The sequence below is a fragment of the Anser cygnoides genome, chromosome 3, assembly GCF_040182565.1.
Source record: "Anser cygnoides isolate HZ-2024a breed goose chromosome 3, Taihu_goose_T2T_genome, whole genome shotgun sequence".
NCBI classification, from domain to species: Eukaryota; Metazoa; Chordata; class Aves; order Anseriformes; family Anatidae; genus Anser; species Anser cygnoides.
In genome coordinates this window covers 81,498,825-81,570,913 of record NC_089875.1, presented here as the reverse complement: position 1 = coordinate 81,570,913, position 72,089 = coordinate 81,498,825, and positions in this window count along the sequence as shown.

The window sequence follows — 72,089 nt, the reverse complement described above, 5'->3', positions numbered from 1 at the left end:
TACCTGAATATCTGTAGCAGTTGTATCTGCATTCAAAATAATGTGGTTTCAATGGAAAAACCTAGTAGCAGATTTTCACACAGTTATCTTATACCATAGTAACTTCGAAGTTTGTGAGAACTTTGTAGCTTTTTAACTCAGTGAAAAACAATATTAAGGACAAGAGGCAATGGGCACATACTGAAATGTGGGCAGTTTTGGCTGAATATGAAAAACACTTCTTTACGGTGAGGGTGACAAAGCACTGGAACAGGTTGCCCACAGAGGCTGAGGAATCTCCTTCTCTGGAGACATTCAAAAGCCCCCTGGATGTGATCCTGTGCAACATGTTCAAGGTGGCCCTGCTTGTCAGGGGGTCGGACTAGATATTTATATCCAGAGGTCCCTTTCAACCTTGACCATTCTATGATTCTGTAATTAATCCATTTTGTTTTTAAATGTTCATTTTATTTTTAAATGTTCATTCTTATACAAATGAAAGATGTTACTGCCTGTATAATTTTTCAGGGATCTATTCACAGATCCTTTCATTACTCTCAGATTCTTTTCCTCATGTCCAAAAGATCTCAGAGATGACCAATATCAGAAACAAGTTTCACCTGAAGTATCCTCAAAGGTCATGCTTCATGAAAGAAAATTCTGGTAGCAAGAAATATGACAAGTACTCGAACAAGTACTCTTTTTCAGTCTCCAAAAGAAGTTCAGTTGCTTGCTGAGAAGAATGGTAGCCATACCACTGTTATTTAAAACCTTGTCTTCACTCTGCTGCCCAGTAAATCAAGCAGTGGTAAGCAATCTAAAAGGGAAAACAAACAGTTTGTCCCTGCACGCTGAAAGTGCAGTGTAAGCATTAAGCTGGAAAATTCTAGTATCATTAATCTTTTTCTACAGGGCTACCTGTCACCACCTCTGTGTTGGTGACACATACACAAGTCTGCATTGTGAATGAAGAATCACTTTGCATTTTGAAATCTGTCTAGCTCCATTATTGTAAATGTTCTATTTCTTTATGTGGTAAAATCAAAACGAATGATAACAGATCACACATTTAGTGAGAAGAATGTTTCTCACTACTCCACCTCTCAGTGTATCATAGTCCCCTTTATATCTACCTCCAAAAATATGCACTGTGACTTAATACAAACTCACATTAAAAATGTGGCAAATCTTCAAGCAAGGCTTGATGAAAACAAAGATATATCTGTTTCATTTCCATTTAATCTATGGATACACTTGTGCATTCCCTTTATGTCCTAAACCTTTATTGCTAGTTACTACTACCTAAAATAATGCAAATTAAGGTGTTTAGGATCTACCCTGTAATGGTCCCTTTATTAGCCAAAATACATTTCAATCATATGATTATTCATTAATTATAAAATGTAGCCTTTTCCCCAATCCTCCACCAGGCTGTTCCATTTTCTCCAAACATGATGCCTTTTGTTCACCCCAGTGAATGCCATTCTGAAGGGTGATATAAAGTAAATATCACAGCAAAAGCACCAGATCAAAATATGTTAAATTTCTAGAATGAAGCCAATGGGCAGATTATCTTTGTAGAGTACTAAATTCCTTGCTTCACAATGTGCTGTCAGAACTCACAGCATTCAGGAAAATTTAATTGATGACAATTATTGCAACAAATGTATTGTTTATACATTTATACAGATTATATTAGTATATTATATATACTAGTTATATATTAGTATATTATATATTAGTATATTATTAGTAGTATAACTATATAAGTATTATTAGTATAACTATATATTAGTATACTGTATACATTTACACAGATTATATTAGTATACTTATATTGTCAGATATGTAACATGGGCAACAGCAACTCTTGAAAAATAATTCTATTACTATTCTTACTTACTAAAAACTGTGCATTAAAAGGTTTAAAGACAAAGTAGCCAGACCTTAGAAAAATGAAAATTAATCACAGCTTGGTAAACTAACTAAACTCAGTCAGCAGCTGAACAAGTTAGGAGTTTTCTTTTCTCACAGGATATGTTCCCAGCTTCATTGCAACAGAGGACCAATTATATTGCATGCAAGTCTGTCCTGTAAACCAAACCATATTGTTCTAGAAGCAGGAATACATTTTGGTAGTGAGTAAGTTCAAAAGTTCTGAGTTACGTGAAAGCAACACATCTTTCCCCTACCTTCCACCAGAGTCACAACTGCATGAACTATACAATGGATAAATTAAATTAAAGACACTCCATTTCTAAAACTTGAGAATATCAGAAGTTGTGTTTGATCCTACACCTTCTGAAAAGAGAAACAAGTAAATAATATAAAAATACATACTTGACAATATATTTGACAATATTGGCACTATAGTTTTGTGTGAAAATACTTACTTTTCAGCTTCTCACACTGTCCTGCCAGTGGGCAGGCTGAAGGTGCAGCAGGAGCTGGGAGGGGACAGACCCAGAACAGCTGACCCAAACTGGCCAAAGAGGTATTCCACACCATCTGGCATCATGATGAGCAATTAATATGGGGTGTCTGGCTGGGGTGGGGGAGACCGGCTGCTCCGGGAGAGAGGCTGGGCATCGGTCAGCGGGTGGAGAGCAATTGCATTGTGCATCACTTGTTTTGTACACACTATTTTTAGTAGTACTATTATCATTATTATTATTTTCATTTATTTTCTGTCTGAATAAACTGTCTTTATCTCAACCCACAGGTTTTCACTTTTTTTCTGATTCTCTCCCCCATCCCAGAGTGGAAGGGCGGAGGGTGAGTGAACAGCTGTGTGTGCTTAGCTGCCAGCTGGGTTAAACCACAACATTGTGACATAGATTAGTCAAAGTTAATGCAGACAATATATAAAAAGGAACATAATAATTTATCTTATTTCAATAAGTTCTGGTGAATGCAAGGATCAAAAACTCCAGAGAAGATTAAAAACATCAGCAACAACTCCTGGTTTCCCGTTTGTTTGTTTGTTTTTGATAAATGATTATTCTCTGTGCTATGAAATGATAACTTGAAACCTTAGAATTATCTATAAAATATTAAATTTGCTTTCTTTGTGTCCCTGTGACCAAAAATTGTGAGCATTTCAGCCTCTGAAAATACAATCAGTGTTTACTCCTAGTGGAGGTTATTATTTCTTTTTTATCTTTAATTAATGTACCTTAATTAGTAGAAATGCAACTGAGAAAGAGTGTATCACTGCAATGATATATATAATAATTAACCAATTAAAATAGGCAAGGCATTCAAGAAACTGGGGCTGTGCAAACCTCATGAAGTTCAGCAGGGTCAAGTGTAAGATCCTGTGTGTGAGTTGGAGCAATCCCAAACAGAAATACAGGCTGCATGGAGAATGGATTGAGAGCAGCTCTGAGAAGAAGGACTTGAGAGTGTTGCTTGATGACAAGCTCAACATGAGCTAGCAATGTGCACTTGCAACCCAGAAAGCCAACCATATCCTGGGTTTCATGAAAGCAGTGTAGCCAGCAAGTCAAGGGAGGTGATTCACCCTCTCTGCTCTTGTGAGATCCCAAGTGGAGTAATATATTTAACTCTGGGGCCCCCAGCACTAAAAGGGCATGGACCTATTAGAAAGAGTCCAGAGGAGGGCCATGAGGATGATCAAAGGACTAGAACACCTCTCCTATGAAGACAGGTTGAGAGAACTGGGGTTGTTTATCCTGGAGAAGAGAAGGCTCCAGGGAGACCTTATACAGCGGCCTTTCAGTACCTAAAGGGCCCTAGAGGAAAGATGGGGAGAGACTTTATCAGGGACTGTAGTGGTAACACAAGTAGTAATGGCATTAAACTAAAAGAGGGTAGACTAAGATTAGATATTTGGACGAACTTCTTTTCTATGAGGGTGGTGAGGTTGCCCAGAGAAGCTATGGGTGTCCCATCCCTGGAAGTGTTCAAGGCCGGATTGGATGAGGCATTGAGCAACGTGGTCTGTTGGAGGTGTCCTTGCCATCACAGGGTGGTTGGAATTAGATGATCTTTAAGGTCTCTTCCAACCCAATCTATTCTATGATTCTATGATTCTGTGGTTCTGTAATTCTACAATTCTATGAAATATCAACTCAAGTAACTCAGGTCTCTTGATTAAAGTTAAATTCAGGTTGCTTGATTAAAATTAACTCAAGTTACTTGAGTTAAAAGATTACCTCAATATTTCCCATCAAAATATATATAATTTTTATTATTATTTTTTTAAGTTATAAATCTCTTAGAAATCATGAAATAATAGACCAATTACAGTGGAGGTAAACATACATGGAAATAAATATTTCAAACTCTCTTCACATAGTTGAAATCAGATATGTTCCAGTTTCCTTCATTTTTTTTTTCATACAATAATATTATGAATATTAGCAATATGAAAATAGTTGACACGTATTTTAACAAAATTCTTCTTTGCTCTTCACAGCAATGAAGAACAGGTCTTCATTAAAAATATTAACAGTTCATATAACTAAATGATAATTAAAACTGTCTTAGCTAATGAACATGAAAATTTATAGAAATACAGTTAACAGGACCAGGATAGGCCTACTCAGAAGTAAAAGATCCCTAATATAGGGATATTTTTTGCAGCCCTGAACTCTGAATGTCACAGATGCCATCTCAGAATCCAAGGATGAATTTTTTTGTTCTGCATAAAAAACTCCACTGTAGTTAACATATTAATTTAAAATTCAAATATATTCATTTTATCAAAATTAATTTAACAAGTGATTGTTGTGTCTTATTCATTGTCATATTCATTGCCATAATATGGAAAAAAAGGAAAAAAAAAAAAAAAGAGAGAGAGAGAGAGAAAGAATAAAGTTCACTGGGTAGACCACACACCATAAAATGTATTTTGGGGAAGCTAGGACTTATATCTATGATGAAATGCAAGATATTGCTTCAAAATGTCAGTCTTACACAATGGAATGTTAAAATAGCTGCACTAGAAAAGTGTTTCAATGAAGTAAGTTACAATGGCTCATTGTGCATTATGACATCACTTTTTAAAATGCAATTCCAAAGGGCTGTGTGTGAAGCTTTATTATTGGTGTTTTTGTTTGTTTGTTTGTTTGTTTTTCTTTTTCCCTCGAACTTATGGTGTGAAAGAATTTGAAATTAATGGCTTCAATTTTAATCTATATCCCACTGCTGGAGTTTGGTACCAAAGCCAAAGTACATGGCTTGAAAGAATGCAGTTAAACGGGTATGTAGATGTGTTTTAACTTCATACTTAACTAGAAGCTAGGTGTAAGGTCTGCTCACATGCTCTTGTGTGCTTCAATCCTATACAAGTGCATGCCAAACTTCTTTAATTTTGTCTGTATGTGGAAGAAATGTTGATTTACTGTCAAACTCCTCTACGATTACAGTATGTCCACAGCTGGAACATTTACTCAGAAATATTTATCTCCTTGAAACCTCAAAAAGATGAAGCATGTGCTGTCCTAGGCCTGTATCCATTACAGATACATGTGTAAAACATTTTTTGTTTTCTGTTTCTACTCTTCATAATGCTGCTGAATTGCTCAATTGTGTGGATATTTCAAATCCATTCTTTGATATCTTAGCTGTAATAGTGATGGAGACTGTCTAAATTCACAAAAAATATGGTCTAACAGACAAAGAGCAAAAGACTGTTGCTGAAAGCCTACTGGGTACAATATATACCTCTCAAGAACATTTACTTCAGATTGAGTCCAGTCTAGTCCCACAGACTAGATAAGGCCCTTTAGTTTATTTTCCTCCAAATGGAATCCATTCTATGTACTCTATACAGGGAATCAAAGTATAGGTAGGGATAATTTGTTTCACAAGTACATTTCCAATATGAAATACTGCATGAAATATATATAGTTGGACATGATTATATCTCTAAGTGATTTAAAATGGAAAATGTCAAAATATTTTATTTAAATTCAATTAAAATTTTGCAGTCAAAACTGGCAATTGAGTGCAGCCTGGTTTGTTATCATCTCATAGGTATTATAATTGTGACTCCACTTTACTTTGTCCTGCATATACAGTCTATGGACTAGCTTATACATATAGCTGATAAACTGTATTCTCTGAGTAGTAAAATTTTTTATTGATACAGACTCCAAGGTCAGCTCATTCATGGCAGGTCTGAAGTTTATAAAGAAATCAGAAGTAAATCAAGTCAAAGTGTTTGTCATGTTGACAAATCAAAACAGAATTTTAAATTCTGGATGATTAAGTATAAAATCTTACTTCTTGTCTTTTTTTTTTTTTTACTATTTATTTTTATGTTCTGAAAAGTCAATCATTTTACAAGTAAAATATAAGTTTTGTTAAAACACTTAAAATGATGTGCATAACAGAAAACCTTTATGCTTACATTTTTAGTCGCGCTTGATATATTCCTTATTGATAATCAACAATTTTGTCATTTAAGGTGATAAACAGCAGTGAAAACTTTGAATAAATAATGTGTTCAGTCAATAAGAGCTAACTCCTTTTCAGAAATAACTAAAAAGAAGTTGAGTTAGTGGATTTACTTAATCATATTAAGGAAACCTTGTTGTTTTCTTCACCTTAAAGAACATACTGCCTAGAACTACATTCAGTTTTCTTCAGAATAACATTTTAAGCCTAAAGGTTGTCAAATACAGTTTTGAGCTATTTGAGATTATACCCTGTGTTACAGAAAGTCTCTCCATTACCTGTCTGGCTGTTTCACTTCTGGACCCTTCCACCTAGCTACCCACTTTGACATACTTTCACAATGAATCCCACTGCAAGCCATTTGCACTGTAGTGTAAACTGTTAATCTGATTATAATCTGATAATTAAGTTAATCTGATTATAAAACAGATTTCCTACTCTTCTGCGTTATACCTGAGTCAAATAAGCACTGCGTTGCATGCTGTGAGCTAGTACTTCAGGTATTACTGATTGCTGCACAAGCTGAAACTCACAGTGAGTCCTACCCGTAGTATGGACAAACCAGTCCTGATACACAGGAGTGGTGTTATGTGACTGAAAGCTAAAATACATATACACAGAAGTACACGGAGGCAAGGCAGCAGGTGGTGCTACCCCAACAAATTATTCATAGAAACAAGCCCTTGACATGGCTCCTTCCAGGGCATCCCAGCAAGGTGTCAGCTTCACGGGCTGGGATTGAAACTCATCAACACTTTGCAGAGCACCTTACAGATTGCATGGGAAATACATGCTCAGCCTAAATATTGGCTGGACTAGCAGATGTGTAGATTTGGCAAGTTCACCTATATTGGTTTTCTAGATTTGGCAACTCCTAACAAAATTTTGACTAAAAATAATACAATTAACACATAAAACGCATTCAGTTGTCAAAGATCATTACTATAAACTGCTTAAAGTAGATTTATCTAATGAATCATCTTAGCACAGTCTTAATATGTCACTAAGGGACATGGTTTAGTGATGGGATATGGTAGGTCAGGTTGAGGGTTGGACTTGATGGTCTTGAAAGTCTTTTCTAATCTAGATGATTCTGTGATGCTATTCTATGATAACGGGATGTTTGAAGATTCTACTGCCTATCCTGGAGATTATACAGTATATACTCAATGACCTGCAAGACTGTACTTTTTTTCCTGATTAATAAATGAAAAAATAAATAATTGTCTGTGTATCTCTAAGACTTGTAAAGCAGCATAATAGTTTCTAGCTATGATCAGCCTATATATGCCTTAAAGAAATCAAATGTCAAGGTACATCTCTAGAAGAAATGAATGTAGGTCAGTCTTACAGTCTGAATGATAGTATAGTTTAGAAAGAGATAAAGTTAAAATGGAGTTAGGAATACTGGAAAATGAAAAGCTAAAGGCAAGTCTCTCAGCGAAAATCACAAATACCTTTCCCAGGCTGCATTACACAAAAGAGCTAACTCTAAATCATCCAGAAAGCAGATTAGAAAATGGATCTCCCACATCTCAGATGAATTTTCTAATCACATGCATTCTAAAACAAGTCTCATTGAATCTTTGTTAGTGGAATTAAATTATTTCTGAGACAGAAAAAAAAAAAAATGACTGAAGTCTCCAAGAATGTTGGACACTGAATTAAGAGAGAGTTTATCTGCATCTCCACACCACTGCAATGAACATTTAAATATTCATAAACCATAAAACAGTATCAACGGAGAAAACATAGAACATCTCCTACACCTCCAGACTACATACCTCATAACTTCTAATAGGTGGGAGTTTTGTTTTTGTGCTTTCTCAGGCAGAATAAACACGGTAGCTGGCTGAGAATTTTTTATTCCTAATACATAGCTGAAAATTGGATGTCCTATCCTGTATTATCTATCTAACCCTTGATAAGGATGATGAATATTTTGCTTAAAATCTTTGGCATGTTCAAGCTGAGTAGACAAATTTTCTCAAACAAACAAACCTCTTTTTTTTTTTAAATATATTCAAAATATTTTGATTACCTTTGATTGGAAGGTGGCATTGTTATTTAGCATAAGTGAGACCATTACAAGAAAACAATCTTCCTGTAGATGTTACATGACAGCTTCAAATGTGATCATTGTCCTTGGAAGATACATTTTGTGGTGAGAAATGAAAAAAATCTCTACCTACTTAAATAATCAAAGGTTATGAGACAACTCACATATTTTGTGATTTATGCATGTTACATTGGCAGTGAGTAGCTAGAGAGCTCTCTAATCCAGAAAAGACAACAGAAAATTCAATAGTTGAAAGAAAAGCTAGACAAATAAAAACAGAAATGAAGTGCATGCTTTTTCCCATTTAGGATTTTAACAGTTTTGGAAGGAAGGAAGGAGGAAGGGAGGGAGGAAGGGAGGAAGGGAGGAGGGAGGAAGGGAGGGAGGAAGGGAGGGAGGAAGGGAGGAAGGAAAGGAAGGAAAGGAAGGAAGGAAGGAAGGAAGGAAGGAAGGAAGGAAGGAAGGAAGGAAGGAAGGAAGGAAGGAAGGAAGGAAGGAAGGAAGGAAGGAAGGAAGGAAGGAAGGAAGGAAGGAAGGAAGGAAGGAAGGAAGGAAGGAAGGAAGGAAGGAAGGAAGGAAGGAAGGAAGGAAGGAAGGAAGGAAGGAAGGAAGGAAGGAAGGAAGGGCCCCCAGGGCTCAGTACTGGGGCCAGTTCTCTTTAATATCTTTATCAATGATCTGGATGAGGGGATTGAGTGCACCCTCAGTAAGTTTGCAGATGACACCAAGTTAGGTGCAGGTGTCGATCTGCTCGAGGGTAGGAAGGCTCTGCAGGAGGATCTGGATAGGCTGGAGCGATGGGCTGAGGCCACTTGTATGAAGTTCAACAAGGCCAAGTGCCGGGTCCTGCACCTGGGGCGCAACAACCCCAAGCAGAGCTACAGGCTGGGAGATGAGTGGTTGGAAAGCTGCCTGGCAGACAAGGACCTGGGAGTATTGGTTGATAGTCAGCTGAATATGAGCCAGCAGTGTGCTCAGGTGGCCAAGAAGGCCAACAGCATCCTGGCTTGCATAAGAAGCAGTGTGGCCAGCAGGACTAGGGAAGTGATTGTCCCCCTGTACTCGGCTCTGGTGAGGCCGCACCTCGAGTACTGTGTTCTGTCTTGGGCCCTTCACTACAAGAAGGACATGGAGGTGCTCGAGAGAGTCCAGAGAAGGGCGACGAAGCTGGTGAGGGGTCTGGAGAACAAGGCTTATGAGGAGCGGCTGAGGGAGCTGGGATTGTTCAGCCTGGAGAAGAGGAGGCTCAGGTGAGACCTCATCGCTCTCTATAGGTACCTTAAAGGAGGCTGTAGCGAGGTAGGGGTTGGTCTATTCTCCCAGGTGCCTGGTGACAGGATGAGGGGGAATGGGCTAAAGTTGTGCCAGGGGAGGTTTAGGTTGGATATTAGGAAAAACTTCTTTACTGAAAGTGTTGTTAGGCATTGGAATGGGCTGCCCAGGGAAGTGGTTGAGTCACCATCCCTGGAGGTCTTTAAAAGACGTTTAGATGTAGCCCTTAGTGATATGGTTTATTGGAGGACTTGTTAGTGTTAGGTCAGAGGTTGGACTAGATGATCTTGGAGGTCTCTTCCAACCTAGACGATTCTGTGATTCTGTGTATAAGAAAGATATTCTGTCACGTAGGGACTTTGATTCAAGATTGTTCAGTGACAAGTTATCGAACCCGACGCTAGCATTACTTGTTGAAGTTGTATCTCTAGTACTATGCAGGAAATCATTTTTGATAAAAGTAGGTCTCTTGGTCTGAAAATCTTGAATCTAAACTCAGTTCAGTTTAGCAAGGTAGTCATGTTCCTGGAAGCCCAGAGTATTCAATTAATATTTAGTTGCGAGATCTTCAGAGTTATTTTTATTTTTCTGTTATTATATTGCTGAGTAATGCATATTCCTTACCATGTATGGAATTACGTAGAATGATCATGATTGCTAGTGGTATTTGTGACACACATCAAATATGTTTATGTTAGCTGGGGTGTAAAAAATAACGACACATTCTCCTCCATGAAAAACTGAGCCTCTTTGAGGCTTTGAGGATGACTGCTGAACAGTGAACTAAAAATAAAATAAAATAAAATAAAATAAAATAAAATAAAATAAAATAATAAAATAAAATAAGAGAAAATAAAATAAGAGAAAATATAATAAAAAGAGAAAAGAAAATTAAATTAAATTGAAATAAATTAAATTAAAAGAAAAAGAAGAAAATTCTTCATTTAAGGATTAATATGAGCTGTATCCCATTTATTTTACTTGCTAAGATAGGACTCTGGAACAAATGTAATCTGTTTTATTAGGAGAAAGTATTTAACCCATAAAGTCACTGCAGCTGAAAAATATTAATTTCATGAATGAGAAAAAGTTACTTTTACGTTATTTAATTCCCAGCAGAGAAGACTGAAAGCTTAGTTGCCCCACTGTAATCTTGAGGTATCACTATGTGATATACACTAATATCTTTTCTTGAAATATCTTGTTTTGAAACAATATGTTTCCTTCCTTCCTTCCTTCCTTCCTTCCTTCCTTCCTTCCTTCCTTCCTTCCTCCCTTCCTTCCTTCCTTCCTTCCTTCCTTCCTTCCTTCCTTCCTTCCTTCCTTCCTTCCTTCCTTCCTTCCTTCCTTCCTTCCTTCCTTCCTTCCTTCCTTCCTTCCTTCCTTCCTTCTCTACTAATATACTTATGCTCTGGGACCAAATTCAATTGTATGTCTTTTTCCATTAGTATCATGAATATTTTTTAATCGCAGTAAATGTTGACTCACAGCTGATGAAATCTTCAACTCAGCTAACTTGTATCTCATGCTTTTTATTTATTAATCTTTCAATTTTAATTATTAATGATCTTGCAATTGCACTAAGGAAAACATTTTTGAAAAGTGACAGATGCTATACAGTCAAGTGTATGACAAATTGTGGGACCAGTGGGGGAAAAAAAAAAAAATCTCAGCAGGACAGTGTGACAACAGATGAGCATTAATTTTTTTAATCAAAATCAAATAAAGTTGTGGCTCTGCCAATAACCACTGCTGGTGTACTGGGATGGAAGAGAAGAAGCAAATACTGCAGAATTCAGAAAACTATTTTACATACTGTGGATATATCTAATGGACGATTTAATGCCTTTTTTAAATTTTAACCTGTTTTTGACCTTATGAAACCAATACTTCTTAATGTGTCAAATTCAATGCAGTTAATTTAGACCATACAATTAATTTTAATGAGCTAGTTGCACATTAAACGAATACAGATTAGACATTTAAAAGATATACTTTAAGTATTCTTTGTACAAGGCAAAGTACATCCAGAGTATCTAGAGTTAGTGGAATGTCCTACACAATTGAATGGAGATAAAATGAATTGGATTCTATATAGGTAAATGACTCTTATCATCTACAAAATTTAATATGATATTATTTTTGTATAAGTGAAAATTTGTAAACCTCCCTTTGAACTTTAATTATATATATATATCCACATTATAACCAAGATATTTGTGTCAATAATATATTTCTTAGAGGACATTTTCATAAGGTTATTATTATTATATGCTACAGTCATTTGATGTTAAATAAAAGTCAATTTACAATTCACAACATAGAATTGCCTTGAGAATATAAGCCAATTATCTATTTCTTCTGTTTAACAAACCAAAGTGCGGGAAACAAATTAATTCGAGACTTTTTCAAGACATAAATTTCAAAATCATCAAAGTATCCACTTATGCTCAGATGTCATACTTTTACTCATTTTTTCAAGGTGTTTGCTTATGCAAATAACATAAAACAAGGTGGTAAATCTTTAGGTCTTTATGGGCTAGATATAACATGATTAACATAACAGGACTGTGCAAAGAATGTCATGAAGACAGAAAGAAATCTCAGACAAGTCACAAAATAGTTTCTAAAAGCAGCTTTTCAAAGTTTACTGGTTTACCTGATTGGTCTTATAATACTTGCAATTAAGGAAATAAATAAATAATGATTATAACCAATATTTTTAAATATTTTATATTTTAATCCTTGAAATTTCTGTAGATATATAACTTTTTGTCTCATCCTACACTGTAAAAGTTCTTCACTTTTCCAAGTTTTTCATAAAAATTCATTATATATTTGCATTGAAAAAAATCACTGGTTAAATAGCTTAAGCTTTATTTAGAAAATATATAGCATTTGATCCTCCCAACCTGTCTTTAACAACTTCACCAATTCTTTTAAAATGATCTTGAACTACTTCAAAAGGATGAGTTGAATGTTCCTCTCTCATTCTTTCCCATATCAAGAAACACTCTGGAGAGCTGAGAAATGTATGTTTGCAGAGGAATGAACAAACTCCGAGTCCTTCATATCTTTGAAGAGTTGTAAACACAGAGCTTTTTAATACAGACAAGAAAGTTGTCTTTTTGCTACAATTTAAAAGAAACAGTTTCTGAATTACTGTAACTGAAGCATGCTTTATCAAATGAGCATAGGGAATATCCTCAACATGAGGCCTTCTGTCAGACAGTCAGTGGAACACGTACGTTTTGGACAGGGTTTAAATGTAATCTAGTTAGAGAGCTGGTCAGACTTGTCAACTGAAGAAGATTTGACACATGGGAATCTCTGACTGCAGCAAATCCACAAACATAAAAAATAATATAGTTTAATTTCCGGGAGATTATTATTTGATTGACTTCCTAACTGAATCAAACTTCAGTATAAATTCATATTTGCACTGCAGCCTTTTTTGACTCCAATCCTTCCATCTCCTCCACTATCTTATGTTAATTTTCCCAGCATTCTTAGCTCTCATCTACATAAATTATCTACCTTTGCAGTGAATAAAGAAAAAACATTGTTTTTAGCTGGTGCTATGTGCTTTTTGACTGTCTTTTCTGGACACTGTACCTTAATTGTTGATGAGTTGAATGGGCTTGTGGACTCTGAGACTCTGAAGATCTAGATATGGTAAACTGCATTTGTGTACACTGCACAGGGCCGTCGCTGACTTCAGTCTTTTAGCCATTAGGTTAAGAGATTAATGAGGAAAAAATTGATACAAGTAGACAGCAAGATTGTATAAGCTTAATTTCTTTAGGTGAAAAGGTAATATTTGAAGCAGTTATACTGTTCAGATTCTTCCAAAGATAGGTAGCTGCTAACGGGCATATTCAGGGAACTACATTTTTGTAAAGAAGAATTTAAATTTCATTTAAGTCCCAACAAGATTTTTGGTTTTGGTCAGCGATCAAGGAAAACAAAACAAAACAACAACAACAAAATAATAACAACAAAAAGCAGTCCACACTAATATTGGATTTCAGCAAATGCAGACTTTGTATTACTGAAAATCTTACTTCTTAGTAGTGTTTTATTTCCAGAACTGCCTGTTTTGTTATTGAAAATGTGACAGCAATAGTCCACTTATTGTTAGCTGAAAAGCATGTTATGGATATTAGTTAATTCTGGGCCATTAAAACTTTGTGGTAAAGAGATTTATAGCCAGGATGAAGCAGGGAGAGGTCTAAAAATCCTTATTTTGCAGTGAGTCATTGATTAGTCCTTTTTATCCAAATGTAGCTGCCTACAAAGTACATTCAGAGAAAAAAACTGTGCACATGTTGTTATTCAGATGATTACACAGGTACATTAGCAGTGTGATGATAATCACCTTTTTGTTTGTTTGTTTCAAATTTAGTGCAAAAGAATCTCTATGACCTTTTTCATGCACAATAATCACAGAAAAATCACAGACAGAAGCAATTTACTATATTAAATGGAAAATATTTCTAAATTCTTAATTATGACAGGCAATCCAAGACTGAAAAAGATGATTAAATACCAGGAGCATATGAATCACAGAATCATAGAAACATTTAGATTGGAAAAGACCTCTAAGATCATCAAGTCCCTTTTAATTTTCTTCCTGCACAGTCTCATGAAATCTTTGTAGTCCTCCTGAGTGACCCGCTTCTTCTTCCAATTGTCATAAACCCTCTTTTTCTTCCTGAGCTCTAGCCACAGGTCTCTGTTCATCCAGGCCGGTCTTCAATGCCAGCTCATCTTTTGGCATGTGTGGACAGTCTGCTCCTATGCCTTTAGGATTTCCTTCTTGAAGAGTGTCCGTCTTTCCTGGACTCCTTTGCCCTTCAGGACCACCTCCCAAGGGACTCTGCCAACCAGTCTCCTTAGCAGACTAAAATCTGTCCTTTGGAAGTCCAGGGTGGCAGTTCTGCTGACCCTCTTCTTTACTTTTCCAAGAATCGAGAACTATTAATTCATAATCACTATGCCCAAGATGGCCTCCATCACTCACTACTCCTTCTCTGTTAACAAGCAAAAGATCCAGTGGGGTGTTGTTCCTAGTTGGCTCTCTCACCAGCTCTGTCAGGAAGTTATCTTCCACACACTCTAGTAACCTCCTAGACTGTTTCTTTTCTTCTGTTGTATTTCCAGCATATGTCTTGTAAATTGAAGTCCCCCATGAGAACAAAGGCTAGAGATTGTGAGGCTTCTCTCATTTGCTTATAGAATATTTCATCTGCTGCTTCAGCCTGGTTGTGTGGTCTATAGCAGATTCCCACCATGACTTCTGCCTCTTTGGCCTTCCCCTGATTCTTACCCATAAGCACTGAATCCTGCTATTACCATTGTTAAGCCCTAGACAATCAAAATACTCCCTAATATACAGGGCTACTACCTCTCCCCAGCCTCCCCTGCACCACCAACCCCCCCCCCCCCCCCCCCCAGTCTATTCCTTCTGAAGTGTTTATAGCCATACATTGCAGCACTCCAATTGTGTGAGACATCCTACCATGTTTCTGTGATGGCAACTATGTCAAAATGTCCTTGCTGCACGCTGTTTTCCAAACACCATCTAATCTTCCAGGACAAAACAAACAAATGAGCAAACAAACAGACAAAAACACTTTGCCATAAAACTGAGTTTGATAGACTAATTTAGCTCATTAGTTTATTTGTATAAACGCAGTCAAAGCAATTTTGTTTTTCTTTGTTGTTTCTGAAAATTTTACTTATGGCAGTCAGAAAGAAATAAGGATAAGTGCTTTGTGCATGAATTAATGTTATCAACCAGAGCCATCAAGCTCTAATTTTTAAATGATGCACTTCAGAGGAAGAAGCTAAAATTCTCAGGTTAGGAATGAGAAATCCTTGGTTCATTTCCTAGTTTTGACATTGACTCTGAAGAAGCCACTTCGTGACTCCACACTTCATTTTCCCCACATGTAAAATTCAGCCATTACTTCTGATTCTTACTTTTGAATTTCAGGCCCTATGCAACTTTTACAGCACTGAAAGATAAAACACTCAAAGACTTCAACATGGACACAAAAGATGCTCTACATTTGTGAGATGTCAACAGCCAGCATCAAAAATTCTTGATTTTAACAATTGCATTTTATTATTTTTATTTTATTTACAGAAATAAATAAAAACAGTATTTTTGTGCAATGATTATGGGTGATTTTTCAAAAGAAGTTTTGAATATCATAGCATCTCACTCCCTAAGGAAAGTAAAAAATATTTAGAAAATATAAAATATGTGTGCCAGTACAGGGACATCATCAGAAGAAAATTATGCCTTTACTAGGAGAGGAGAGCAGCAATAGAAAATGTCCCAACATATAAAGAGAAATTATTCCTTTCAAACAAAATGTAGTTGAGAGAGATGGTAAAAGAAGATTGTCACTTCATACTGGGTCTTTGGATGACTTTGGATCACTTTAGCTCTTGCCAAATAATTTTAAGAAAACAGAGCTTAAAAACTGTTTTTTGTGGGCATCTTTCCTCCCATGGTTACTGTTGTTAGCACCAAAGGAAAACCAAATCCAAGGTCCAGGATTTCCCTGCCAACTGCATGAAATGCGTATGCAGGGGAATGTTGCTAAGTTTTCTTACTTAGGGTTTGTGCAATGTGACTGTAGCTCCCAAGTGGTGTACTTAGATCCCAAGATTTGTCTGGGATACTGCTCTTCTATGGAGTAGAAATATTTTTATCTTTGTTTAATTTTTTTACCTCAGTTTCTGAGGATGAACTTGAACAATAAACATTAGTCAAACAGGTGAGGTCTTGAAGGACCAGTCTGAGCCTGTACCTTAATTTTACACCAGATTTTGCAGCTTCCACTTCGCTGCCTGTTCATTTTACTGGTAACAGAAAATAATTCCTCCTTCCTTTTACCACCTATGGTAAAAGCAAGGAATATTGCCCAGGGCTAATTGAAGTAATGCAAGTCCAAAATAACAAGGCACAACATTTTTGGAAACTGGACATTTCTGTAGATTAGAAGAGACGCAACAAGAATTGGTATGTTATAATATGGTATAAATTGGTATGTTATATATAAGAAATAATAACCAGGAAATTTAAAATTAAAACAACAACAACAACAACAAAGCAAACAAACAAACAAACAAAAAATCAAAACCAAAACCAAATGTGGATAAATGAATTTAAAATGTGAATATTAAGATATGAAGAAAATAATCTCATAAATTAAATAGTACTGGAGAACAGAGAAAAAAATATCCAAGCCCAGACAATATTGATGACATAAGTTATAAAGAAAAGGCAGACTAAATTAATAGAATTAGCTGATAAATAATACTAAAACCCTAAAGTGATAGAAAAATAGAAAAAAAAAATAAAAACATCCAAAAACTGATCTTAAAGGCAAAAAATGTTGTATGCTTTTACATGAAAAAAAAAAAAGTGAAAAGTATTTATTACATTTATTGAGTACAAGTGGTTACATTAAATAATTACAAAATAAAAAAAATAAAAACAGATGAGGGCAAAAAATAAATAGAAAGGGCTTCATAGCTGGTGATATTAAACTAGGTAGAATTATTGTGAATGCTTCCATATAACTGGAGAGATTGAAGAACTGTCATTCAATCCAATGATGAGCATGGAGGGAAGAATTAAATCTTGCAGTCATGAGTTGTCAGAGGGATAATAGACAAACTCAATAAACATATGATTTTGCCTATGATGCAAAGGACAAGCATGAAAGTAAATATATCTTCTACATTGTCAACATGGACATTGAAATCATATGAGATTAATAGTCTCAGGGATTCCAGAGACAACTGAGAAAGAAAATCCATAAATTCATTAGGGAATCTGTGTTAGATCTTGGAAGTCTATAAATTCAAACTATTGTGAAGGTTACAAAAGTTACAAGTGAATAAAAAAGATGGAAGACACAAAGCTGGTGACATGTTCATTCTTCAGGAAGACTGTAAAGATCTTCAGTACCACACCCACTTCCCTCCTACTCATAAATTGAATACACTGAATAGATAGTTCCAGCACAGCCAGACTTGATGTTGGTTTATGAAGTATCTTTTAGATTGTGTCAAATATTAAAGCACTAATAATATGAACCTAGTTTTAATTTAGAAAAGCAATTAAGATATGATTTAAGCCCCATGAATGGGTGTAATTTAAATACCTGCAGTAGAATACAGGTGAATTTCTGAGTCAAGACATATAATAAGAGGTAAGTGAAAGAAAATACAAGAGTTAGACAATGCTTGTGTATTTCTGAATGTTCTGTTTTTGACTTTCTGCTCTGAGTTTTAACTTAGCTCTAGCAGATATTTTTTTTTTTTTTTTGGAAGAGCCTAATAGAATTAAAAATTATCTAATTAATACAAAGCATAAATTAGTCCATTTGATGCCCTTCTTGTTCTGGCACTGCCAGTTAAGTCATTCTTGTCAGTGGAACAATCTCTCTTCTGAGTCTGGAAATATTTCTTTTTAATGATTCTACCTAGAACAGAAAGATAGCATCACAGGCACATTGAATGTGTTAAGAATTAGTTTGTATGTTGTTATTATTTTTTTTTTTGTCACGATACTTGCATCAATAAAAATAGTATCAACCTCATTTCTTGCAGATGTATCTGATGTTTTGGTCTTCAAAATATACTGTTTGTTTGAAAGAAAATATCCTAGTTTGGGCCCTAATCCTGTACTCATTTACAACACATTTGCACATAATGAAGTGTGACAGCACCTAATACACAACGTGCAAACCTGGCAATACTGCATTTGTAACCTAGCAACCACCCAAACGAATGGAAACATCAGGTGAATAAATGCATGGTTTACCCAGATTGAGGTTGTAATTGATACTGGTGTAGAGCTTCCCCTGTAGCTCCAGGGTTATTACCACAAGCTTTCAGGTGGCAGACCCTATGCCAGAGCTGTGTTTGACGGGTGGGTGGTTAGGTATTGAGTAGACAGGTAGAGGTGAGTACATCCTGCATGCCTAAAGATCTTTGATATATAAATCTTTTCACAGATTAATATTTTAAAATATAAAACAATAAATATAAAAATAGTTCCAAGTATAAGTTATAATTCACCTTTCTCTCATTACTGAAGGGAGTTATTTCTTTTAATTAGATATAATGCTACACTGGGTTTTGTTTCTGTCTGGAAAACACCTAAGACGTTGATCTTAAGCAAAGTATATGATATAATACTGACATTATGTAACATATTATCTGGTCACAATTTTACTTAGGTTTGTTTGTTTTGAACAGTACCAAAAACTATTTGTGTTTTATCTGCTTTTATTTTTAATATCTAGTGACAGCAAGCAAAGCAATGTTTCAGAAACAAATTTCACTTTCTAAATATGTCAATTCATGGTGTCAAACTTGTTTTTTCCTTTTCCTGAGGTTATGTGTTAAGAAATCTACACAACTAGAAAAAGCAGAAAAAATCTTTTTATGTAGCAAAATGCTACGAAAATGCAAGTGCCTAGGATAAACTGGGTCATACTGGGGACCATCCAACTTCCTTAATGCCAGTACTTAAGGATGAAAAATTAATCAGTGTGAGAGGTCTTAGGTTTCATGCTTTTTAAAGAGCTCTGTACTTCCAAATGTAATAATTTAAAGACATTGCCAGCGGTATTCTGAACAACAGTGCTTAGTTTAAAATCAGAGTTTCAGTGAGAAAAACAAAAACAGCAACAACAACAACAATTACAAAAAGGAGAAAAAAAGGAAAAAAGAACAATGAAAAATGTTATCAGCCAGGAACTTTCCCACCACAGATCACTGCATGAAGTTTCTTGGGAAATATGAACACTGATTATTTTTTTTTCTACAATATTTTTGCAGATTCTTGCAGATCATAAAAGACTTGTATGTGCATACAAATAGTAATTCAAACAACTTATTGGAAGCAAATATTTAACTGTACATGCTGTAGAGATTTGAAAAACTGGAGTAATTGGAACCAGATTTCTTTTTTTTCCTTTCTACTTTTTCCCCCTCTTCTCAATGTCTTAAAGACAAAAAAGAAAAGAAAATCTGGATCCCCATTTCTTCACCTTCAATGTCTTTTTGGTCAAAAGTTGAAGCTGTATGGATGTGTTTTTCCCCTAATTAATATTTTTCTTTTAATCTCTTTCAATCAAACTCTCTCTGTTCCAGCCTTAACTGTTGTCAGTCAGTGTGACTCAGGGGTGCTGCCTCTACTATATTTCTAACCTCTTATGGTTTTTTTGTTTGTTTTGTTTTTTGATGAGAAATTATTGTTGCAAGACTATCCACTGCTTTGTGCAGAAGCTCTAGGCATTTCTGGTTTAAGAAGAACTACTAGCAGATCTGTCAAGTGTCTAAAGTAGTGATGATTTTTCCCAAAGTTAATAAGTCCAAAACTGTGAATGAGCCTAAAGGCCCAGTCTGACCTCGAAATGGATTTGGGTATGGCTATCTCTTCCATATTTCCCTAATTACAGTGGAAGAGACACTCAGAGCCTGGTATTCCCAAATCCAGTGGCTGTATAGTCATGTTTTTCCCCTCCTGAATCAGAATTTAAATATTTATATGACAGTGGAATAACTCCAACAGGAATGATAAGATGAGCGAATAGATTGGTAATTTCCTTTATGGATACTATATTCCCATGAAAAGCTTTGTTTTGCAGAAATCCACATCTGCTAATGAAAACCTGTGGTTTTGGATTTTTATTTTTGGCCAGATCTAATATTGTTGTATCATACTATAGCTACTGCTGATCAAATTGTTGTGTTGCAGAACACATAAGCATAGGCTATATTAGGCCCAGAAGTGTCATCAAGGTTTGCATGAGAGTGATCTGGCATGCTGAGGCAATGAGGCGTAAGTGGAAACAGAAACTTCAATTGCCTATATCACATCTCCAGGGTGTTGTGAGGCAAAGCACAGCTAAGCCATGCTTCCAACACCTCAGATCTCAGGAGTATGTTATCCAATTATCTCATGGCAACCACCCCATTAGGGCTCTCTCACTGCTATTAGGAAACACTTTGATGATGGGTGGAAAAGATATTTTTGGAAGTGGAGGAAGATGTTTTTCGGAAGAGAGAATTACTGTAATCAGTGCATTGTGTTGCTAAGTTGGAAAGGAGAGACAAAACATTGTTCCATCTTTGTTGGCTTCAGTAGCTGTTCAGAAAACAATACCTCAACCTTGCAATTTCTTCACACTTCAGCAAAATTCAGACAAAAGCTTCTTGAAGAAGACTAAAAATGCTTAAGCATCATAAAAAAATGAACAAGCTGTTGTAGGGTAAATTCACAATGTAAGCTGCAGGGTTTATTTAGAGCTCAACTACTCCTATACTCTTACCCTGCTACAACTGCAATGCAACTTGTGCCTCTGAGACTAATAGGTTCCATACTGTGCAACATTAACTGCCAGAAGATGACATTGTTTTACCATAGTAAAGGTGCTTGTTACCCACGTCTTAACACCAACATTGACAGTCTTGCTGTGGCAGTGTGATAAAATTAAGAAAGCTTGCACATGCTTATGTAAAATGCATATACAGAAACACTGAGGTGAAGGCAGACCAGGTTGGGACTAAAGGAAATAAACCTTGGCGCTCAGCCTCCTTTTAAATTTGAGTACAAGCAGAGGTGAGAGTTGCTCACTACTTCAGCAAGTCCTCTGGGCTATGTCACTGTGAGCTACTCAGGGTGCAGAGTTCACTACATAGGCATCCATATAGACACAGGCTCAATTTAAAAACAATGTCCCAGGCACTTCATGGTGGGGTGCTTGAGAGGTGGTAGTGCCTAGCTCTTTATTCTGCCAGCCAGTGAGAAGTTATGCTTCTTTGCCTACTAGATACAGTGGAGTTACTGGAAAAGAAAGTATGTCCTCAGCTCAGATGCTCCAGCACCAAAACCCCAACCTAAAGCCACTTCTATTAGCAGTTTGATAAGATGAGGACTTTCTAGAGAGGCCAGCTGAAGTGCAGACATTCTTTCTTTTGGGACAGTTCTGATCTAGGGTGTTGGGGAAGCACAACTGACAGTTACTTCAATCATTTTTAAAGACAATCACCATAACTCCTTAGCCACTGCTCTACGTTCCATAACTGGAATAACTATGAAAGAACATTGAAATATTACAGTTTTTCACTTATCCACTTCTTTTTTTCTTTTCTTATACTAATGGTAATGCAACCCATCCCTAGGAAGTCCAGATTTAAATCTAGATTTAGCTGTGTTTTCACACACTATCAATTTCCTTTTCTGTTGATATTCAGTAACAATGGATCTTCTTAATGAATTTTTTTTTATTGCTTTGGGGACAAAATCCTGAAATAGTATGCCTATGTCTCCATTTAAGATTGGCTAGATATCCTATCATTGGCCTCTTGCTAAAGCAAGCAAAAATCTCACAGATACTGAGCTTTAGAAAAGCTTTAGTCAGCAAAGATTCAGACAGGCCATTTCCTCATTCGCTTGAGTATTCCTCTCTCCTTTTAAAGCCAATTGAACCTTTGGGATCCAGCAACTATCTGTAAGTTATATGCTGATGCAGCACCCGTAGCAACAGTCCAGGAGTGTTGCTGAATCTGAAAAGAAATCTAAACTTCTTTTCACACAGTTGTAGAATATGCGGCCTCAAATTCTTGCTAAGATTCAAATCCCCATTAGAGCACAGGGCAGCCACAAGGAAGAAAGCACGAGGTCCCCCATTATCATGGAGTTAACTATGATATATACTATGTAGAAGCTCTTGACATTCCTTTTTGTCATTTCTGTGAGCAATAATAATGCATGACAAGACTTAGACTGGCACAAGTATATTGTCTGTCAGAGGCGCTTCAAGATTTTATTTGGCTGTTAGTCAGCTCACATTACTCCAGGCTGTTTGATACACAGAGCACAAATCAGCTTAACACTGTTGCTATTAATGTTCAAACCACACTGAAAACACTTAATTAAGCAGCATACTGCAGTGTAATTGTTTAATAATATTTTGATTGGGCTGTTTAGTAGACAATCCTTCCTGTAAAACATTTTCTTTCTGTCGAGTGACTCTTTGGAAAAAGGCAATACCAGAATGCTCAGGATCCTTTTATTAAAAAAGTCGGAAAGGTTTGATAAGTCTGCTTTTTTTTTTTTTTTTTACTTTTATTTGCTTGTTTTGCAGGCTCCCCCCCCCCACCCCCAATTAGTAGACATTAGCATAATCACAACAAAAGTACATGACAGAAGTTGCTAGCTTTCTCTCAGAAGCCATGTAAAAGATTAATTAAGCCTTGAACAGAAAAATATATAAGACGGCCAGGGGGGAAAAAAAAAGTTGTGTGTGTGTGTATATATATATATATATATGTATGTGTGTATATATATATATAGTAAGAGGGAACAGAAATTATGGATTTGGCTAATCTAGCAAGGGGTGTAAGGAGATATGACTACCTTGTGTAAAGTACATAAGAGATAAACAACATATGTGAGACTGGCATAGGAACAAATGAACTGGGCAGTGATGGGCCAAGGATGAGAATATTCCTGAGCTTCAGTTAGGTGTAGATTTTGGACAGTCATTCAGTAAGTCTACAGGGACAAATAAACCAACCTGCTGTTCAGGAGTGACAAATTTAAGATATATGGTAGCTGTGACAGTAGAGAAGTGGATATGATGACCTAAAATGATCTCTTCCATCCTGTATTTTAACAAATGTTAAATCAAAACATAGTATAGGGTACTAATAGTTGAGCTGTCAAGACTTTCTATATAAAAAATCAGAACCAATTATTAGGAAATTGTACGCCCCTTACATTTCAAGAAAGATTTTGTTTAAATCACATATAGAGTACAATTGTGGATTTAAGGTAAAAACTTGCATTGCTGCTGTTGTGAAACCTTTGGTTTCTGTGACTGACAATAATCTGCTTTCAAGAAACTATTGTTTCTTAAATGTTAACTTCATAAACTGTGATTTGAATAAAAAATTAAAGCTTATTTTGTTTTGTGGATATAGGTATTAAAAATAACACCTTTTAAAAATAAATAACCTGTCTCTAAACATCACTTCAATAGCTTGTTTCCTGCAGTATTTGGAGGACATATTGAAATTAGTGGGCAGTGAAGTGCCAAGAGACTTCCAGCTGTCTTCTCTCTGGCTCTAGCAGGGCTTCAGCTGCAGACTATCCAGCTAGAACACTAGACTGGCAGCAGGTAGCTAGTCATGTTGCTGGCTTTTACATTTGAACTGTCCAGTCATCTGAAGTTGTATGTTCTGTGTCTTGAAACAGTCTAATGGCAAGGTCCCTAATGAGATATGACAGAATGGTGAGTGTTAAAGGAGACATCCTTTTGCACCATTGAAACGGTAGTGCATCAGCAGCAACTGCCATTTATATTTGAGAAATGGGACTTTTAAGCGGAAGCCATGTGCTAAATTCATGGGGGGGAAAAAAAGAAAGCATTGGATTTGACTTCATAGAAAACTTTCACTGCAATGTTCTTGCCAGCTCTGCAGTTATGCCAAGATCTAGTTTTAATTGTTTCTCCTGAAGATACCTGCAAAGACAGTATAAGCCTGTTCAGCGTTATTCCCATCTGTGCCAGTTCTGGCAAACTGATATGGACATTGAGTTACATTTCTTTTTGTTACAGCTTTCTCTCTTCTGTCTGGATTTACAGTCAGAGAAGGAATGAAAAGGCCAAATATGCTACTACTCTGTAAAACCAAGTGAGTGTGCTGATAAGCTTATCCTGAAGCAACAAGTAATATGCAGATTATGGCATACTGTAGCAAAAGAAATTTCAAGTTATTTTAAGTGGCAGCTCTTTGTAAGTTCTCAGATTTCACAGAAATGAAAAATGTAGTAAAATTATCTAGCTAGAGTTGATGGAAAGGACTATATTCTCTTCTTTAGCTGACAAAGGGATACCTGGGGAGTTGGGGAAGTTTCTAACCTAAGTTGTGGTCTCTAAATCTGATATCAAGACCTTTAAAGGTAAACAAATTCTACTACGCGAAGACCAATGCAATAATGATGTTCAGCTTTGACCACTCTGCCTTCCTCTTATGCTCTATTTTACTTTTAACCATGATATTGCTTAGTCTTTCCAAACGGCAGTTCATCTCTGGATCCTTCGTCAAAAATCCTCACAAAAAAGAGAATTAACTGAATGGTGCTAACTTTTATATCTATCATATACATCATAAATTTATAGATTCTGTCAATGTGATGCAAAATGGTCTGTCTTAGTGCAACAGTTTACAGTCCATGGATCAAATGTCCTAAAACTATTTAGACTTTCCTAGTGGGAAATTGAAATACTGAGAAACATATCATACTGAAATATAAACATACATTTATATACTTTTACAAATAAACATGATTTCTTATTTATAACTGGTAAATATTCATAATTATTTCTATATCCATGTATTAAATGTATATTACAAATATAAAGATCAATATAATGAAAATATTCAATAAATATATATCTTTATCAATTTTCAATAAATCTGGATTAATACATTTTATCATTAAGCTGATCATCATTTTAAATGGGCATATTTTAAAATACTTTGATAAAAGGAATTAAAAAAAACCTTCCATTTTGGATACAGAACTGCATAGAGGTGGAGGGGAAGACACTGCTCTTCTTCACTGTTTGCATGAAATATAAAATAAGTATCCTGTGTAACATATAGGGAGAAAAACTTCACTCAGTTTAGTGCTACCTAAAGCACCTCTCTCTCTCTGTCAACCCAGGTTTAGGCTCACTCCAAAATACATGTGCGCTAGTCCAAATCAGTAGGAGGAGGTGAGTGAAAACCTGTTTCTGTAAAATGGAAAGGAGCAAACAGAAGAATAGATAGTATTCTGCAAGTATGAAAAATGGTACTGAAAAGAATATGGGAAAGTACCATTCTCCAGATACTAGGAAAATGCTTCTTTCTGTGAAGATATTAAATCTTTGAAAATTATTGCCAAGCAAAGATGTAGAATTTCTGTTCCTGGATTTTTATTTTATTTTTTTTACCGCTTTTGGTGTTGGTTGGTTGACTTTATTTATTTTTTTTAATTTTTTTTAGAAAAAAGGTACTTGAACTTTTTTAGGAATTATTTTTGCAATGGGAAAATTGATTTCTTGGTGTTCCTTCTTGTTGAATACTGTATGAGTTTCTCCCTCTAGGTCTCCTCTAGTCCTTTACTTCTTCCTGTCGCTTATTTGTTCTCAGCTTAACTGGATTGTCCCTTAAAACCAGGAAAGTTTTAAGGGAAGAAAATATATACAATGTACCCCTGTATACAACACTGGATAAAAACGTAAATGAGTTTTCATCAAAACTAATGCTTGTACAGCTTCAAATTCCTTCAATATTATCTTACTCTTCTTTCCTGTTTTTAGTCTAAAATATGATATTTTGACAAGCACGGCAAAGTAAACTGATGTGCTTAGCCCTGTCTGATGTATGCACAACTCCCTCATGCTGTATATGTAAGTAGAGATATTCTTTATAATAAGTGACAGTGAAACGACATATAAAAGAGATGTTTCTACATAGATTTAACATCTGGATTTATTTTTCCATTTATGTATGTATTTATTTTGATATTTTACTTAGGGTCAATTCTTACTGAAGTTAAAAGATTTTAAATAAACACTATAGTATTTAAATAATATATACACATTTATACATTAACGTACTTTTATTTGATTCATAAAAAAGACAGAAACATCTTCACTTACAGATAAATGCTTTATCTATTTAATAAACTAAAATAACTTATTTTCTTATTAGCCTTGTAAGCGGATGCCCTTTTAGACACCTGATGGCTGTTGGTAGGCTTTTGTGGGTGCTATATTTTTGCCACCATAATAACCTCGGATTGGTCACCTCTGTGTTAGAACTGCTGATGAGAAAGAAGATTAAATACTATTGATGAGTTCTACATTGCAGGTTTCTGGCACATGGACTGGAAAATACATGTTTTTTTCAACTGCTCGAGCAATATATCTCACTTTTTTGAAAAACATAGTTTGAATACAGGATGGCTGGTCTTTCTTAGCTGATTTACAGAAAGAATTTGACTGTAGATGTCCTTCCTGTATATCAGGAGGGTTTGTTTTTTTTGGGGGGGGCGGTGTGGTTTGGTTGGATGGCTGATTTTGTTTTGGTTTTTGGCTTCTGGTTTATTTGTTTTTGGTTTTCATTTGCTTTCTTTTTTTCTTTCATTCTAGAAATTATCATTTTTTGATCGTTTCAACCTGTATAAAATGTTAAAATTCCTACTGGGGTTGTAATGACAACTTACAAATTGGCAATGAAAATAAAAACCATACACACATAAAAATTCTGTGGAGAATTAGAATACATTAGTGCTCTCTTGAGTGCCAATAGTATTAAAACGCCCTTCTAGCTAGGTCCATTTATCGAAGTCCATTTTGCATCTATGTCCTTGGAATAACTGGGGAGGTGCCTGGTTTGGCCTGGTCTGGTTCATACATTTGGATGAACCAAGCTTCTCAGCATGCTCTGCAAGCCTTGATCATAAAGGTTTTTTGAACACTGGGCTTTCATAAAGACAGAGCATTATAAATTTTAGCAGTAAGCTTTACAGTAACAAGAATGTAGCTGACATTCAAACAGTTCTGTACAAATAACATAGTTTGCATTTCCATATAAAGTGGTTTTGACTGCAATGTCAGTGCATAAATAAGGATGCCTGTTTATACGAATAGTTGTGTAACTCTTGGGACTAAGTAAATGTAGTATTTCATTAAGCTGTGCATTATGAATGATCTTAAAAATAAGTGAGAAAAAAAAATTAGTAGTCTCCAATGAGTTATTAAACTAGAGGATGTGATTTAATGCTCCTCAGTCACACATTCATAAACATATACATTCATGCATGTATTCAGACAGTAACCTCTCTGTCAAAAATACAGTCCTGGTGCCTCTGAAATCAGTGACAAAACTGCCATTGATCTTTATAGACCTGTGTTTTTACAGTACCGTGTAGAAATTATGGAGTTTTTTTAAAACAGACAAGAAGGACAAGGATAACTATAGCACCATTTTGTCTCTTTGACAAACTTATGTCAATTCCTTCAGAAATGTGTAGATAACCAAAGCACAATGTTTTGAATCCTTTCCTAGGAAGTTATTCACTTCATTAGTCCCAAAAAGCTAATAGTATAGTTGGCCTACATATCATCCTGTGGAATCCCCTCACAGGTGAAGGCTGGAATTTCAGTCTTGCTCATTATTTTAGGAAGGATGAGACAGTAAAGAATAAGAAGCCTACATAATATCATCTCTTCTTAAGAGATTATGTAGAAAACATACAACTCATATATTTTCTTGTACCTTCAAGATTGAACTATTTCCCACAATAAGATCTTCTATTTCCTTCCTCTTAAAATTTCATGCAACTCAAGTGTTAGACCTTTTGTCCATGTGATTCTTTATGTATGATGTAGGGCTTTTTCAGGTAAAAGTATTTTTGACAGCCATGCAGAGAGGTTGTAGTAAATTCAACGTTGTACAACTTTGCTGTTTCCCTCCCATTTTATTTTCCTTCTGTCTCATTGCTCCATTCCATGCTGCTTAATCCTTTTGATGTCTTTCACGACCTGTTTCTTTTCTTTATTTTGAATTCATTTATTTGAGCATTACAGTCCCTGCAGTGGGAAGAGATTACACAGACAGACTAAATTTTCCAGAATCTAGCTCTTCTACCAGCATTAAGTCTTTCATCTTTTATGCCTCAATAATTGTTACCATTTTATTTTATGTGAACAGAAGAACATTCATCTCAGCATAGCAAAAGAACTCTCAAAAGAGACTGACAGAACATATGGATAATTTACAAAATATTACTTATACCAGCCTTTGGTCTACACCAGGAAAAGCAGGTTCTTAAAATGGTTATTCTCACCTCATGAAAGCTGTTCTACTTCCAGCAGTCAATATACTGGTCTTTGCTTCTGATCAATTGTACTTTTTGCATTTTACTCTCCAAGAAATGTTATGGGTACAGTGTACTCTCTCATCTTCTCCAGTAATTATTTTTGCAACTACTTTGACTTTCTCGTAGTGTTTCCTGAAATTTATCTTATTCTAGTTCTACCAGTATAAGTAAGAAAAACACAATCTCACATTATTTACTAAGAGCATTCACTTTTTTTTTTTTAGTTTTAAACACATTAATTTCCCTGAATACACACACACACACACAAACTTCTGTTCATTACTAAGGATCTTATTTTTCTCTTTTCAAGAGTGGATAACCTTTTTAGCATTTCAGATAGATTTACAAAGAAAGAGACATTCAGAAGCTTTCAGTCATGCAAGGAAAATTCAGACAACAAAAATATTCACAAAAAATATCCTTAAGACTTAAGTTTCCTTATCTTGGAGCATCATAGCAATAAAGTATGAATATCTGGCATCTCTACTGGCTCCATTTCTCAATGCTTTCAGGGCTTCTCTACCTGTAGCACAATCAAGGCCAGTAGCTGGTATCCCATTGTAATCATGGCAGAGTTCTGCTGCGAGATTTGGCAATGTCTGACTGGATCAACTCATAATCCATATTCCTCCTTAGGCTAGAAGTGTGTTTTGGAGGGGTATCTCTCAGTCATGCTCACTTACTGTGTTCTTGTTTGCCTTCCGGAGATCTATCAAAGATCATGAGCTGGTTTCCTCTGGGGTGAAACTAAATATGGGTATGTATCTCTAATGTCACTAAAGAGTATTTGGTTCATGGGATTCAGACAAGAACAAATCTGAACTAAAGACAAAACAAAACAATCACCAAATCCTGAAATATGGATAGTGTAGATATGAAAACTTAGCACAAACTGTTTTGTTTAGCAGATTTCTTTTCCTGTTGTTCTGTACCTCATGAATTAGACAGATATGGTAAGACAGATATGTCTTATCTTCAATGTATCTTCAAAGCTCACTGTTGTGGTTTAACCTGGTAGGAAGCTAAGCACGACACAGTTAGTTATTTACTCACTCCCCCAGCCCCATGGTGGGATGGGGTAGAGAATCAGGAAAAAAAAAAAAAAAAAAAAAAGCTCAAGGTTTGAAGACAACTAAGACAGTTTAAGAGGATGGAAAAGGAGGGGATAATAACAATAATAATAATTAATATCAACAACATCTTTCTTGTAAATAGGGAGGGTCTTCTGGGTGAAATGGTGATAGGTGACTGCCTTGGCCATAGTGACCAAGTAGTCAAGTTTAAAATATTTGGTGATAGGAAAACTGCCACAAAATCTTCAACCGTGAACTCAGGGAGAGCAGACTTCAAACGGCTCAGGGAACTAGTTAGTGAGGTTCCCTGGTAAACTGCTTTTGAAGACATTGGGGTCCATCAGTTCTGGTCAGTTTTTAAGTACCACCTCCTAAGAATGCAGGAGCAGGCCATTCCTAAATGTGGAAAGTCAAGCAGGAGGGGCAGAAGGCCAGCCTGGCTGAGCAGGGATCTTCTTCAAGAGCTTAGGCGGAAAAAGAAAGTGTATGGTCATTGAAAGCAAGGTAAGACAACATGGGAGGATTACAGGGACGCTGCTTGCCTTTGTAGGGAGAGAATTAGTGTGACCAAGGCTTAATTAGAGTTGAAGCTGGCCAGCAGTGTAGGGGACAGAAAAAAAGGCTTTTTTAAAGTATGTTAACAAGAGAAGGAGGACCAGAGTAAACATTGCTCCAATACTCAATGAGGATGGTCACCTAACAAAGAGGGACATAGATAAAGCAGAGATATTTAATGCATTTTTTTGCCTCTGTCATCAACATCAGTGGTGGGCTTCAGGACCACAGACGACCTGAGCTGGAGGACTGTGACTGTGGGAATGACAAACTCCCAGTTAACTCTGAACTTGTGCGAGATTTGCTGATTCACCTGGATGCATATCAGTTCATGGAGCCTGATGGGATTAATCCCAGGGTACTCAGAGAGATGGCTGCTGTCATTGTGGGACCTGTCTCAATTATTTTTAACAGTCTCAGGAATCTGGAGGGATCCCATTTGACTGGAAGCTGGCAAATGTGGTCCCAATTTTCGAGAAGGGCAAGAAAGAAGATCCTGGCAATTACAGGCTCGTCAGTCTCACTTCAGTGTCCAATAAAATTATGGATAAGATTATTCTGGCAGTTATTGAAAAAAAACAGTAAGTACAATGCAGACGTTGGTAACAGCCAATATGGGTTCACAAGGGGAAGGTAATGTTTAACAAACTTAATTTGCTTTTATGACAAGATCACCCATCTAGTTGACCAAAGGAAACCAGTTCACATAATCTTTCTGTATTTCAGTAAAGTTTTCAATAGTGTCTCTCACAGTATACTTCTGGACAAAATGACTGGAATACAGTTAGATAAAAGTGGAATAAGATGGGTGAACAACTGGCTGATGGGTCAGGCCCAAAGAGTTCTTGTAAATGAGTTTACTTCAGGATGGTGACCTGTCACTAGTGGGGTTCCCTGGGGCTCCATTTTAGGACCAGTCCTCTTCAATGTTTTCATAAACAATTTGGATGTAGGACTTGAAGGTTTTTTGAGCAAATTCATGGACAATACCAAACTGGGTGGAGCTGTTGACTCCATCAAGTGTGGTGAGGCCTTGCAGAGAGATCTTGACAAATTAGAGAGCTGGGCAATCACCAATAATATGAAGTTTAACAAGAGCAAGTGTTGGATTCTGTACCTGGGAAGGGGCAACCCTGGTTCTACATAGAGCCTGGGGGTCGAGATGCTGGACAACAGCCCTGCAGAAAGGGATCTGGGGGTTTTGGAAAACAGCAAGCTGAACATGAGCCAGCAGTGTGCCTTTACAGACAGGAAGGCCAACCGTACCCTGGGACGCATTAAGCAAGGCATTGCTAGCCAGTCAAAGGAAGGGATTGTCCCACTCTACTCTGCACTGGTGTGGCCTCACCTGAAGTAGTGTGTGCAGTTTTTGGTGCCACAGCATAAGAAAGATATAAAACTGTTAGTGTCCAAAGGAGAACTACGAAGATGGTAAAGAGTCTGGAGGGTGAGGCGAGTGGCTGAAGTCAGGTTTTGACTGAAGGTTTGTTCAGCCTGGAGAAGAGAAGACTAAAGGGAGACCTCATCATGATCTACACCTTCCTCATGAGGGGGAGAATAGGAGCAGGTACGGATCTCCTTCCTCTGGTGACCAGAGATAGGACCCAAGGAAATGGCTTGGAACCGCAACAGGGGTGGTTCAGGCTGGATATCAGGAAAAGGTTCTTGACCAAGAAAGTGGTCGGGCACTGGAACGGGATCCTCAGGGAAATGGTCACAACACTGAGCCTGCTGCAGTTCAAGAAGAGCTTGGATAATGCTCTCAGACACGTGGTCTGACTTTTTGGGTAGTCCTTTGGGGACCTGGGAGTTGGACTCGATGATCTTTGTGGGTCCCTTCCAACTTGGGATATTCTATGATTTTATGATTTAACAATAATAAAAGAATAAAGTAAAAATAATAAAGAATAAAGCAAGTGATGCACAATGCAATTGATCACCACCCACTGACTGATGTCCAGACAGACCCTGAGCTGCAGACCCCCCCCTTTCTGGCGAACTCTTCCCATTTTTATTGTTCAGCATGATGCCATGTGGTATAGGATATCCCTTTGGCCAGTTTAGGTCAGCTGTCCTGGCTGTGTCCCCTCCAGCTTCTTATGCAGACCCAGCCTCCTCACTGGTAGGGCAGCTCAAGAAGATGAAAAGCTCTTGACTTAGTCTAAGCACTGCTCAGCAACAACTAAAACAATGGTGTGTTATCAGCATTATTCTCATTCTAAATCTAAAACACAGCATACCAGCTACTAGGAAGAAAATTAATTCTATCCCTGCCAAAATCAGGACACACAGAATTTCCTGTACTGTCAGATGAAGCTGAATTTCCTGGTGATGCAATGTTTTGTTTTATTAAGATATTCCCTCAGCTTAATGGGGAGGCATTCAAGAATTATCAAGCAGGGAAACAACTCAATGCAAACAAAGATTCAGAAATTTTCTAGGAACAAAAAGAGAATACATTTCCTTTGGACTGGAAATTAGAGAAGAGAACGGGTACTATAAGCATTTAAAATTAATTGTGTAGAGGATGGCACACTTTATAAAGAGATTAAATAAATTGATCATATTGGCCATTCCCTTGTTCTAAAGGAGGGCATGCCTTAAGTAAAGACGAGTCTGAACATAGACTACTTTTCAGATCCACTTTTCTTTTCAATTCTTTTATTTTAAGTCATATCACGCTTTAAGAAGCTCAATTCATGGCTATGATGTGATTGTTCCTGCAGGGGAAAAATACAGGTGCTGAACAGAGGATAAACATTGCGTGATCTTAGATAAAAGCAGAAGAAACAAAAAGAACTCTGCCTTGAGAAACTAGCTTGAAACCCAAGACGTAAAAGAGTGATTCTGAAAAGAATGTATGGAGAAAGTAAGTTAGACTAGAAAATACGACAAAGCAAGATTTGTGATTCCCTTAAGCAATCTTTAAATATAAAAGTGCTGAGGAAAATGCCTCAATCTTTCACCAAGGCAGTGGAGTAAATGCTAACAATGAGACACACCTATCTGGAGCCAGCCCATCTTGTCTTTTGCTCACAGGCGGTATGAACAGCAGGACACATTCAGCACTCCTGCGGGACACAGACATTTAGGTTCAGACATTTCTATGCCATTTGTTATCTTTCATGAGTGAACTTTATGCAATATTGGTCAGAGAAAAAAATTGCAGTTAGGCATACTTCATCACCTAACAACTAAGGATTAAATATCCAGTATGGATTTTCAAGATAGATTTTCTAGTTAAAGTTTGAGTATTATCAAATCTATTAAGTCCTCTGCTTTATGGTTTTCATGGTTTTATGACTTGCCTTGTCTCTTTTTGACATAGTGCCAAGAAGCCAGGTGTGGAAATGTCTGACAATCAACCATACATTGGGGCTGATCCCACATTCTCAGACACTTAGACAAAATATAGAATTATGGTTTAAATACTGGAAAAAAAATTGTTTATGTGAAAAAAAAAGATTAAAATTAATTTCTTTTTTTTATTTTCCCTTTGGTTTTTATATAATGACCTCAGTAATGACGGAAAATTACTGATTTCTGCATTACTGAATTAGTAAACTCTTTCTGATAATGCCTTGACAGTTTAAAAGTAACAGAGGTTTTCACAGAGTAAGGACTGCCAATTTTACTCTAAAAAAGTATACTAAACAAGCGAGAAATAATTTGTGAAAGATTTTGAAAAGAAGCCTAAGGGAGACAATAGAGAGACAATTCAGTTCCTCTTGGACTTGGGTCTTTAATTCCCTTAAGTTTCTTCTGCATATCTAGCCATATACATTTCCATAGTCAGACCTGTAGTAAAATTTTCTGTTGCATTATTTTGCTTGCATTTTAATTCAGATAACAAGGAGACAAACTTGAAGAGAGGATAGTTACAGCAATTCTTCACTTATATTTACTAGACGTGAGGAATTTCTGATTTCCTTATCTGCAGGAGCTAATTGGGTATTATCTGTCCTAGCAGTATGGGATTAATCTATGCTCCATGGAAACCAGCAGAAAATAACCCAGATGTTTTTGTATGTGTTATAATGTTCAAACTGTAATAAAGTGAAGAAATGGATTATAGATAGATAGATAGATAGATAGATAGATAGACAGATAGATAGAATAAAAGGAAACATAGAAAATGTCACCCAGCCCGGACATGGACAGGACTAGCAGATTGAGAGCTCTTAATTGATTCCATGGGTGGTGGAGTGATTTGTCTGGTTAATTCCAATAATAAATGAGACTCTGACATATGAACTAGTTACCCATTCCTCAAGTGGTTGATGTCTAACTTCTTAGAGGGACAAGTGATGTTCATCTACCTGAGATTGAGCAATAACAGGTCTGTATTATCCTTAGATGTCTGGGCTGCACAAGCGTTACACTGACTGGCTCAGCCTGTGTCTACCCTAGCATAGGTAACCTATTGAACCCCATTCATGTTGGGGATTGGGGACTGAAATTATTCCCCACAAACAAGGAATTCCCAGTAAGTGCCTGTCATAAGCTCACATTGATAAGTCCCCCCCATGCAAACAACATGTAGTTCAACAAGTCCGAGTGCAAGGTCCTACACTTGGGTCAGAACAATCCCAAGCATGAATACAGGCTGGGCAATGAAACAGCAGCCCTGATAAGGATTTGGGGGTGTCGGTGTATGAAAAGTTTGACATGAGCTAGCAATGTGTGCTTGCAACCAAGAAAGCTAACCGTATCCTGGGCTATGTCAAAAGAAATGTAGCTAGCAGGTCAAGAGAGGTGATTCTCCCTCTACTCCACTCTCATGAGATCCCACATGGGGTACTCTGTTCAGCTCTGGGGCCCTCAGCATAAGAAAGACATAGACCTATTAGAGTTGGTTCAGAGTAGGGCTACAAAGATGATCAGAGGGCTGGAGCACTTCTCATGAAGAAAGGCTGAGGGAGTTGAGGTTGTTCAGCCTGGAAAAAAAAGAAGACTCTGGGGATACCAGCACTTAAAGAGGGCCTACAGGAAAGAAGAGGAAAGACTCTTTAGCGGGGAGTGTAGTGATAACACAAGGGGTAATGGTTTTAAATTAAAAGAAGATAGAGATTAGATATTTGGAAGACCTTCTTTTCTATGAGCGTGGTGAAGCACTGGAACAGGTTGCCCAGAGAAGCTGTGGGTATCCCATCTCTGGAAGTGTTCAAGGCCAGGCTGGATGGGACTTCGAGCAACCAGATCCAACAGAAGGCAGCAGCAGCTGCCCATGGCATGATGAATTAGATGATCTTTAAGGTCCCTTCCAACCCAAACCACACTATGATCCTATAAAAATATTTCTGTGTAGTTTTCTGTGTCTTGCCCATCACTTGCCTGAGGAAATTTCTGGAAGACACTGGGTTTTGGCATATGCACTTGGTGCTCATCTTCATCAGGTAGGACATTCAGAAGACTGCTTAATATAAAAGAGTAGATAGTTTTCTCAGTAGAAGAGTTATGGTGTCTTACACATATTTTACACCAGCCAATTTTCATCTATGTATACTAGAAAGTAAGGCAGTTGTTGGATTACATTTCCATGGTTCAATTCTCTTTTTTTTGTTATTGTTTGTTGTTGCTGTTTTTAATTTTTGTTTTGTTTTTGTCTTCTGATGATGACACCTCTTTGTTTAAAGCATTTCTGTTTCCCATGGATGTTTAGTTCCAAGGATTTCCCTTGTTCTTTTCCCTTCTTCTTCAGAACCAAACAGTTTCTGTCTCTAAACTGCAGATATCATCTTCACGTATCTTAACTAAGTAAATGTCATAACTTCTACATGGGATTTCTGTGGCTTTTTTTTGTTTTTTTTTTTTTTTTTCACTTATACATGTACAACTCACATAAATGTACAGCATTCTGTAACTATGTCCTCATGTCAGATCTGCAGAATGTCAACTGTGTAGCAAGCAAACTAAGGAAATATTCTGCTAATCTAAGAGTCACTTTTAGAAATTATTTAAAATCAATATGAATGTTACCATCAGTTCTTATTTCAAAATTCTATAATTTGCATCCACCAAGTATATCATGCAAAATATTTGATAACAGGAGACAAGTCTGAGCACAGAGTTCACAACAGTCTGCTACTGATTCTGGTGGAACAGAATTGTCATGCTAATTACAGCTGAGCACTTCCTGACCTTAAAAATACAATCACAAATCTTATTGCATCAATCAGCATGACAAGTCTATTACACTCTGATGAATAACTGATTATGCCAGTCACTGCATTCACCACACTGGGCTGAACATTTTGTGGTCAACGGTCCTGAATCATTATAGAATCCATGTTAGGCAGTATTTCACAGGAAGGTATATTCCACAGAAGAAGTGAAAAGAAAACTAAGAAAAAAAATATTTTTGATTAATAATTATGACCTGCATGTGACAAAAATGCCTGGGATTTTCAGGATTGTTATAGATAACGACAGTAGAAATATTGTACAATTGTGAAACAACAACAGAATGAAGATAGAGAGCATGCTTACAGAAAGGGTTAATACATACAGTACAGCATTCCTCAAGTTCTGAATACTCAAGAGTATTTGCTCATTAGAGGGAACTAACAAGATATCCTTTAAGAATATTCATTTTCAAAAAAGAAGGAATTCAGAATTAGTAATATTTTTTTTAAAAGAGAACATTAAAAGTTGAAATTGCATATTTGCAAAAAAAAAATAATAATTTCAAACAGCAACTGATTCTGATTTCTGGAGATTTTTGAATTAATGTACAGGATGTACATTAATGTAATGTACATTCACAGAAAGTTTAAAATCTAGGGGAAGGGGCCACTAATGTGGATGTGATCAATCTGTCCCATCTGGCCTCAGTGCCAGAAATCAGTCTTGCTTTATCTACAAAGATATCTAAAGCCTACATTTTTTTTCAGGGGGAACACAATGACAAAATGAATTGTGAGGTAAATCTTAACCATAATAGAAGATAAACTATGAAACAGGAGAAGGAAAGTGCTTAGGAGGCAGAATGAGCTACTATAAGTTGCTATCAGTAAGACTTCTGTACAAATACAACCAATCAAATGAAAATAACTTGAGATGTTCCAATTTAACACATCTTAAAGGCTGAAGTAGCTTTACATGTCCTCCATCCAAAACAGTTAATGCAAAGTACAGATTATACAACATACAAAGAGGGTTCCCAGTCAGCGCTCTCCTTTGTCTTTCCGATCTCCAAGCCATCTGTGCTGGGTCTGGCTGGGATGGAGTTAACTTTCCCTGCAGCAGCCCATACAGTGCTGTGCTCTGCACTTGTAGCTAGAACAGCACTGGTATCACACCAGTGTTGTGTCTATTGCTGCACAATACTGGCACTGCATCAGGACTCCCTCCAACCCCCCCAGAGCCAGCAGGCTGGGGGTGGGCAAGTGATGGGAAGGGGACATCACCAGGGCAGCTGACCTAAACCGACCAAAGGGATATTCCAAGCCATATGACGTCTTACTCAGTAACAAAATGTGGGAAAGGGGAAGGAGTGGGGATGGGGCTCTCGTCGTGGAAGCGTCTGTCCTCCTGAACAACCGCTACAGGTATTGAGGCCCTGCTTCCTAGGACGTGGCCAAACATCGCTCATTGATGGGAAGCAGAGAGTAACTGCTTTTCTCTCCCTGTGTCTCCGCATGGCCTTTGCTTCTTTTTTCTTTTTTCTTTTTTTTTTTTTTTTCCCCTCTCCCTTTTCCCTTTAATTAAATCATCCTTATCTCAAACCTTGAGCCCTTTGTGTCGTATTTTCTCCCCTTTCCCCTTTGTGGAGGGAGAGTGAGAGAGCAGCCATGGTGGAACTCAGCTACCCACCCGAGTAAAACCACCACACCATCTCATGAAGTTTAGTCTTTGAAATGTTGAACACAGTCCTTTCTACTAAGTCTGTTAGATTAGGTAGGCCTTCTGTATCTCATACCATTCTGGCAATGTTGGAATCAAACACCCCTATAAACAGGTACCCCTATAAACAGATACCCCAAATGATAAGATTCTAGGTCCAAAATTTTCTCTACATCACTATTTGTGATGGAAAGAATGGAAATCAGTGTTTTAGTGACATTTTTCTCTACTCTTTAAAGCACATCTCCAGAGACCTTATTCAACCTCTACATTTTCAAGGACTTTAGTCAATAATAGGCCTCCAGTAACATTTACAGGTAAAGTTTAATGTGTCTAAAAGTGTGTTTGAAAATAAACAAAGTAAAAGGTAAGATAGGCCTATACCTGCCAGATTTTGAAGTCTAGGGATGAACTCTATTCCCTTCTTTGATCTTGGTTGTTTCTGTTTATTACAGGCTTGGAAAAATCTCAGAGCTCTCACTGACAGACCATCATCTACTCATCTTGTTTTCTGTTCTTACTGCTGTTTGCAGGACAATTCAAAAAAAGAGCTTGAGGACAAACAGAGCTAGCTCCCTTGAACTGAATCTAATACACATTGTGTTTACAGCTTTCTGCAGAAGTACAGATCCTGAGAGAAATACAAAGGAAAATAAATACTTTACCATAGCCTTGTAAGTCAAGTATAAAGAATGGTTTATGTTGGAGTATCAAATCTGCCTGTTGATTGAGTCTGTACACCACTTATTGAAATTATGTATAAGTCACATAGTAGCATATGGAATTATACCTGAAAGGCAGATCTGTGAAAAAGAAATCTAGCTGTGGTCAGGTTTTGCCAGAGCTTCACTAACCCTAATTTCTCTGTGAAGCAATTCCATGCATGTTCTACCTGGCAGCTAAATAAAGGACAAGCTAGGACATAAGATAGGAATGTAATTTTGGAATCTGAATTCTAATTTCAAAAATGTCACAGTAAATGGAAAGTCATTTTTATTTGAACAGAACCATGGCCTTGGCTGAAGATTTCATGAAGCAGAGATAGGAATCGAATATCAAATAACCAGATGCAATGGGCAATAATAATAATAAAATTAACAGTTCCTACTACCAGAAGTTATTGCAATTTGCTGCATTCCTTTTTTTTTTTTTTCCAGCATTAGGTTCTGCTTTTTTCAAGAACGTTTAATCAGCAGTTGCTTTCTGAGAGACAATCTCAGTTTTAGCAAAAGAGATTGTCCTGCAAATCTTACAACCACAGTGTTGTGGCAAATCAGACTAAATGACAAAAGTGATCCCTTTTGACATTGAGATCTATGTTTAACAACACTATGGTGTTGTTATTAGACAAACTCGAAGACAGAGCACTTGGTTTGAAACATTGTACTCTAGAGTATTATACCAGCAAGCAAAATCAGGCAACAAAAGTAATTCAGAATAGCTGACCACCTACAGAGAGTCTCAAGGGGGCAGATGTATTAAACGTCTAGCTATTTTGTCCTCTGTCACAGGCCCTGATACCACTTATTCACAGCAAGAAATGTCATGAGCACTATTGCCATGACATATAATGCAAGACTTTTTAAATTAACAGGGGACTACATGTCAGATAATACACATCTTAGCTCAGGGTTTAAAAACTCAGGCTGTAGTAAGAGGCTTCAGTTGAGACTCAAAAGCTATTATCTAAAAGAATATATGATAAGAAAATTAAAAATAAATAAAATAAAATAAAATAAAATAAAATAAAATAAAATAAAATAAAATAAAATAAAATAAAATAAAATAAAATAAAATAAAATAAAATAAAATAAAATAAAATAAAATAAATCCAGTTATCTTCATGGAATACCCAAACTGAAAAAGAAGTTTAGATTTCAGCACTTTAACTTTTCACTGAGGATCATCATAACTGAAATTTTTGCTATGATTCATAGATTCATAGAATCATAGAATCATTAGGGTTGGAAAAGACCTCCAAGATCATCTGGTCCAACCATCACCCTACTACCAATGTCACCCACTAAACCATGTCCCTAAGCACCAAGTCCAACCTTTCTTTAAACACCCCCAGGGATGGTGACTCCACCACTTCCCTAGGCAACCTGTTCCAATGTCTGGCTACTATTTCTGAGAAGAAATGTCTCCTAATATCCAACCTAAACCTCCCCTGATTCATCCTGAGGCTATTCCTGCTAGTCTTATTACTAGTTATCTGAGAGAAAAGGATGACCCCCAGCTCCTCTCAACTTTCTTTCAGGTACTTGTAGAGATCAATGAGGTTTCCCCTGAGCTTCAAATATGGTAAAGATATATCTGAAAGGCAATAGGTAGAAATAAAAATATATTTAAAATATATCGGCACTGATGAGTTGGTAATGAACGTTTAGAAAAGAACAATTCAAGTGTTTAAAGGGTGGCAAAATGAAATTTCAGTATAGAGTTTGCTAAAAAATTACCAAGAGAGTAAAAGTTATGCTTACATTAACAGGTCTGCATAAATATCAGGTGGAAGGGTGGGTGATTAAGTAGAATGAAAGCATTGAAATTTAGGAATGGAGAAATTTAAATATTGAAATAAAAACTTGAACACTGAGATCCATTAAATTCTGTATTCATATTCCTGAGGAACATGGAAAATTCCCATTGCCTCATATATTTAACTTTGTAGTGGATATAAACAGTTGTGGTGGAAGGACAAATGACAAGAACTAACAGTTTTTTGTTTGTTTGTTTGTTTTTCACTTATAATAGGTAGGGTCAGAATTTATGCTCATCACTTTACAATCTAATTAGACGTCACTAAACTAACTCAGGTGTAAACAAAACAATGAATCGTACAAATTCCAGTGGGATTCACTTAAACTAACTTTGTTCCATGTCCTTCTACCGAGGAAAGGAAACACAAGAACAAGAGAGGTTGAGGTGAGAAATTCTGAGAAATTCTGAGATGATTAAGTCTAAAACACTGTGTATGTATGAATCCGATAGACAGACACCATAGCATTCACCTATTTACGAAGGCCTTGTCAATGTCAGTGTTTAATAGTAAAGGTAAATAAAGACTACAGATAAATCAAATAAATTTTCTATCAAGAGATTTGAAGTTGAATGGAAAAGCTGACAGAGGATATTAGACTCTTGTGAGAGTTAAGGGGCATGGATCAACTGGATCAACCACAGGCACTTAAATTTTCACAGGATTTCTTTTGAAGTAGTAATCAGATGGTGATATGCTAATTCACATTGAAAAGTGCTAGTCTGAGCGTGAAATTTAATACCATACTTCAACTGAGACAAGTTCTTGTGATGGAAATCAGTGCTCAGGAGAACTCTAGAAATTATTTCAGTAAACGTTTTTCTATCTAAATAAAGCTCAGGAATACAAATACTGTATATAAATTATATATATTTAAAAATAATAATTTTAGGCATTAAAAAAAAAGATTTAATTGCATTACTAACCTATTTCTTATTTCTAAGTAAAATGAAATCTTTAATTTGGATAACATTTTAAAATTATTTTTTGACAGTAATGAAAAGCTTTCATTTGATTCCCTTTTGTAAATCATTTTATAGTATTCTTTTGAGGCAAGAAACAGAAACATATAAAATTTTCTTAAAATTTGTCATGTACATAACTTGTGAACTTCACAAAAAAAGGTTTTATAGAAACCTCCCACTTATTGTCTCAGATCATATAATATATATTTACTTTTCTTTAGTATTATATGGCATATATATAGCATTTTTCATCGGAGATGAAACAACAGCAAGTTAGCAATGATGAAAAAATAAATCTATGCTAGAGGAAGGATTAGAGATCTCCAGGGTAAAAGCTGACAAATATCTACATTTGCAAAATGACCATGGATATGTTCATGTTCAGGTGCTACAATAATGCTACAATAAAAGTATTAAATTTTCCGCACAAAGTTTTTTTTTTTTTTTTTTCCCCAGAGATCACTGCTTTTCATCTCAATATTTTAAAGGCCATTACTAGAATAAACACTGTTTATTGTTTTGGCAGTTGTTCACAAAAACTACTCTGACATTGATTTTTGCTTTATTAAACAGCACAGGAGTGACTTAATTGGTTGTTTCAGAGATAGTTATACTCTCTCAAGTCAGTTTGTCTTCATTGACAGAACTGGGCAAAGAGTTATACAGAGTCATCGGAAAATCATAAGAACACCAGGGCAATTTATTTATTTATTTATTTGATTTAGTTTTTAATTAATTGGAAAAATAAGGGAAAATAATGCAGCAAAAGATGAAAACCCTTTCATCTTTGGTTAGAACGAATAAGTGTTGTGGAAATACATACTGCTGGCATTTTGGTTATTTTCCAATTCAAGCTGATGAAAAATTTCTTCTAAAATCAACACTTTAATTCAAAGGTATGCTAGAAGTTCAGATCACTGGGCAATAAGAATATCACTGAAAACAAAATGAAGGTAGTTGATATTGTCCAGCAGTCAGAGGTAACTAATGACAATTGAAACATTGAAAAAACAAATAGTCTTCAGCAACATTTAAGAGACTGAAGCATTTTAAAGACTGAGCATGTGTCCCAGTTTATTTATATGAAATATAGAGCTCCTGAGCGCAAAAGAAAGCTTGATATTTCTTCCAGTTTGCGCTGCTTACTAGGCTGTGGAAAAAAAAATTGAAGTGGGAGTTCTACATTAAAAGAATAACACACTGAGAACAATAATAGATTGGGTGTGACATAGGACGGCAAGTCAAACCTTTCAATTTCTGGTGACCACTGGAGATACAAAATACATAGAAAATAACAGATGTAAGCACAAAACCTGGTGTTTTCCATTGTAATTTTTTAACTCCTTAGAAACTGCATTTCTTTTGCAAAAACACAAACAAGTTTTCATTTTATGTGATGTGAAAGAAAAATAAATAAATAAATAGTCTCATTAAATTAACATCCAGCTAAGCTTTTTACGTTACAGCTATGGAACTACTAGAAAAACACCAGGGTCTAAGCAAATACCTACAAAAAAAATCAATGTGTTGTGTATATATAGTTATTTGCTTTGTTGCCATGTTGAGATAAATAAGACATATAACCCAAATTAGTTGTTTGGTTTTTTTTTGTTTGTTGTTGTTTGTTTGTTTGTTTGTTTTTACATGTACTAATAAAAGCTGTGGGTTTTTTTTGTTTTGTTTTTTTCCTTTGCATCTATCTTTGAGCTGTTTGAGTTGCATTCGAGTCAGGTATTTAAGTTTTGCCTCATAACCATGAAGACTAGAACTTTAATATTTGCATAGAAGCTGGGATTAATACCAAGTCTTTTGATTAAAAAAAAAAAAAAAAAAGTGAACCTAACACAAGAGATCTGTGAAACAAATCAAGCACAAGTGCAACGTCATTACTCTTCATTACTCTGGTAGAATAAATGAGAAATGTCATGATTAGATATCCATCAGGAACAGAGGGAGAATGCAACAGGTCTCACCAAGATTTCCATTGTTTGCTAATAGCAAATTATTGCTGAAATAACTCCTATTATTTTTAATAACTGCATGCTTGAAATCTTGGTGCCTATGAAGAAAATTATGCTATACAGTATAATGCAAGGTGGTATGCAGAAACACAGGAAGTCTCAAGGCTAGTTAGTTCTTCAGAAGCAATATGAAATGATTTAGACAACTGGCATTGTCATGCAAAGTGGTTCTCAAGGTTTGTACATGGAGGACCAATTAATGCACTGATGTTTAAGGAGGCAGCTGAACAACATCAGTATAAATGTCTTTGTGGTTGTGTCTACATAAATCTTTTAGTCTGAGCTAAGACTGTTCTTCTGAAATGAAACCCAGGACTGTTCTCAGTTACTATTCTTTGGTTCAAATAGCTCTTGAAAATGTTTGTAGCTAATTGTAGCTTTTTTCACTTGTTTATGTCATTTTCTTTGTCCCTTTGTATCTCCCCTTATAGCTAGCTCTGTTTCATTTTGCCATACCATAGTATACAGTCGTTAATATAGATTAAACTTAGATTTTCAGTCCACTGTTGCCAGTAGTCCAACTTAGACAAATCTTTTCCCTGAATTAGTAGTGCTGTTCACCACAGAGGGGTTGTCTTCGTGATGCTGTAAGCCATTTAAATGTTTCTGGTGATCATTTGGTGCATCACCCATTCTTCCAGTGTGCAGACTTTGAGATGTGCCTTAAGGATTCCCAACTGGACACATTTTCTCTTGGTGAATCATTTCCTAGCTAAAAACTGCAGCTATCATACATTAAAAATTGGAAGCAAAACGTTTTGAAAATATTTTTTTTAAAACAGTTTAGGCATTTTCAAAATATTATACATTATGGCGAAAAGAAGGTTTTATTTATTTTGCTTAAAAGAAAAACAAAACAAACAAACAAACAAAAAAGGTCTGGTAAGGGAAACTATTTGACCCATCTTGTTTGTTGCTATTATTGTTCTTTTATTCATCTGATAAGCTAATTTAATTTTATAATTTATTCTTAACCTCTATTCTGGTCTCTCTTCTGTGAGCTCTACTCCCCCTTGCTTAGGTCTTATCATCTACTGAGTGAATATAACACAAACAGCCTCTGACATTTGCATCATTGTCCTGTGACACATCAGTACTTATAATATCCAGAACAGTACTCTGAGTCTCGGGGTTATTCTCTGCTGGCAGCTGCTCTTTATAAGATATGCATGAGACCCCCAGAAACTATTGCTCTCTTAAAACTACGTCAGTGTTAAAACTTTTAGAATAAACTGAACAGCAAAATGCTATACCACCTCCAAGTACGCATACCAGGGTTCCTCGAGCAATCAAACCTGGTGAAATTAAAGGTCAAAAGATCAGGACTGTAACTTTAAGCAACCCTGGGGAAGGCAATAATCTTCCACCTTTGTCATATTATGCAAACTGTCCATGATCACAGAAGTGAAAAACAGCTATCAGATCACAAGATCTTTTTATAGCTAGAAGCCCCTGCAGTTAGGAACAAAAGAATTCACAAAGCCCTCCTTTCATAAGGGAAGCTTTCTGGTAGTTCAATGTGCTACTCTTTGGTAAATGTGTGCACAGTAACCTCCAGGAAAAGAGAATATTATGGACACTAATAATTTGTATTGATTTCTGTTATTGTATTCTGTCTGTCAGAGAAAGATGTAAATGTTGAAATGAATGAAATCCAGAACACTGAAAAAACTTTGAATTTTAAAATCAGCATTTGTTAAGGAACAGACAGTGGGCTAAAAGGAATGAGGGTAAAATGAAAAGTAAAAATGTTGTATTATCCACTACAGTACTATGCTGTAATTTGGCACCAGTGATGCAAAAGTGAAAATTTGCCTAAAATTTACATTGTGACTTTCCTCTTTGATTACATTGTGACTGGACTGGCTTTTATATGGGGAACAGTGAGAAGTGGCTATGCACAGGCTACCTAACAGTATTGAGAGTCACCAGTAAAAGCTTTTCTCCCGTTGCTGAGAATAGTAGGCAAAATCGACATTATATGTAACGTAGTTGATTCTAAAAGAAGTACGTACTCTTGCTCAGTACTATATTGTTGTGCCTAAAGTAGCATTTTAGTTCAAGTTAGAACTGTGGTTTTCACTCAACTCTTCTGATAATCCCACTTTCTGCTTTTTATTGCACGTATAAATTAGCATGGGCTCAAAGATCACAACCTAGGTTCTTTTCTGATGAAATTAAACCAGAAGATGTGCTCCAGGAATGTACCTAAATGTTCTCTGTCTGCTAATAGTCATCAGTCCTGGAAACAGGCTAGAGCAAAATGAAATTAAATTCACTCAAGTGCATACTGTGTGCACAACAAATCTCCAGCACTAACTGCTTTGTTCAACGTTTGGTTCATTTTGTACTGCTAATTTAGACATAACATTCACTGTTCCTCTATGCAGTCTGCAGTGTGCAACGTTTTTCGCTATGCATTAAGGGAGAAGTGAAGATGTGGCTACTTGCAGATCTCATAAGCTTTGTTGGATAATGAAATCAGGGATCTTTAAGTTATCCATTTGATATCATACATACCATAATACTCAGTGTAAATTGACAAGACCAGGTACCGGGCTGAATATCACAAATAGCACAAGTTCAAGCACATACTCAGGATTGACAGATCTAAGTTTTCACTCCTCATTTTCTCTAAAGACCACTAAAACATTTTCTTAAGTGTAAGCTTATCTACACTTTTTGAAACAATGTATAACAATGGGTCATGCCTGTACACAAAATGCAGTGTGGGGAACCTCTAGTTTTCAGCCAAGTATTTAAATTTTATACATATATATATATACATATATATATACTAGTACATGTACATGGCACACATAGTTTCCAGACTATTATCAGATCAATATTTTGGTTTTCAAAGAGGATTGTGATAAAATTGAGCAAAATCCACCAGAAAAATACTACATTCAAGATTCAGATTTAGAGGAGGTGACTCAATCATGAAAGATACAAGAGTAACTGGTTCAAGTACTGGAGTACACAGTGCAGGATTTACTATATTAAGAAGGTCACTTAAAGCTTTATGTGGCATACAGTAACTGAAAAATTATGTAATATACTATTAATATCAGAGGTGTGAACTGCAGGTTGATTTCATGTCAGGTTTTCCCAGCACAGAAACAATGCAAGTCCTGTTTATGTGTCTTACAAACATATATCATTACACTGTTCGGTAAGTGACACCTGAGCAGTTCTAATGTCAAATGAACTTAGCACAAAAGTGTTCATTGCCAAATTATTCCCCTGTGTCCACTGGCATAGGAGATCTGGTTTCCATCCTTTCAGATATCCATCCCACTGTCTGCCCATCCAAGACCACAGACTAAGTCACAGAATCACAGAATCACAGAATTGTAGTCAGTATGTAGCTATCAAATAATACAGGTAAATGTTGCTTAATAATGTAAGAAATTTAAATTCTTGCTTTCAGTGACTGGACTGAAACAAACCCAGGTATTTTTACATTATTTTTTATTTACTACTACAGGACTGCTATATATGACTTGAGTTAACACTCTCATTGCTCCTTTCAGCTCTACTTTCCCAGAAAAGGCAATGATATTTTTCAACACTATACAGGAGCCACTATTAATGCTTTTTTTCATTTCATAAAATTTGTTTTATAAACAACTTTTTTTTTTTTAAAGACTTTTCCATTATTTTATTTGAGGCATTAAACTTCTTCATGTGTGTTTGTGCAGTTGGGATGAATACTGCTCCTAGGAGGACATGAAAGGGAATAATTAGTTATTTCTCTTATAACAGCTAGATTCAGTTGGAGAGAAGCCAGATTCAATATCTTCACCTGGGAATAGATGTCAGTCCTCTCCTTAGCTTTGTTTCCCAATCTCAGTCTGTAATAACAACCATCTTAATATTTCTAACATCTTACCAACATTTCTTTGCATGGCACTTGACACTTATGCTTCTGTTCATCATTGTTTGCTGATGTAGACATCAGCAATAAAACTTTCATACGTCATCTAAGATAATGGCCTGATTGTCAGTTTTAACTATGTCAAAAACATCCGAGTCACTTTTTGGAGCCCATTTTCTCATTCTTTCCTTGTTTTCATGGAAAATAAAATCTGCCAGTAACAAAAATGGAAATCCAGTTTAAGAGGAAATGTTAGAAAATGGCCATTTGAATTTAGGGTCTTATAATGGAAACTATTTTTCCATTTCAGTTGCAGCTGCTGTTACTATTCTGCCACAATCTAGTAGATAATAGATGTTGTGTAGCTTTTGCAAAGTGTTTGCTCATTCAGGGAAGATGAGAAAATTCATAAAATGTCTAGAAAGATAGGATAGTTGCAAAGGCATATAAATGAATGCAGAGAATGTGGGTTATTTGCCGGTATGTGGAAACACTCTACTGTGGAAATATGTCAGCTGGAGCAAAATCTGTGGTATATACATACCATATAATAAATACTTCCAAGCTTTAGAACATTAAAACCAATTACAAAATTTCATGCATCTCCACAGAACCCAGTTGTTTTGTTGTTGGTGGTGGTTTTTGTTTATTTGTTTGTTTTTGCTATCAGTCTAAGAATCTGTGAAAATAGTTGCCTAAACATCACATAAATGGGAAGTTGTAATGATGTTATTTTTTGCACATATGAAGGCCAATTCATAACACATGTCAATGTCTCTCACAAATCCCCTGATTCATTCTTGGTTTTATTACCCTTCAATTTGCAAAATGTTGTAAGCATAGTGCACAGATTTATGCACACATTTATATTAGGTATTTGTGAAAACTATAAAGTTATTATTATTATCAACCTAAATTTTCTTCTTGGAAAAATACAGGATAAACATGAAACCCAAAAGAAAAGATAGTTCTGATTACACTAACAGAAAAGCTAACATTCAGGCTGTCACTAAGACTGGAACACTTGAACAGAAAGGGCCTGTGCTGACTGCACTGCTTGATCCATATCTTAGGGCCATAATTAACACCATACTTTATTTTCACCCCACACTGTTTTCCAAGGAAATGGTCTTATAAAATGTTCACCATTTGTCTCAGTCTCTAGATTTCATACCAGAGAGATAATAAAGCCCCATTTCCCAATTTAAAATTTTATTATTAATAATAATAATTAATAATAATAATAAATCACTGCATCTGAATTTGCAGAATGACACGGTTTGCCCATTTTAATGGTCTAATGGTACTTAGTATTGATGTCAATAGAAGATTACAGAAATATTGTCACAAACAGTCAAGTGAGATTTCTGGATAGCAAACAGGACTGTGAATCAAAATATCTGGTTTCCAGGTCTTACCTTTCACATATAATTCAGTTGGAACCTTTGATGAAATAAATTTCAGCTACACTTGTCTCAGCTTTTCTAGCCATAAAATAGAAATATTTCCTTACCTCATTGGAATGGTTATGGTTTGGTTTTTGGGTGGTCCAGTGTGAAGCCAGGAGTTGGATTCAATGATCCTTGTTGAGTCCCTTTCAACTCAGGATATTCTGTGATTCAGTGGTTCTATGAAAGAGGTCATGGCCATTTGGTACTGTTTGTTGCACATATTTCAGAAGACAGAACATTTCATAAGGGGAACATGAAAAAAATTGGCCTGTGCCTATTTCACAATTAGGATGAGAAAAATCACCACATTGACCCCACCTCTATCGTATATTTTCTTTGTTCCATTACTATTTCATTGAAGCTTCTATTATTTTAAAAATTTTCATTTTAAGCAAGAAAAGTTTACATTACACTCTTCTCAAATAGTATATTTCACATACGTTTAAAAAGTATGCATCTTCAAATTATTTTCTTCTCTAGGAAAACTTTATGTTATTTTGTTCATTTGCTTATTTTCTCTAAATCCATCATTTGCCAACATTATTACCTACGTAGAGAATAGCTGAAACTTATAAGAAAATGTGATTCAAATACTCAAACCCTGCAAAATTAGTCTGTCATCTGCTTTTGTATGCTGTATGATTGGCTGTCTTATAGGAATTGTGGATTTAATAGGTTTAATTAATTAATTAATTAATTAATTTTATCATAAGTGTCAGATAAAAAACAAAATGGTGTATGTCTACCCATCAAGCATTTTCCATAAAATTAAGCTGGCACAGGCAGTGTCCTACTAAATTCCATCCCACAATTATTCTTAAATTTCTAAGAACTTCAATCCTTTGTGAATTTTTCAACTCTGTAAGTGAAGAGCTGACCTCAGATATTTCCTTCAGCATGCTCATTATCAACTCTCTCCTCAAGTTTAAATCAGTGTCAGTCAAAGGCATCTATACTGCCAAAAAACATATGTAAGCAGAGCTCTTTGTTATGATTATTTGAAGGTCAATGTCAGTACTAAAAAGCTCATTTCAATTCTATCTACTCACATATTGCTGTGCTTACGGAGAGAGTGGGACAAGGGATGAAAACCATGACAGGATTCAAAAGCTCCATAGATCTTGTGGTACATTTCTTCAGAGTTTTAATTTTCTCATGCATTTTGTGTAGAACCTGGACTTTAATTTAGATATGATTGATTTAGGTATCTGGAACAAGTAGATATTGGACAATGTAATGTTTTATGCTGCAATACACAAATATGTTTGTGGGTTACAAAATCCTGAGTCTCCTGTTCTCACCTATTTTGAAACAATTTAAAATGAAAACAGCATTTAAAAAGCCATTTTAACTTAAAATCTATTTTAAACAAATGCTGGAAAAGATTTCTAAAATGTGTACGATGTTACTAGTCTTTTAAGGAAGGACTAAGTGTAGTTAAAATACAACTATCTGAGTTGCTTTGCATTCTGATGGAATGGACCTAACACAGGATGATAAAACATCAGATTTTCCTTGTGCAAATGCAGGATGTCAAAATACAACCTTCTCAAACTGTGCAGTCCCAATTATCCTGATATGGAGCAGGCACAATACCTTAATCTTTGTATATTTACACAGAAATTTCATCCACCAACCGAAAAATGTTATTTGAAATTTCATGTCTGGATAGTATGTATTTACCCAGAAGAGAGAATAAAGCCAATAAGCATACATCAAGCTAACCACACAACACCAACTGAAAAATGTACCTGCATATATTTAGTTTGTATCCTTTTAAAAAAGGTGAGTGACCTCACCAGCCATAGTAGGCATGCAAATGAGTCTTTCTTTTGTTTCAGTCCCATGGTGAATTGTCATCTCCTATGTGGCTTTTCATAAAAATTCCCCCTTCCTCCATAATCCCCAAAGAATGGGTTGCACAGAATAACAACATTGTAAAACAATGTCAGCAACACAACAACAAAAATAGCCATAATAATTTGTTTGCTTTTTATTGACGTCTGCATCCTCGGTTGTAAAAACAGTATTAAATGGAAGAATTATCTACTTCAAATGTAATCCTTTTCCCTAAATATCAGCACACTCTGGGGTCAGAGAGATGTATTTATTTATTTATTTCCCATTTTAGGTCAATAGGTCAAGGCAGCTGGCTTCTGAACATAGCTAATTTGTCAAGATTTTTGTCACAAACAGCTGACCAACAAAGAAAGTAAGAGCAAAATAGTATTTGGGAATATGTAACTGCCACAGGCAAAAGAATTGAGTACACTACAGTAATCCAAAAGTGAAAACATTATGCAGAGATTTAGCTTTGTGATTTGAGCCAAGTTAGTAAAAAAAAATCATTATCATAATGGTCTATTATATATTGGACCAATTTTTATGGGAGTTGGAAACTATTACTCCAATGATGATGGTCATTGAATTGCAATTCTTTTTGTATTTTTGCACACACAATTACTTTAGCATCACATCAAACACGATTTTGATAGATATTGCAATAGGGTGAAATTCAACTATTCTGATGCATAGAACAAAGTAAATAGATTCTGTGCTATGAACAGAAGTGAAGAAGAAGGCCTTTGACCAGCAATTACAGTTGTATAGCAGATGTTGTGACTCGGGAGCTCTATTGGTGAAATGCATCCATGCTATAGAGAACTGGTTTACATTTTTTACATAATTTTAGCTCCCAATACAGTTTCAGAAAGCTCTAGTATGCCACTTACGGCCTCTGTGTCATTCCAATGTGTGTAGTTAGAAAGAAAATAAAGGATTGTAGTGTAGGAAGGATTTCTGAGCAGATATAAAAAAGAAAACATATTTGGAAATAGCAGCCATCTGAAAAGGAGGAAATATTTATCTTCACCGTCTTATCCTGGGTCAATGGGATGCCTATAAACTTCTCAAAAAGCATGCAGTTTGAATATTTGATTTTGGGCAAACATAATGATTTTCTTTTGACTGGGCTTAAACCAGAAAAGTTAAAATTGTGGGATCAAGACAACCCTAATATTTTAAAATACTCATAAAAAAAAAAAAAAAAAGGATATATGTGAAGGCCTGTGAGTTAATAAGGAGGCTGTTAGAATGATTTTTATTTACAGGTGTCAAGTGTTTTCTATGATTTGTCCTTATTTCAAAGAAATGTGGGAATTTGAAATCTGAAATAGTTTTGTGACAGAACTCTGTACAACTGCCTATGTTGAGAGTGCTAGATAATATATAAAGTGATGGTAGATTGTGTTCAAGAATGAATATGCTGAATTCTTCAGAGACATGTTAGTTTCCATAAAAATGCAAATGGTTTCCAGCATGCACCTTTTGGTCTTCTTAAGTGCATTCTTTTTTTCTGGAGTGTAGGTAAGGATTTCTGAAGGTACCTATTATTGGTCTCAAGCTGTACAAGGGAGGTTTAGATCAGATATCAGGAAGAATTTATTCACAGAAAGAGTGGTTAGGCATTGGAACAGATTGGCCAAGGAAGTGGTGGTGTCACCATTCCTGGAGGTATGTAAGAGACATGTGGATGTAGTGCTTAGGGATAAGGTTTAGTGGTGGACTTGGTAGTGTTAGGTGCTGATTAGATTTGATGATGTTAGGAGTCTTTTCCCACCTAAAAGGTTCTGTGATTCTATATTATCATATTTTTATACTGGGGAGTAGTAACTTGGAGATGATGCAAAACAAAATGCCTGATTACATGTACAACAGATGTCACTGGGAAGAAAAGAAAAAAAAAAAGAAAAAAAAACTTCTTGACTGCTATTTTAGTTATTTAAGACAATAATTACCAGAATCAAAGTATAAAATAGCAGCAATATAAATACCTGAATAAAAATATGACATATAAATACAGTTGTATTTCGTTTCATGTTTATCAACTTCGTTAGAGATTGGTTTGTTTTTCTTTCTCCCACGGATTCGGCATAAAAGAGATTTCCACGATCTTTGCTCAACTAAAGGTGGAAAAGGGACTGGAATAAAAGAGGTGAGGACTGCATTGTATGTGGTCCTTTGACACAACTGTTGTAAATATTATGCTCTTGAACTATGCCATACCCTTTTACATCAAAGAGAATTGTATTTTCATAGAAAAACAGAATCATAGAATCATCAACAATCAGGTTGGAAAAGATCTCCAAGATCATCTTGTCCAAACATCACCCTACCACCAATATCATGCACTAACCATGTTCCTGAGCACCCTGTCCAACCTTTCCTTGAACATCCCCAGGGATGGTGGATCCACCACCTCCTTGGGCAACCTGTTCCAATGCCTAACCACAATTTCTGAGAATAAATTTCTCCAGATTTCCAACCTGAACCTCCCTTGGTGCAACTTGAGGCCATTCCGTCTTGTCCTATCACTACTTATCTGCAAGAACAGGCGGCTCCCCACAACTTCCTTTCAGGTACTTGTAGAGAGCAATAAGGTCTCCCCTGAGCCTCCTCTTCTCCAGACTAAACAACCCCAGTTCCATCTACGTCTCCTCATAAGACTTGTGTTCCAGACCCTTCACCAGCTTTGTAGCTCTTCTCTGGACAGGCTCCAGGGCTTCAATGTCTTTCTTGGAGTGAGGGGCCCAAAACTGAACTTGAGATGCAGCCTCACCAGAGCAGAGTACAAGGGAACGATCACCTCCCTGATCCTGCTGACTATGCTATTCCTGATACAAGCCAGGATGCTGTTGGCTTTCTTGGCCACCTGGGCACACTGACGGCTCACATTCAGGTGAGCATTGACCAACCCCCCCAGATCCTTTTCCTCTGCACAGCTTTCCAGCCACTCTGCCCCAAGCCTGTAGCACTGCATGGGGTTGTTGTGGCCTAAGTTCAGGACCCAGCACTTAGCCATGTAAAACCTCGTCCCATTGGCCTCTGCCCATCAACCCATCCTGCCCAGGTCCCTCTGAAGGACCTTCCTACCCTCCAGCAGATCGATACTTACTGCCACAACTTGGTGTCATCTGCAAACTTATTGAGGGTGCACTGAATTCCCTCTTCCAAATTATAAATAAAGATATTAAAGAGGATGGGTCCCAATACCAACCGCTTGGCAGCACCACTCCTGACCGGTGGTCGCCAACTGGATTTCACTCCATTCACCACCACTCTTTGGGCCCGGCTGTCCAGCCAGTTTTAACCCCATTGAAGAGTGTACCTGTCCAAGACGTGGGCTTCCAGCTTCTTCAGGAGAATACTGTGGGAGACCGTGTCAAAGGCTTTGCTGAAGTCAAGGTAGACTACGTCAACAGCCTTTCCCTCATCCACCAGGCAGTTACCCAGTCTTAGAAGAAGATACGGTTAGTCAGGCAGGACTTGTCCTTCATGAACCCATGCTGACTGGGCCATATCCCTTGGTTGCCCCACATATGCTGTGAGATTGCATTCTAGAGGACCTGTTCCCTCACCTTTCCTGGCACTGAGGTCAGGCTGGCAGTCCTGTACTTCCCTGGGTCCTCCTTACGACTCTTCTTAGATATGGGCATCACATTAGCAAGTCCCCAGTCATCCAGAACCTCTCCGGATGACCGTGACTACTGATAGATGATGGAAAGCGGCCCAGAAATCACATCTGCTAACTCCCTCAGCACCCTAGGGTGGATCCCATCTGGCCCCATGAACTTGTGACAGTCCAGGTGGAGCAGCAGGTCTCTAACTGTTTCCACCTGAACTGTAGGGGATTTCTGACTAACTTTAAGTTGCCAGATTTCTTTCTGTGGGACAAATGAACAATATATGAAATCTTCTTTAATATGTGTATATATATTTTTATATATTCTAGCTTTCTAGTTATAAGTTAGGAATTGAGACTATCACTGAGCTTTAGCCTACCTGCTTCAGGTTAAAATTGCATTTAATTGCAGTATCTGTTTAATTTCAAAGTGAGCAAAGTTTCACCAATATTTTCAACAACTCAAAATAAAATGTCAAATGAATGGCGAAATATATTAGCAAAGTACTCAATTTGAGGTTTTGACCCCTTTGAAAATAGATCAGAGGAATGCAAGCTATTTTGCTTCTTTTCTTTTTCTGTCAGTCTAGCTAGCAGCATGGTAGCAGTCATTTCCCCACCAGGAAGAAATAGAGTATCCTAACAGCTGCTACTGCTATCTGCTATTTATCCCTAGTAGTGTTAGTGCAAAGCAATTTTACTTTTAAGCACAATCTCTGTCTGGCAGAAGAATGGCTGGTGTATGATGATGCAGACGACAAAGCTGATGAACAGACACAAACTTGAAAGAGACCATCTGAACTAATAACATTGTTCTAAGAAAATATTAAGTCACTTGTGAGTAAGAACATATGAAATATATATGACATATTTTGTCTTGCTGTTACCTGAGAAATAAATTGACGAGCATTGGAATTAACCAGTATTTTGAAATCCACTCCATAGATATAGTAAGCTTTACTTTCAATGTTTTCATGCTTCTACTTCTAATCTAGTTCTTTTTTTTGGCATTTATTTCATTCACAAATATATGACATAAAGCTGAACTGTGTTTTCCACTAATATGAAAAATATTAGAAATATTCTATATAACTTAATATAAATTAATATTAGAAATATCTGGCAGTGTTGCAACTGTGTGTGTAGTTCATATCATATATGAATTAAAGATTTCCAGAGGAAATTATTAAGGGGTATAGGCTGTGGGCTTTAATATTTCTCTTCTTGTTGTGGGTGTTTATAGTTTTATACTCTTCAGATATCACATGGATGCAAATAAATAAATAAATAAATAAATAACACCAGACTTTCTTATAAGAATTCTAAAGGAGGTTTTCAAAACACTTTTTGCTTAGGATCTTTTTTAAAGCTTCTAGAATATATGAAATAACAGTCATCCTCTTCCTAGAACCTCAGTAATATCTTTTTGAATTTTTGAATACAAGTAGGCAATAACAAATATTGTGTTTGGACAATAGGAAGTAACCCTGTGTAATAGCAGACAAATCAACTTTCATAAAATTTACTTAGTTTATCTTTTCTATTTGTTGCATCCCAATACTAGGACAAATCTAAAACATATGTAACTTCCCAGAAGAAACATTTCATCTCTAAAATTTCAGGAATCATCTTTAAATAATATGTCAGGCATTATCTATGGAGAGTTTTAATTAAAACATAACTAACAGTGGTAGAACCTTAAACACTGCTAATGTTTTTACAAGCTATCTGTCATACCTCAGCTGACATTTTCAATCAAATCCCTTGAGGCTACTTAATTCTAGAAATATCAGCCAAAGCATACGCTTTTGCTATCAAAATCTTTTTGCAGTATCTAATGAATAATGCCTACCATCACTTAGAATAAGCATTTCTTGTGATGAATGAACTATATTTGCACTCCTTTAACCATTGCCAAAGACGGTGCGCAACTACAAGAATTTAAAAATACAAGTGTAAAGCAGTGCAGTGATTCTTTGAAGTCAAACTACTGAAGTAGGCTCTCCATGTGTAGCCAACTTTCAACCTTCCTCTGTACTTTGCATTCTTCCTACTATGACTTTTTCATCAAAGTTTTCCAGCAATTTCATTATTCCTATTAGAAGACTTCGGGTTTGATTTCATATGCTTCATATCAGGTATTTAATTTGATCTGAAATACAAATCAGGAGGAAAAAGCAAACTCATGACAAAGCCATAAGACACTAAATTTATTTGAAAGTATATACGATTAAGAATTGAACATGAAATTTCATTTTGAAGCAGTGGCCACTTTTGTAAAGAGGGGAGTACGCCTTAAAGTGAAGAATACATACTTAAGAAATAGTCTTAAGGCTCACCAAAGTAGTTAAGTGTAGTGGGTTTACGCTGCAAGGTTTTGGTAGGGAGGGGCTGCAGGCATGGCATCTGTGAGAAGAACCTAGAAGCTGCCCCATGTTATATAGGGGCCAGTTTCAGCTGGCTCCAAAGGGACATGCTGCTGGCCAGAGGAAGGCCAACACACAATGTTGTTTGTGCCTCTGTGACTGCAGATTTAAGAAAGGAGAAAAACAAACAAACAAAAAACAACAACAAAAACTGCTGTGCAACAGCAGAGTAAGGAGTGAGAACAAGCCCTGCAGACCCAAAGGTCATTGTAGAAGAAGGGTAGGAGGTGCTTCAGGCACTGGAGCTGAAGTTCCCCTGCACCCTGAGGCCCCTAGTGGTGCAAGCTGTCCCCCTGAAGCCCATGGGTCCCACATGGAGCAGATCTCCAGGCTGCAGCCCGTGGAGAAGCCCCCGGTGGAGCAGGTGGATGTGGCCTGGAGGAGGCTGCGGCCCATGGAGAGCCCCCGCAGGAGCAGGCCCCGGGCCGGAGCTGCAGCCCGTGGAGAGGAGCCCACGCAGGAGCAGGGGGTCTGGGGGGAGCTGCCGCCCGTGGGGGACCCGTGCTGGAGCAGTTTGCTCCTGGGGGATGGACCCCGTGGTACGGAGCCATGTGGGAGCAGTTGTTGAAGAGCTGCTGCCTGTGGGAAGTGCATGCACGATCAGTTTGGGAAGGACGGCATCCTGTAGGAGGAACCCCGCGTGGAGCAGGGGGAGAGAGTGACCGTGAAGGAGCGGGGGAGGCAAAGTGCTATAGACTGACCGCAGCCCCCATTCCACCCCACCCCCCCACGCCCTCCATTCACCTGTGCTGCTCGGGGGATAGAGGTGGAAGACAGTGGATGGGTGGAAGGTGTTTTTAGTTTGTTTTCTTTGTTTCTTACTTCTCTAGCTTATTAGTAATAGGTAATAAATATCTGTAAGCTCCCTACACCGAGTCTGTTTTGCCCATCACAATAATTGCTGAGTGATCTCCCTGTCCTTATCTCAACCCTCGAACCCTTTTCATTGTATTATCTCCCCCTTTCCCTTTGAGGAGGTGGAGTGAAAGAGTGACTAAGGTGGAACTCGCCTGCCCAGTGGAGTAAACCAATCACAGAAAGAAACATGGATTAAGAAAATATATTAGTAATAAAAATCCAGTGATCTAATAATTCTATTTTGCCAAAATTATACTGACAAGAAACAAGGACTTATGAGGTCATTTTCTTGCCAGTCAACCAGCTTATTTGCCTAATAATAACAGCAAAAAACAATGTCCAAAGAGATATCATTACATTTCTATTAAGAAAAAAATACTTGTGCTCATAGTGTTCAGTGCAGAAAGAATATCCACATTTATGCAACTGTACACAGTCAGTAAAAAAATGTTTGTAAAATGGAGTTAAAAGTGTAAGAGCTGTCAGACTATTAAATAAGAAATTTTCAGGGCTGTGTGAAAACATCCAGATATGATTCTTGAAACTTTGTATCCCTTTTGAAGTTGGCAGTTATCCATCTGTTTATGCATCTGAGCATCTAAACCATTGTGTTTTTTTTTTGGTTTTGTTTTGCTTTTTTTTTTTTGCTTTTTTTTTTTTTTCCCTAATATATTTAGCTTATGTTTTGGAAAAAAAAAATATGATTTTGATTTACCTAGTGATTATACTTTTATGTTTTTTTAAATGTATTTCATTTCTGATAATTCCTACTCTCCACTGCATTTTTTTACTTCTCCTTGTCACTTATGTACTTATTTTAAAGAACCATCCATGTAAATTGTGTGAATTTGAAATCTGTTTTCTGAATATATTAGTACACATAATTTAGTATATATTCATACACTCATTGCTAAATTTAAAGATAGTGTTATACTGCTCGTATGCATTACTTAGCATTTATTTGCATTGAATTTTATCTGGGTATTCATTGTCCAGATAATTTGTATAGGTTTCCTCTCAAAGCTGTAAAAATGTAAAATATCAGACCTATGATAATTATCCAAGATTTACCTATAAACAGTAAAGAAAGTAGTTCATCTTTCTGTAAGCAGAAATGGATATATCATCTTTCTAAAGTGCTTTTTTTTTTTTTTTTCCCCACACACCATACTGGAAACTTAACTGCCAAGTTTAGGCTGGATGTCAAACTTATAGACAGCTAAATTTAGATTAGATTAATTTTATCCTTAGTATCATAAGATCTTTCAACTGTTCATTTTAGGTACATTTATCTTACTCTATTCAAAATCATCCCATAACTGTTTCATCAGAAACCTCTGTCACCTCAGTGTTCATTATCTTTACCAGACCACTTGCAAAGATACTGAAGAGCACAAGAAAGAGAGAGTGTGAGACCCCACTGGTAAGGACACTTTTATAGTGAAAAAATATTTATATTCCTGTTTCATTTTTTCTACATTTTAACAGTTACTAACAAAATCCACTAGAACATTTTCCCTTCTATCCCATCATGGTTTCTTTAGTAACTTTTAGTGAATGTATGCAATGAAGAGGTCTCTTTTTATTATATATTTTTTTTTAATTCCATCAATATCTTCTCTGCTTATCTTAACTAATTTTAATAGATTTATAATGTGTGATTTCCATCTGAAAGATATTTATTCTTGTTTAACCATGTATCTTCTACTTCCATTCTTTAATATGATTTCTATAGATTTTTTTTTCAACACAGAAAGTCTTTTTTGAAATTAATATAGCTTTTTGTTTGTTTGTTTGTTTTTGTTCTATTCCTCATGCTCTTTTGAAGGCTAGGTTATAAAACAAAAACTGTTGATGTCAGATTTGAATTCCTTTAGAACTCTTGGGTGAATAGTCCCTGTTTCTGGGAAATTGTTTTTGTTTATGTCCATCTGTTTTGTTTCAGTTAGAAAAAGTTCCTCAGACTTACCTCACTAATAATGTCTGTTATGGTCGTATGGTTTTAATATCATTGGAAGTTCACTGTACACCTTGACAATTTTGAGCTCCACTAGCTTTCTGACAGTCATCTGACTTCCAGGCAGGGCACTTGGAAAGCCTTTTATTACAATGATTTTCACAAGCTGTTCTTTAGGTGTTTTTGTTTATTTGTTTGTTCATTTCTTTTGTTTGTTTGTTGTTGGGTATTTTTTTTTGAAATTCTACTTTCAGTGGAGAAGACTTTAACTTTAGGAAGAAAACATTTCTACAACCTACTGCTTTATTCTTCTGGTTACCCATGCTGTGCAGATGGCCATGGCCAAATCTCTTCATTTTTCTCTTTTATCCTAAAGCCTTATATCACGCACCCTGAAAATATTTTATCTTTCTTTTTTTTTTTTTTTTTTTTTTTTTAGGTAATCTTTTGAACTGCTTTCTGCACTCTTAGAGCATTTCTCTTTTTAAATAAATAAAACATTTTTCTGTTAAATTGTGGACATTATTTTTTTCTTTTTACTTAAAGAAATCACTGAGGTCACTATTACAATAATTCTTGAATCAGGTATTGTGTCTTTCTCAAGAACATTTCAAAAGAAGATTTCATTTCTGTGATTTGTTAGAAGCAAATTGCTCCAAAGAGCATTTGATTTTTTTTTAATGTAATGTTTTATAACATAACATTAACCCTGTCTATGTATGAATAACTGAAGTCTCCTATTATGATTATGCTTTTCTCTCTTACCATTTCAGAACCATTTTCAACATCCTGGTTGGGTCGTTGATCATACATAGCCTTAATTTTAAAGTAGTATTTTTGGTTATTGTATTTCAAGCTACTGAGATTCTCTGTTATGTTCGGTATGGCTAAGTTGTATTTACATTTGGTCCAGTTGCCTGTTTGTAAGAAGTCTGCTTACCATAGACCTTTATTTTCTCATTCCACCGATCTTCCCTGCTTTAATTCTATTTTAAAAAGTTTTCCTATATTCTATCATTAAATTTAAATTCCTCTTTTTTACATGGATTAATCTAACACCCAGGGAGATTCTGTCTCTGTTTGGCATTGCATACAGAACACGCCAGACAATGCTGCAGTGAAATTCTTACCTCTGGCTGGAGTTCACAACCTCCAGTTCCCTTGAGAACTGATCCATGTGTCATCAGCAATTACATGCTCTGCAAATAGCAGGTCTGTCTCAGCTCTCTATAAGAGTTTGCAAAGCTATCTCAGCATGCCAATATTTGCATCCAGAGGGGAAATCATACTATCACAGAATCATTCAGGCCAGGGAGTTTACCTAGTTGCAAATTCCTGTTCACAAGAGGGACAGCATAGAATTCAGAGCAGGTTGCTCAGGTCTTTATTCAGTAGTGTCATGAAAGCCTCCAAGGATTTCATTAACTTCTCTGGACGATACATTTCAATGCTTTATTATTCTCACTGTGAAAAGTCTGCTCCTGATTCCTGGCTAGAAATTCACTTAGTTTGTGACCATAAATTGATTTATCATACATCCCCAAAGATATCATAAATCTGATCATCCATATCAATAACAATCAAGTGTTTAGCCCAAGGAACAAGATTATTTAATTCAAACTAAGCATATATATATTATAAAAAAAAAAGACTAAATTAACATTTAAACTGTGCAATTCTTATATAATCAGGAAGTTTTAACCACCTACAATATACAGTACTAGAATACAGCTTTAATTTATCTGAAACTTTAAGCACATTGTAGAATCTGCACCTAGAATCAGGTGCTTTGAACTGAGCTCAAGAATCTAAAATCATTTAAACTGAATAATCTACAAATCTGAAATAGTGAAACCAATCTTTTGGGCCATGAAAGACCCTCATTCCACATGCAGAACTGGACCATCAGATACAGGTCTCCTATTCATATATGTGCAATTTTCATGTGTAGAACTGAAGGCTAAACAGGCTGCCAGGGAATGTTAACTTTGAGGTAGGAGTCATTTAATCTAATATTTACTGTCTGAAAAATAATCATCTGGTTTTGTTATTAAGACACCATCTATTCTCAACAGAGTAGGACTGACAGGTACAATTAATCTGACCTGGGATGGATCACATTCTAGATGTATCTATCTTGACTATGGAGAAATACTAGATAAATAGCTTTAACTTGACATCTAACTTCTAAACAGTTGAAGTTTTGTGAGATGTTCTTACCACTTACCTACATACACAGAACTCCATGGTGCCACGGTAAATCATGCAATCTGAAAGTGCACATGAGGGGGCCTGCAGACCACCCTCATGGGTTTTCCTGACAGGCTGCCTGCCTTCATCCAAAGCATCACTCATCCGTCCTTTAACGAGTCTTTTAATACTTTACACAGATACGTTTTCTTCCAAGTGAATTAAGGGCATGCTTCGTTACCACTTGTGTATTCTCTTGAACATATGAGCATGAGTATTTTATTTTAAAATGATTTGCTTTCTAATGAGGATCAAGTATGTTTGAGGGTATCATAAGTATTCTACATCTTTGAAATCAGTGCTAAAATCCCCATTGTTTTCAGAGACACTGGATACAGTTTTAAAATGTGCAGCAGAATCAGGAAAGCAAAAAATGGGGAGTATACATTTTTATCTAAGGATTAAATTATTCAAGAGGCCATAAAGATGCAGATAGTAAAGAACTTTAAGAACATAGACTTTTATTAGGGAATCAGAAAAAAGCAGAAGAAAAAAAGTTGACATAAATGTTTAAATTACAGATTGATGAAGCCCACAGTTACATATGACTTGGTGAAGTTTGTTTTGGATATGTCCTCTTAAATGATATCACAGCCAAGAACTTCATATCTGAAAAATGTATACTCAGCTAAACTGCTTTTCCCTGTAAGTATTATAATGGATACATTGGTCTTAGTTTTAAAATTTGTTAGATTTTGTGTGTGTGTGTAGATTAAAATGGTCAGAAACATAACAAGTATATTGTTTATTTTTATTTCATTAATCATAAATCTTTCTCATCATTTTTTTTTTGATTACATCTACTTTGAGAGAAAAGTATAGCACTACCAGTCAGTTAGGAGCACATTCTTTCTCAATAGGCAAGAGGCAACCCAATTTTGCTTCCAAATATATTTGAGAAATCAGAGCACAATGACTGAGTAATCATTGGTAGTAGTTATTTTTGGAAAATTATGAAAAAGAAGAACACCTATGAGAGGCCAACCTGATAACGATATTTTAAAGAAGAAAGACAGGTAGTTGGGATCTGTTAAATCCAATTTCTATACCATAAAGTAATGGAACACGTATAAAAAAATAACTATCTTGAGGATAGCAGAATTTCAAGCAGGATAGGTTTATAAAGAGTATGAATCAAGCCTCAGGAAATCTGAGGGAAAGGACTTCTTTTCTATTTTTTCTCTCTCTCTCTCTCCCCCCCTCTCTCTCTTTAACAACATTTTGAAATAAAATCATTAAATTTATGTGGTACAATGTATTAGGCTTAAAAACAATCTTAAGGAGTTTTCAAGTGAAATCTTTTTGTGATTTTTCAAACTAAACTAGCCAGTGCATTTACTGTGGGGAAATAACCCTAAATTAGTGTGAGAATAGATTAAATGACCTAACTGCAGATGCTCTTCTACGAAAGAAAATGTTGTGTATTAAGGGCTTATCTGAACTCCCATTGCAATCAATGGGAAAAGCTCAAGAAGGAACAGACTCAAATAATCACTTCTCAGTCCTCTGGCAAAACATTATTTAAGGAATACATGTCACACATACACCAATTTAAAATAGAAATGAAAGTTTGAGAATTTCATTTTTCTTTTCTTAAAAAAAAAAAAAAAAAGCTTCCTTCTGAAGACAAATGACATCAACTCCTAATGTCCTTCATTTCCTCCTTCTTTACCCCAGCTGTTATTGCTGAGCATGATGCCACCATGGTATGGAATCACAGAATCATTAAGGTTGGAAAAGACCTCCAAGATCATCTTGTCCAAACAGCACCCTACCACCAATATCATTCACTAAAGCATGTCCCGAAGCACCACATCCAGTCTTTCCTTAAACATCCCCAGGGATGGTGGATCCACCACCTCCTTGGGCAACCTGTTCCAATGCCTAACCACAATTTCTGAGAATAAATTTCTCCAGATTTCCAACCTGAACCTCCCTTGGTGCAACTTGAGGCCATTTCCTCTTGTCCTAACACTACTTATCTGCAAGAAGAGGCCAACCTCTGGCTCCCCACAACTTCCTTTCAGGTACTTGTAGAGAGCAATAAGGTCTCCCCTGAGCCTCCTCTTCTCCAGACTAAACAACCCCAGTTCCATCTACGTCTCCTCATAAGACTTGTGTTCCAGACCCTTCACCAGCTTTGTAGCTCTTCTCTGGACAGGCTCCAGGGCTTCAATGTCTTTCTTGGAGTGAGGGGCCCAAAACTGAACTTGAGATGCAGCCTCACCAGAGCAGAGTACAAGGGAACGATCACCTCCCTGATCCTGCTGACTATGCTATTCCTGATACAAGCCAGGATGCTGTTGGCTTTCTTGGCCACCTGGGCACACTGACGGCTCACATTCAGGTGAGCATTGACCAACCCCCCCAGATCCTTTTCCTCTGCACAGCTTTCCAGCCACTCTGCCCCAAGCCTGTAGCACTGCATGGGGTTGTTGTGGCCTAAGTTCAGGACCCAGCACTTAGCCATGTAAAACCTCGTCCCATTGGCCTCTGCCCATCAACCCATCCTGCCCAGGTCCCTCTGAAGGACCTTCCTACCCTCCAGCAGATCGATACTTACTGCCACAACTTGGTGTCATCTGCAAACTTATTGAGGGTGCACTGAATTCCCTCTTCCAAATTATAAATAAAGATATTAAAGAGGATGGGTCCCAATACCAACCGCTTGGCAGCACCACTCCTGACCGGTGGTCGCCAACTGGATTTCACTCCATTCACCACCACTCTTTGGGCCCGGCTGTCCAGCCAGTTTTAACCCCATTGAAGAGTGTACCTGTCCAAGACGTGGGCTTCCAGCTTCTTCAGGAGAATACTGTGGGAGACCGTGTCAAAGGCTTTGCTGAAGTCAAGGTAGACTACGTCAACAGCCTTTCCCTCATCCACCAGGCAGTTACCCAGTCTTAGAAGAAGATACGGTTAGTCAGGCAGGACTTGTCCTTCATGAACCCATGCTGACTGGGCCATATCCCTTGGTTGCCCCACATATGCTGTGAGATTGCATTCTAGAGGACCTGTTCCCTCACCTTTCCTGGCACTGAGGTCAGGCTGATAGGCCTGCAGTTGGCTGGGTCCTCCTTACGACTCTTCTTAGATATGGGCATCACATTAGCAAGTCCCCAGTCATCCAGAACCTCTCCGGATGACCGTGACTACTGATAGATGATGGAAAGCAGTCCAGCAATCACATCTGCCAACTCCCTCAGCATCCTCGGATGGATCCCATCTGGCCCCATGGACTTGTGACAGTCCAGGTGGAGCAGCAAGTCTTTAACTCTTTCCAATATCCTTTTTGTCAGCCTGGGTCAGCTGTCCTGGCTGTGTCCCCTCCCAACTCCTCGTGCACCTCCAGTCTCCTTGCTGGCAGGGAAGCGTGAGAAGCAGAAAAGTCCTTGGCTCTGTGTAAGCCCTGCTCGGCAACAACTAAAAACATTGGTGTGTTATCCCACTGCTTTCATCAGAAATGCAAATACTGTTTTGTGTGAGGCTATATGAAGAAAATTATCTGTCCCAGCCAAAACCATGTCAACAAGTAGGCAAGCGTCTATTCATGGCTTCCAAGACTTTCAGAACCATGGCATTTCTGGGTCTGTTTTGCCATGGGGCCATCTTGAGGGCAACTTATGTTTCTAACAAGAATTGAAAGGAAAAGGAAAGTCATCAAGAGAAAAATAAAGAACTACTGTCCTCACAGTAAGCATAAGATGTTAAGCAGAATTTTACTCATGCAATGGATGTTCCAATTAAATAATGAAATAGGTGAATACAATGTTTAGTTAAAAACAAGTTTTTAAAAAGCACCGTCTTATGAGTCTGTGGTGGTTTTACTCGAGTGGGCGGCAGAGCTCCACCACAACCACGCTCTCACTCCCCCTCCTCAAAGAGGAACAGGGAGAAAATACGATGAAAAGGGCTCAAGGGTTGAGATAAGGACAAGGAGATTGCACAGTAATTATCGTGACGGGCAAAACAGACTCAGCATAGGGAGATAGTAAGATTTATTACCTATTACTAAGAAGCTAGAGAAGTGAGAAACAAAGGAAAGAGACTAAAAGCACCTTCCCCCCCATCCACCATCTTCCACCTCCTCCCCTCGAGCGGCGCAGGGGAACGGCGAAATTGGGGTTATGGTCAGTCTATAGCGCTTCTTCGCCGCCGCTCCTTCTCGGTCACTCTTGTCCCCTGTGCTGTGGGGTCCCTCCCACGGGATGCAGTCCTTGCTGAACTGATCGGGCGTGGGCTGCCCACAGGCAGCAGCTCTTCAAGAACTGCTCCAGATATGGGTCCATGCCACGGGGTCCATCCCTCAGGAGCAAACTGCTCCAACCTGGATCCCCCACGGGCAGCAGCTCCTGCCAGGCCACCTGCTCCTGCATGGTCTCCTTTCCACAGGTTACAGGTCTGGCACGGAATCTGCTCCGGCAGGGGTCTTCCACAGGCCGCAGTCTCCATCAGTGCAGGTCCACCTGCTCCACTGTGGTCTCTTCCACGGGCTGCAGCGTGGAACCCTGCTCCACTGTGGTACTCCATGGGCTGCAGGGGGACAGCCTGCTTCACCATGGTCCTCACCCCAGGCCGCAGGGGACTTCTGCTCTGGCGCCTGGAGCACCTCTCCCCCTCCTTCTTCACTGGCCTTGGCGCCTGCAAGGCTGTTCCTCACTCCCCTCACTCTCCCAGCTGCTGTGTGGCGCAGCGTTTTTTTTTTCCCTGTTTTAAATATGCTCTCACAGAGGCGGAAAAACAACATCACCTATTGGCTCAGCTCTGGTCAGCAGTGGGGCCCTTACCAAACATGGGGCAGCTTCTAGAGCCTTCTCACAGAAGCCACCCCTATGGCCCGCTGCTACCAAAACCTTCCCACGTAAACCCACTACAGAACCCTTAACTTCTTTGTTTGTTTCTATAATTCTAGAAGAAAATTTGATTTTTTTTGAACTTAGGACAAGCTGCTATAACATTTTTCATAGTTTTCTTGGTTACAGAATTTTATGTGTAACTAGGAGAGTCTGATATAAGGAACAGTTTTCATTGAAAACTAATGATTAAATGAGAAAATATGTGTTTTAGTGCAAAGGATTCAGGGTTACTTTCAAGCAACATTTCTACTTTAAAAGTCAAATCCAGTGTCAAATTTGCAATATTAGTTTAGCATTTTATATAGAAAAACTTGATGTGAAAGCATTTCTGGTGATTTTAAAGTGCCTTAACTTGAAGCATCCAGAGGGGGCAGAAACAAGACTGTCTGCTTTTGAAACTCAGTTACCCACGGCCATTCATAGTTCATACAAAACCTGTGCAAAAGAAAAATTCTGTGGACTCCTCTCCCATTTAATTAACTACAGGCAACAAATTCTTCAGAGGCAGTTGGTCTACTTTCAAGTTTTACCTTCTCTTCAGCAAGTAAATTAGAAGTATTGAAACTCTGGAAGATAAGCTCTTTCTGAAGCACTGTTGAACACTGCTCCTAGGCAAGAGGGAGGGGAAAGCAATTCTATATTCAATGCTGACATTTCTGCTAAAGCCTTCAGTAAGTCTTGAACAATTCATTGAAGTAACTAGTACTAGGAAATAGACTTTTTATGGGTTTGAAAATATATTTTTCTTATTTCATATTATTTTCAGTGGATTAAGACTAACTCCAAATTCCTTTTTTATAAGGAAACTTCCCAGTGTTATGTACACTTATACTGATGGTGAACTGCTCATTTATTTCAGTGATACGTCATCAATTCCACTGGAGTTACTCATAGTAATTACTTAGAATTAAAGTTTCTCTAGAAAAACTCTCACTGTTTTATTATTTTATTTTTAATAAGGATTACTATAAAGAGAAACAACATTAAACCCTGATAACATGTAAATGTGTGAGCTACATTTCTGTAACTCAGCCTTAATAGTTTGATGGCATGCAAACACATTAAAAACACACAAAATATGAATTTTAGCAATATAACTCACGTTCTGACAGGTGTTAGGGTTTCGTTATCTTTCTCAGTCACACCCATCATCACAACTACGCAAGGAAGAACTATGACAAGCATAAAACAATACTAAGAGTGCATAAAGAAACATCAAAAAAGACCACAAATGCAAACAGTACTGTCTTACATTTCCTGAAAAGTGTATATTTATAAAAGCATAATCACCTAGGTGTTAAAGGTAAAGTGCAAACTATTTTTCAGGAAAATACACAGTTAAGAGACTGACAGTTTCGTTAAAAGGTTAGTGTTAATGACTTTTGGCCTTAGGAGATACACTTAAATAGAGAATGTATTGTGAGCAACGTAACTTTGGAAAACAAACAAACAAACAAACAAAAAAAAAACAATAAAAATATAGATAATCTATTCTAATATTTAATGGGGGGGAGGGGGGAGGCTGTAGGAATGTAAAAAAAGGTAACTATACTTTTATAAGAACCTGAGTAACAGAAAATCAAATAAAGAACTCAACAGTGTTGTTATTCAGCATCTTTGACTGCCACAAGAAGATAAAAAGTGAAAATAATAATCAGATACACTTTTATTTAAAAAACAAACCAAAAATCAGAAAATGATTTGAGCCTGAAGATTCTGAGTTTAGAGTGCTTAAAGCAGTGTTCTAACATTTTGATCCCAATCATAATTCTAAATAACTTCATTAGCTGCAGATATTTCTTAAAAAGAATAAGAATATGAATATCACTGGAAGTATAGAATTTTCTGTAAATATTTGCACAAGAAATAACTCTAAAGAAGCTCTCATTTTACCTCAGACTAAATATTACAAACACTTAACACTATGCCAGCTGGCTCCATTGTACATGCTCTGATGTCTAAAAGTCTTTGTATGCGTGTGTCTAAAGGTCTGAATATTCATGGTTTTACCATGATAGTCCTTGGGATAGAAATGACTATATAAGAGCTATGGGTCTTTTGAATTGCATTTAGAGTAGAATGAAAATGGCTTTTAAAATTATTTATTTATGGTGGATTTCTATGAGCATATGCAGTGTGGATTACAATTATATGCCCATATATCACTTTCACTCATTGACAGAGAACATACATGGGAAAAGGCATTTGGAAGATTTGAGTAAAAGTTTTCCGTTTAGACAGAATAGATTTTTGTTTTGTTTTGTTCTCATAGTAAGCAAACAATTAAGAAGCCAGTTATAAAAAGATTGTTAGGCAGCTAAATAAACTTTTACATATCATAAACATGTCTGGTAAACAAGCTTAGTTATTCAATAGATGTGGACTGCTTTAACTAAAAAAAAGTTCAATGAGAAGGTAAAGATACAGTGTGTGTTTTGCAGGTAACAATTGCAGTCCTTGGATACAGTGTCCGAGCGCAGGAAATGAGATTTTAAGGATGCCATTACAAAGAGCTTCCAAAAATTGCCTTAAAAGTAATAGGCTCATATGCAAATAAGAACCAATTAAAGAGTATAAAATGTTTCTTCCTCAGTTCATAGCCACAATGTATTCCTTTCCTCAGTAAGTGGTTAGTTAATCCATTCTTGATCAGAAGAATCAAAATCAATATTCTTCCAGAGTCAAACAGTGCCACGTGAGCTAGGGCATTTTGGATGTAATTCACACCTCAGTGAAGTCACTAGAACACTAGAACTAATTCCAATAATACTCTGCAGGCTCCACTTTCCAATACTGGAACCTGTATCAAACATATAGAAGTTAAAACTGTGCCTTCACTAAAATTAATACAAGAGATTTCTTTATAAATTCATCTAACCAGAATTTAATCTCAAGTTAAAATGCTAACATCACATGTAAAAGTTCATTTAAGTGGTGTTTTGTAGTAGGACACAAAAGCATGTTTTTATAGTGATTATATTTTGACAATAATTACCTGGAAAGATTATGGAGGCAAGAACTGCCTGTTCTTGTCTGTCTACACAATATAAGCCCAGATGAGGACTGATCCTGAATGAGATCTGTAGGTCTTTAACACATATGTAATAAATAGGCAACAGTAATAAATTCACTTTACCAGACTGCGAAAGTTCATTGTATTTGTTGCTGCCATTTATATAGCCAAGATGTGGTTTTGTGTGAAACTAACTGACATGAATTGCTATTTCTTCTTTACTGCAACATAGAGTTTAAGATGAGTTGCCATATAAATAAATACAGCTGTCTTCACTATACTTGCTGAACTGCTCCTCCATGAAATCACCATGAGAACTGGAATTCTCCCTGAGAAAGTTATCATACCATAAGCCAATCAAAATTTTTCAATATTATCATAACATTCCCAAAAGCACCTCCTTTATACTATGATAGACACAAAATTATGGAGCTGGATATTGGTGCTTACCATCAGGTCTTTTTCAGGTTCTCCTTTGCAGTTTTCTGTTTCCAAGGTTATTATTTCCTCACATGATGTGGGAAAAATCAATTCCTTTAAACAAGGAATTTAGAAAAAGGAGTACACATTTCTGATATTTGAATACTGCAACAATTCAACATCTGAAGAAATAAACTATGCAAACTCTGTACAAAGTAAGAATCAAAGTATTTCCAGCTTATAGATAAATTGTATTTTAACAAAGGGTCAACAGATCTGTAATCTTTAACAAACAATAATTTTTGTGGCCTTCAACTCATTTTTCTATACCAGAAGTGAAAGAGCTTACTCCCCCTTCTGTTTTGAAATCTGTCTCCTAATGATAAATTAATATGCCAATGGAACATAGGGAATCCTGACTACACAATTTGACTTCAGTGCCACTAAATACAACTTCCTGTTTCTACCTTTTCCACTTCTACTTCTGTTATATTAAAAATGCTAAGTTTTAAAATATGTGTTTTTTTTCCCTGTAATATCTTGGAGATGTAAGTAAAATGAAATGCAGAGAATACATAAAGCCTGATAAAATATTGTTCATTTAAGTTTTCCAACATATTTAATATTCTGCTTTGCACATACCAAGCTGAGGTTGGAGGAATGAATTCAAACTTGGTACAACACAGAAAATCTTCAGTGATAGACATACACTACACAGAATTACCAAAACAAACAAACAAACAAACAAAAACCTTAGCAACGCAGTTGAGAAGCATTAAAAGTCCAGAAACACCTACATATTATTCATGTGTGATGATAAATTTTAACTAAGTAACTGTCACTGAGAAAACCTCTATCCATAGCTAAGAGTAGTCCAAAAACTTTAAAACACAGCAACTCCTGGTATCAGCCACTAAAAGAAAAAGCACGCAACAGTGACAATTCCAATTTTGTCTGCCTGGCAAATATGCATAATGGAGAAAGCCACAAGTAATTTGATTTCATTTTATAATTTAATTTGAAATACTTCAATTGCTTAAGAATTACATATTTAAAATATGCACTTGCCATTTTATTTCTTTTTATTTGATACTTAATTCTATTTTTGTGAATAACAATTCAACAAGGAGATGATGTGTTGTAGAGAAAGATTTTACACCTAATCATAGGGAAACAAAGGAGCTAATGATATCCCAGAAAAATATCTTCTGGAATAGCAGTATTACACCTTTGTGCTGTAGCCTTGGCCTCACATTGTTCTTTTTAAGGTAAATTTTTCCCCTTTGATTTCACATCACAGGGGAATTGAGCTGGTGTAGCCAGAAGCACCAAACCACACACTACTCAGTGACACACAGTTTAAAATTTCATAGGCGGGATAGGCATCATGGATGGACAGTCATTTCTAAGATTCCTATTCTGCAACGTGTACACAATACTTATACCAAGCCAGTCCCAGAGGAGAAAAACAACACGCAAGGGACCCCCAGGAGACAAGGGCACTCACTCAGTCTGATCCTTTGATGGGGTGACAGTCTGACTCCCTCACCCAGTGTGCTGCTCATGGTTTGGCCTTCTCTACACCACTGGGAATCTCTAAATGTGTCACCCCAATACTGGGGAGCTATCCTCCCAGCTGTTCATTATTTCCATATAACTTGGCATCATAAACTTCTAGTGGCCTTGTTAATCCTGAAGCTGGAGACAATCTGTTTGATTTTTGCAACTGAGGTCAGTTAGTGGCTGTTACTGGGCTTTCCATCAGCAACTGCTCTCTTACTCCACCTGTGTTACAGGACAGGTG